The sequence below is a fragment of the Melanaphis sacchari genome, unplaced genomic scaffold (genome assembly GCF_002803265.2).
Source record: "Melanaphis sacchari strain LSU unplaced genomic scaffold, SCAv2.0 Contig1_pilon_pilon, whole genome shotgun sequence".
Taxonomy (NCBI): domain Eukaryota; kingdom Metazoa; phylum Arthropoda; class Insecta; order Hemiptera; family Aphididae; genus Melanaphis; species Melanaphis sacchari.
In genome coordinates, this window is record NW_020270976.1 from 4,594,624 (window position 1) to 4,666,712 (window position 72,089).

Here is a 72,089-nt window from a genome sequence, read left to right on the forward strand (position 1 = left end):
TATTAAATTTGAAATTACCATTAATAAAATAATTAATTTAGTAATAGAAGCTAGTTTTGTCATTTAATAATTTTTTTTTTATAGTTATCTGTATATATTATTGTGTATTATTTGTATAAATGTATTACTGTTAGGTATCATTTTACATAATTAAAAATTGTTTTTTGCTTTTGTTTTGGCTAAGTCTGTATATCATCTAAATAATTGTCGAAATATCATAGTCACTGACAAAAAGTAGATAGAAAAAAAATAGATACGCTTACTTATATAACAAAAAATAATATTACATAGACTTTCGATCTTTGACCAGATTAAAACGCTGCGTCGCGGTAATTCATCAGTTATCCTTATCAGGTACCTACGGTTACTGCCTACTGGACGATCAGTTTAACGTCGTGACTACAAGCGGCAGGTTGTGTTCTCCTCGGTAAAATATTTTTGTTTAATGATAGTGTGAGCGCTAAGAAAAAATGGATTATCATTTACAGCTGGCCGTGAGTATACTATAATCACGTAATAATAATACTAATATAATAATGTGAATATAAAATATGCATTTGAACGTCATTATAAGATCACCTAATCCTACACGAGTACATAAATGATAGAAAAACGTGAAGTCATTTTTCATTTAATAAATTTTTGTTTAGATTGTTTAAATTTAAAATATCGTGAAGGTTTTTAAAGTGGGCAGCAAGTGCATAATTCAAATATTATTTTAGTATGATTTTATTGATATTAAAAAAAAAAAAAAAGAAAAGATATTTATAAAATAATAAAATTAAATAATATTAAATAGATCGAGAAAAAAATTATTATAAATAATTGATAAACTCGTATGAGTGATTTCTATTTTTGTTTATATTTTTATTATTTTATATTATAAATTAATGTCAGCAAATAAATATTATGTTTACAATTGTAATGATTGTTTTAAGGGTAAAAAAAATTTGAATTTAATAGTTATGGTCACGCTACAAACGGTTTGAAATCACTGGTAATTATACTTATAAAAATTTAGTCAAAGCGTTTGTTTAGCAAATATTGAATATTGTATAAATAAAACAGTTAAATAATATAAGCCACTTTGATATCAAGAATATTTACTATATATACCGTAGGTATACCAATATGTTATTTTGAACATAATATATCTGGGTGCACATTGTTTGCGCACATTTACTAAAATTACAACTCATTTGCGCACATTTTTACAACTCGTTTGCGCACAGATTATTTCTAGTGTAACCACTGGTTTGCGCACACATTTCCCTTCCCACTTTTACAGACTTAGAACTGTCAGTGAATATTTTAACTTCACTGGTGTGGTTAAAAATGTATTTTTGGTGAGATGTGTTAAATAATATGTACAATTAATTTTTATTGTAGCGGTCATCTATTTATGTTTATTTTAATTAAGTACCTACTTATTTCAAAGGTTTACCTTGGAAGCGGTTGCCCATTTGTTCCAAGTAATTCAATTGATCAATTTCGTTATTTGAATATTTTGTCCACAAATTGTTCATGTACTCAATTGTTTGTAATACTTCTTTCCGGCGATAGTTATTAATATTCATTTTTATTGAATTCAGTTTAAGATCAGTTTCTGATTGAATGTTTAAAATAACATCTATTACTTGGTATACGTGTGGATGAGGGTTATAGAATTGATTATTAAAATGCCTATGGAATGCTTCAGCTCCGTTCGTTGTTCTGGGTAAATCATCTGGTTTTCCTGCCCACAGGGATGTATTGAAATTTGAATTATGTGATATATATGATGAAAAAACATAATCAGAGAAGTATAATCCATCAGGTGGAGCAATAGCTATTAAATTTGAAAATGCTATTTCTATTTCATCGGGTGGCAAGTACGGCAAACCAAAAAAATATTTAAGCCATTTACCTACATCTGAATTATTATTTTTATATTCCCGTAATAATTTACTACTTTTTTGTATTCGACGAAACCAAGATTGAGCTAAATGAAATGTGCAGCATACAATTTTACACTGTGGAAAGACATTTAAAATTGAGTTATGAGCTGATTTTTCAAAATCAACATGAAATTCTTGAATAATAAGTTGCCGATCGAGAATGTGAGTACAAAGATTTTGAAGTGTTTCCCACATAGTTGTGTATGTTGACGTATGTTTATCTTCTAAAAAACAAAATACTACTGGTACGTAAAAATAATTTTGATAAATATGAATGGTATACAGCTGTGTAAATAATTTTGGGCAATAAGAAAATGTTCCATCTCCAAATACATGTGGAGCATCACATAAAGCACTCAAATTTGTTGAGCATGTAAACAATACTACACTATTATCATCACTGAAATACATAAATTGTTCATTTTTAAATTTAACTTGGAATTCTTTCAGCTGTAATACAGCCTCATTAACAGTATTTGGGAGTTTTGGGAAATGTTTTTTTCTAATTGCATACATTGAATTTCGTAACAAATGCATGTCACCATGATTTAAATAATAATCTGATTTTAATAATAATTCTCGTCTAATAATTTTACTTGGTTGTGTATGCATTTCTTCAACGGCTTTTCTTTTAACAGAACTACGGATAATATCTTTATGTACTGCATTCTCGGAATATTCACTGTGATTATGTTCGTTTTTATGATTAATAATACTTGTACACTGAGGATTTAATGTAGCAATTGCCTTACATTTTTTATTGGTACATCGAAATGAAAAATTCCCACATTTTAATTTTCTGTACTTCGAAAACTTAAAATTGTTAATAGAAACACACATTTTACCGCGACGCGTATAGTATATATTTGTTATTTCATAATCCATATTTCTGTAAGCGCTATACGAGAGAATTGTCGAAATTAAAACTAAAAGTTTGTGTTTGCGATTTCAAAACGATAGTACCAGTTTATTGATGGGTCATAAATACTGATAAAGTTTATCGAAGTAATATTGCCGATTACAGACCATTATCTGCGTCTAAAAACCAATTACACTTAATATCACTGTTGGCACGTGTGTTGTGTGTAGCTGTGTTGTAGGTATATAATAATATTATGTACAAAATATAATCATGGCTATACCATATTATTGTATATAATATGTTGTGCGCAATCGAGTGGTTCCTTCTACAATATGTTGTGCGCAAACAAGTTACAGGTTTTAGCAGGGAAATTTTAAAATGTGCGCAAACTAGTTGTAGCCAATATATCTTGCATATTATAACACTTTAATTTAAAAATTGGTTTGAATTTTATACAAGTATAGGTGTATTATAGGTCTAATTTAACTTATAGGTATTAATGTAATAATAATTTACTTATTTGAATTTTTTCTTTTATTGTAAGACTTGAGAAACATCCATAATTAATGTCCATAAAACATTTTTGAACAATGCCAAAAATACAAAATATTGTTTTGAGTTTAAGTTTCAAAATATATATAACAATAATTATAAATGTGATAAATCAACATTGTAATAATTCACAGTAATCTAATCTCCAAAGAAGTATTATTCACCTCAACTTACACGTATATATTTCTAATCGGTATAGATAGTTGATAGATAATATTATAAATAAAAAAACTTATGTTTTCCACTGGCATGTATATTACATATATACAAATTTGATTAATCTATTTACGATTTACCTCATACATATTATTTTTTTTTCTTTCAAGATATTATTGTTGGCCGTCTGCAGTTGCTGTGGATTACCGAATAATACACGTCCGTACAACATTTTGGCATTTCTACCAGCTGAAACCAAAAGCCATTTCATGGGGTTCCAACCTCTCCTGGAGACATTAGTGACCAGAGGTCACAATTTGACTCTAGTCTCACCATTCTCGTTAAGTTCGTCGTTGCCACACTACACTCACATCAAAGTGGAAGTCACCGAAAACGTGGCAGGTAGTTGTACCTAGGCATTTGTATTTTAATATATAAACTACTATAATACATCTAATTAACTACACTTATATTAGAAAAAAAATATTCATCACCAAGTATTCTGTATTTGTCACCCCAAAGATGTTGTAATTAAAAAACTGATGAGTACCTATAAGTAAGTCGTAGATTTGCTTCGAACATATTCAAATCTAATGGTGAACGGCACTAGATTTAAACAATATCATTATATATTTTGTGTGGGCAAATACTCGCTGCAATATGTTTACAATATTATTTAAGTACAAAATATAATATTTTTACGTGCCCTCTTCTCGGTCGCTACCATTCGACGTGTTTCCTACGGCAAAGTTATGTCTATATTAACATTATTAACGATATCTCGAGGGCTCGACCTCGGTGTGTAATATTAACGCAAGAGATCAGGATTACTTTATTTAAGATAAGTACATAACATAAGTATATAGATATTTCGTATAGGTACTAATATTGGACAAAATAATTGGTAATGTATAAAGGCTATGAGGTTTACCGATCCGGATATGGTGTGTAAACGTGCGTGTGTGTGGATGTTCGCCGATGGCCGTGCGAATCGTCGCAGTCTTCTCCACTGTCGTGTTTTTATTCGTGTCACACACTTTTGACATTCATGCATCGGTCATTATTAAATGCTACGACACGTGCTGGAAAACCTTAAGCTAGCAGTCAGCTCTGCTCGTTATTTCTCATTCAGCACATTAGCCGTGTCCTACCTAAGAAGAGTAATGCACGATGTCGATCGACGACAATCGTTACAGTATCTCATCAAGACTTCTGTGCAATTCATTCTAAATAAAACGCGTATTTGGTGCCAGTGCATAAACCGTGTAGTTAAACAATGTATTATAACATGATGTACCTACACGATTAAACGAAAATGTTCAGAATATTGTATGTGTAGGGAATTGTGTGGTGTGTGAAGGCTAGTGAAGTGTATTAACAAACCAGTATGTCCTTAATTTATTTTTATTTTATACAATTTTAAAGTTTCATATGATATATAGGTAAGTATAGTATATAACTATATAAATTGATAGAAATTAGAATTTCAAAACATTTATTTATATGAAATAAATACCAATACAATTTTAAATTAATCGATATAATGATTACGATATTGAATTTAATAATTATCATATAATTGCTAATTATTATACGGTCTTGAGAATTATATATTCAGTGTTTTTACGATAAAATGAATTATCGTATGATTTTTACTTTCCATAAATCATAATAATCATTAATAAGATTAGAGCTCTGGCTCCGAAGTTTAATTATATTCACGATAACGCCTATCATTATTAAATGGTATAAAATATTTAATGTTATGATAGTTTTAAAATTAAATTTGATTTTATAGTCGAAATAATTTAGTTGTTTACATGTCAATATTTTGATTTTAATTATTATTTATATATTCTATCATATTTTGTTATAATGTACCGTAATCTTTTTATTTAGTGTTTTATCATTGTTCTACAGTTTTTATAAACAACAAGTTCAACAAAATATTAAATTATCTAATGTCACATTAAAAAAAATATTTATAACATACTAACTAGTTATGATTGTAACTGATGCGAATATTTCAAATAAAAAAAAAAAATTATCATAGCTAAATAGTCAATTTTTGTTTTAACTCTTTTCAATAAAGTACTTATCTTTAGATTAATAAAAAAAAAAAAGTGCAAACCGATTCGGCAATACTTTAGATAATAATATCATTGTGCAAACGAATTGCTTCAAGTTTTAATAATAATAATATTATGATAAATAATAAATATTATTATTTATACAAAAAACGTTATAATATAATATTATACATTTTTTTTTTTTGAGCTTTTTAAGTTTTTAAATTTTGATGACAGTAGTCAAACACACGATAATTATATTTAAATGAAAAAATGAAAATTATTACATTCTTTGTATACAATTTTGTTCAAGTTTAATTTCAAATATTAATAAAAAAAAAAAATTGTACTAATATATTTTTTAGATGTTTTGGTCTTAAAATAAACTACTTATGAGGTACTTTCTATTAAATGTTTGAGCATCAGATATTATACATTTTTAACTATAAAATAATTAGCAAATTTTTATAATTTTGACAATGCTTATCTATCATATATCGAACTTATTCAATAATTCTTAAAAATAAATTTTTAAATAACTATAATAAAGTTTATGGGAAACCTTGTATTTATTTTGAAGTTTTTTGACCAAGTGAAAATTATTTTTATAGATATTAGAAAAAAAATAATCGGGAATATCAAATGTAAAGAAATTATGAAAAGAATAAATAGAGGATTAATATTTTAAAAATTCAAGTAGGTATAGAAAATAGTATAAATATTTTAAAATATTAAGAATACCTCCAAGTTATTTTTTTTTATAAATTATTTATATTAAATTAAAGGAAATCGTTTGATGAGAAATTGTTGTTTTTTACCGTGAATATCCAACAATTTTGTTAAAATTTAAACTTCAGAGTTTCAGACACTAAAAAACAATATTTGAAATTTTAATATCTATTATTTTTATTAATTCCAGTTAAAACAATTTATGAGGAATTATGTATTGAAATTTAAAATATTAGGTATCATTCATGTTTAGAATGTAGAAAAAAACATTGAAAATATAAAATGTTTATTAATATTACTCAAAAGAAGTAAAAATATTTTGAATGTTTTAAAAAATGCTAATTTAAACATTTAATGAAAATGTAAAGTACATGCGTGGTTATTTGTTTTTGAGTAACACGTTTTGTTCAATAGTGGTTTTTCGTGAAAATTCCAGTTTTTTTTTTAATTTTAGATTTATTGGTTTGTTCAGAATCTATTGATTTTACAGTGATATTTTTTGTTATATGTACATTATTTTTGTGCCAAGTATACTCGATAATAAGTCGTAAAAATGCATTGATTTTCAATTTTGAGGGTGGTTCTTGGTAAAAAAATTGAAATAGGAAATCTAAAGTATTTTTTTTATAATAATCAGGGAAAATAAAAAAAGCTTAAGGGAAAAATAATGAAAAATACCACACAAATCTCATTTCTGAAAGAACTGATTTTGTTTTTGTATGTACTTCAAAAACGAATAACCGTAGCTAATAGGTACTAGAAATTTTTACCAAATGTTTGTAAGTATTAATATTTCCCACACTTCGTATAATTTCAAAATATTTTAACTTATAGAAATATTAAATTTTTTAAATTTCTATAATTTTTATTATAAATGTTAGTAAAAAAATGTTCACCGGGTAAAAGTGTTTGAAAATTTAAAACAAAATTTCTCAACTTCTTATAATTGAAAAATAACACAGTCACATTATTTTTTTATAAGCGTTTATTTCAAAATTCTTAGAATCTAAAAACTATTTAAATCATTTTGTAGTATAAATTCATAAAATGTTTAATATCAATACTTAAACGTAGAAAATAAACCTATGCTTTGTAACAGTCAACGTCATAATCAATCGTGAAATATTAAATAAAAATATTTTTGTTGAAATATAATTATTTATATAATAAAATAATAATTACACAAAGTATACGATATAGGTATATGGATTTCCATATAATGTATTTTCGTCAAAATTCACGATCTGGACGAATTTCAATATCTGGATATCCAGTTCATGAAATGAGTGGTTTCACTATGTGAATGCGACATATATATTCAAATATTCTGACGAATTTACTACAACTATAGTTAATTCGCCGATTAAATTGCGAACTAAATTAGTTTGGCACTGACTGTTGAAATAATTTTGTTTTTTTTTTCTCGAGAGCAATGCGCATCGAGTTAAAACAACAATAATTATTACGAATATGTTTTTTAAATAAAAGATTTTAACGGATTTTATATTATATACGAGTACGGTCGGTGAACGGATGATCGACGAGTCAAATAGACTCGGGCGAAAAGTTATCAAATATTATATTATCCAATATTATCAATAATTAACACGGTGGTTTTTAAGCGGTCACAACGATACCCGTGTCCAGTTCAATCATTATTGTTATAACCGTCGCGTCGTCCGGTTGCAGGCATGAACTTTCTGGACAAGAACTCGCTGATGAACCGACTGCCGCTGTACCTAGTCTCGCTGTGGCTGGGCCCGACGATCACCGAGACCGCGCTGGCCAAGAAGTCGGTCCGGGACTTCGTGCTCGGCGACCGGTCCGCGTTCGACCTGGTGCTGTTCGAGAACTTCTTCCACGAGTGCTTCGTGACGCTCGGCCACAAGTACGGGGCGCCCGTCGTGCAGCTCCTGCCGTTCGTCGCCAACCCCAGGGTGTCGCAGTGGCAAGGCAACCCGTACGCGACCGCGTACGTGGCCGACTTCACGGCCCACTACGCGGCGCCCATGACGTTCGTCCAGCGTGCGAAGAACGCCGTGGCCGTCCTATTCGACACGTGGGTCAACCGGCTGCTCTACGTTCCGCGACAGCAGAAACTCATGAGTGAACACTTCGCGTACGGCGGCCATGAGGGCCGACCAGAGATAGCGGCCATGCTCCAGAACGTGTCCCTCACGTTGATCAACACCCACCCGGTGATTGGCTCGGCCACGCCGTACGTGCCGAGTTACGTGCCGGTGGCCGGCATGCACACGAGGCCGTCCAAACCGCTGCCTACGGTGCGTACCTATACACGCGTAAATGACGGCGGTTAGATATGACCGCCAGGTGTCTGGGGTGTGGCTCTCCGGACACGGGTGCAACAGGATTGCGAACGTTTTACCTTTTTTTTTTTTTTTTTACGACGCCGTTGCGAACGAATGTCGCTTATCAAGAGATTTATTTATTATTTTTTTTTTTTCTAGCCGAAAAACGAACGATCGCGAACGTTTTTCAAAGGCTGCGCTGCCGATTTCATAATTTCTGAATACCTACGTTTTATTTTGTTCGGGAATTCAGTTAACATTTTTTTTTTTTTTTTTTTTGAATAAAAACTATTCGATATTAATAATATGCAAGATGATGTTAGATTATAGCTACGCGTTACAAACTAAAATTAAATTATATAAGATAATACGAAGTGTTTAAAATGTTGATTGATTAAAATAATTTAGGAGTATAAATATTAATAATACTGTTACATAATGTATATAAACTGAAAAAAAATATTTTTTAAATGTTTTTAACATTGATTAAATTTTAGATTTATCTTTTTTGGACATAGGATTATGTAAATTGTTTTAATAGCGTAATAGCAGAAAATCCTTATACTCTACTATTTAATTATTTAAAAATTTGTAATTAGCTAACACCACAAGATTAAAGGCAGGTAAAAAGTTCGCAATCGTGTTATGGGAAAAGGTCTGTTTGCAATCATATGTCACTTGCTCCGGACGTACCTGTTTCGATTGGTTTGTAAAACGACATTTTTTGTTTCAAACAAAATCGCACGTGCTACCTGCCGCACTAGTATTATTGTTATGTTCACCGTCCGAGTCCTCTATTGTTCAGCTATCGTCCGGTTCAGCACAAATTATTGTTATTCCTCTGAAACCAGTATTCCTGAAACTTGAAATTTATGTTCATTATTATTAGGTATCGTCTTAAGGGGCGTGCACATCGATATTTCGATGCCCCTATATTCTGTCACTGAGTTTTTATGATAATTTATTATTCATTTACATAACAATAAGAATGTGACATTCTCGCTGATCAATCAATGTCATAGATTTTTTCAGAAACGAGTAGTTTTAAAACAACTTATTGAATCCACTAATTCATATAAATCAATGATTCCCAACTTCTACTTTGAAGATTTTCAAAAATCTTACACCCCCTCCTATAAATTGAAAAAAATGCCCACCTTTTACAAATGCTTTACAAATAAACTATTTGATATTCGGAATGATTACTATTTTATTGATGATAATAATTATAAAATATGAATAAAAAATTAATAGTTAATCATTATTTATTATATACACTTTCCCAGAAATGTAAACACGCTCCTCTGCAGGTTTAGAAATACTACTTTAAAGTTTTGATTAATATATATTAGTGCAAGAATTTTTTATTTATTTACCTATCACTCTGTAGGTTTGCACAAATATTGAGTGTATTTAAATTTTGGAATAAACCACTTTTTTTAAATATAAAATATTATGCCTGGAAGTGATTTACAAACCTTTAATATTTTTTTTTTTCATTGGATGTAAAATTGAATACTTATAAAAATATTTTTACGTGGTGTTAATATTTGGATCACCTTACATCAAAACCGTGAGCGTGGGAAATATTTGAACTAAGGGTTAGGTTAATTAATGGGATCATAACCAAATCTAGTTTGAGAATCGGAATTTTAAACCTTACCTATGTCACCTTTTTTTAATAATAAAAAAAAATAAGTATACATTGTTTTGAAATATTATAGAAAATTATAATTGAAATATAAATATTTTGTTCCAATTAACAGCTTGAGGAAAATACTCGTATTTAATGCGTGAATGGATTCAAGTTCATAACATGATAATATTTATTGTTTGGTAGTGGGGACCACTAATTAAAAATACTGTCATTTACGATTAACCACAGCTATTAAAGTCTAATCTTATATATAGTTATATGCATATTAATTGTTATATATATTAAACGTATCACATCAAATTGATAAATAATGATAATTTAATTTAACAAGTAAATATATTATAACAATTCTAGAAAATGAAAAATAAATAAATATAATATACATCTTGTCGTATGTCCAGTCCAATGTATTATTAAAGGTTAAAATATACTCTACCTTAATTATACAATTTTTGCAAACCTTTCGTAATTCTTTTCTAGGACCTAAAAACCATTTTGGACTCAGCTGAACACGGAGTGATTTACTTTAGTTTGGGTTCAGTAGTCAAGTCGTCTAAAATGCCCAGGGAAGTAGTGTCGCTTCTGTTATCGGAATTAGCCAAGCTCAAGCAAACAGTTCTGTGGAAATGGGAAGATGATCAAATACCCAACCTTCCGAAAAACGTCAAGGTCAGGAAATGGTTTCCGCAAAATGATATATTGGGTATGTATGCAAATACTTCAAATCTAATCTCTTCAATAATTCTTATATAAAATAATGTAGTTTTTTTTTTTTTTCTTGAAACGGACTCCCCAGAACATAAATTAGATTACCTACTAGTTTACGAGTTTTTTTTTTTTTAAATTGAAAAATTTCTTATTTTTAGTATCTTGCTAACAGTTTTGATTTAATAAGTTACCTAACTATGACATTTTGTTAAAAATTAAAAATATGAAATGTCAATTTTGAATCTACTTATTTACTTGCAATAATTGACTGTAAATGAGTCTTAATCGTATTCAGTTATTATTGATATTTTATAATAAAATGCGGACTTACCGCAATATCACAGTCGTTATTATAAAAATTACGTTTGTAACATCCTTCCTCCTACCCTATGTAGGAAAATTATTAAATATTTAAATACCGTTATTATAATATCAAATATATTAGAAATAAAACACGATCATTTAAAACAATTTAAATAATAACTGAACCAGTGTGTATCGTTGACTATAATATTATATCGAATAAAATCATTTTCAGGTAAAATGTGTTCCTTTCCCTGTAGTCCATTTAGACCAAATGCCTAGCAATCACTATTACACGTCAAAAATTTAACTATTATATTCATGTAAGATATTGAATATAGCTAACGACGTATACCACTGAACAGCAATATACCTAGTTTATCCGTAATACACGATACCAATAATACAATAATTATTACTCCTACATCGATATCTTATAATTCCCGATTTTAGACCTTATGAATTTTCGAATTTTGATAGCGTTTTTCATATGAATATTATCTATGTTAAAGTGTTACTACAGTCAGTCCGTATTTATTACTCTCTAGCTATTACAGATTTACACTTATCTCGGAACGACTGTTGTAATTTGTATTAGCGATTTATTATTTTTTATACTTAATCTGTATAGGACTTGCAAAAGCATTTAGTGCAGGGGCCCAAAACTTAATGTGGGGGTCTGCCGGTGACAGTGCAAATTATTATTACATAACTATCTTTATTTTGAAGGAACTATGGCGATGTTAATTCTTGCAATTTTTAAAATTATTAAACTGTACCGGTAGTTTAATCTTCCGGGTCCACAGTAGGTAAATTTACCCAAAGTAAATATGTAATCTCACTCTAATTATTTAATTTTTTTTTTTTAATTTATATGTTCATATCATTATAAAAATTAAATTAATTTTTCTTTTATTTTATTAGTACCTATTTTGAATTTAGTTATAGCACATAGCTAATGAAATTGATTTATATTATTGTTTTTTTATTTATTTATCATAATTTATATAAGCATTTAACATTTTTTCATATTATAAAATAACCATTAAATTATATTGATACAAAATTATAATATATAAACTGAAATCGATCCGGAAAAAATAACAGGTCATTAAAATCGAAAGTTTACAATCAAGGATCTACCCATAAAATACACCCATAAAATACCTACACATAATATTGTAATATTTATACACTACTTTTGTTTAGGTCACCCCAATTGCCGGTTGTTTATCACGCACGGCGGCATACACAGCCTGATCGAGTCTATCTACCACAGCGTGCCAATGCTGTCCATACCTGTATTCGGTGACCAAACACACAATTCAATCCAAGCCGAAAGCAAGGGATTCGCTTTATATGTGCCCTACTTTGAACTGACAGCCGAGGCTTTCGGAACGAAACTTCAACAACTTTTGCGAGATCCTAAGTAAGGTGTACTTGTTTATTAGCTTATTAATTTATATAATAGGCAGATAGGTACCTCCACCTGTTATGGGACGCACCCAGTGACAAAACTCTATTAATACCTACCCACTTATTGTTAGATGGCCAACAAAGCAACGCATTACAGTCTTGTAATCGTGATATGTAGTGCTTTTTTTTCTTTTTGAAAAATACGTTTGAATAAGTGATTTGAAAAATTAAGAATGTCAGTGGTGTTTACCCATACTAATAATATACAGATCAAGGCTGTCTGAGGAGATATGAGGGAAATATCTTACATTCCCATTTCCCACCCATTCACGATTTAATTACTGGGGATAATCAAATATGGAAAAGTACTATTTATATGTAAACATAAGGTAACGATCACATCATAATAAAGTGAAAAAGTGACAAAATAATTTTTTAATGGAATAACCGCTTACTGCTTAATATGCAGGAATAAGCACACTAGACGTAAATTATAATCTATAATTATAGATGGGTTATAGCGGTAAATTTGATGAACTTAGAAAGAAAACTTTGTTGTGATAGAAATATAGAGTAAGTCGATTCTATATTTATAAAACATAAAATACTTAATATTATATGAAGTATAAAATAATATTTCATCGTTTTATAAGATTTTTAGGCTATAACTTCATTACCTATATGGCTATATTGTTTATGCTTTGTTTTTACTCTATCTTCTTTAGTATCCATAAAGGCGATAGACTTTTGGCCACCTGCTAAGTGAACCATAAATACCATTAAATTGATATTTAGATATTCAGAAAAGAATGGTTAAAGTGTTATATAACAATACCGTAATCGAAGTTTTCCTTAATTACGTGTCATGAAAAAATATCGAAGACCAATCAACCATATTCTCCATCAGAGACAAAGTTAACTATATAATAGCCTAAAATAGTCGCGTAGGTTCCCAGGATAAGGAATGAAGTGGAAGCCACATTGAATTAAAAAAAGGTATATAAAATAAACAAAACTAATAAGGGTTGAATTTATAATAATAAAATTATTATCTTACCTATGATCAATAAACACAATAATTAATTATATAAATTGAACTTTTTATTTTATAAAATTTGCAGTCAATCAATAAAACTATTTAGTCAACAAAGATGTTATTGGTTTTATAATTTTATTTTAAACATTCTAGAATGAATCTTATTAAAATAGATTGGTAGATTGACTATGTATTGGCTCAATAGTTAAATTTATTAGACCAATCTGGTCTTATGGAGCCCAAATATGGGGTTGTGCAAAACCAAGCCAAATTAAAACAATTGAAGCATTTCAGTCCATTTCTCTCCGCACAATAACGTCAGCTCCTTGGTATGTTTTTTACCACACCCTTCACAAAGACTTAAACATTGAATCAGTTGAAAACTTAATTAAACCCACTATAAAAAGTTTCATTCCAAATTACTTCATCATCCAAATCCTCTGATTGCAAACCAACACTCAGCCACAATTCCAGATAACTCTCCTCGTCGCCTCAAAAGACGTTGGTGTCGCGACCTCCTAAACTGAAATACCTCTCCCTGTCTTAATTGTCACAACTCAAAAGGGTCCTATCACTGGATAGCTTCTCTTCACAAGTCTTCAAAGTCATATGTCTATAAGTCAGTATGTCTAGATTGTAAATGTTATTTGTTAGGTAATAATAAAAAAAAAAAAATTTATTAAATAAATCTTACTATTTTATAATTTAATTTAAACCACTTTAATATATAGGTATAAAAAAACAATGTAAAATGTAGTCTGGAATATAATAGATTTGGTTTGTATTAATAATAACTAGTTTTTGAATTAAAAGTTTATCACTTGGAAGGTAGGTATAGTAACAAAGTAATAATTAGGTAGGTACTATGTAATAAGTACTATATTATATTATCTAATTAGTTTATTTAAATTTGATTTTTTACACTTGGTAACAATTTTTAAAAAGAAACTAATTATTAGCACCAATCATTCATAAAATACTAAAGAGTGGGTGGTTCATTGGTTTTTATTCAAGTGTTCATTTGCACCAACTTTTTTTAAAATGCCTTCTTTGACTTGCCAAAAATAAAATATAATCACTGATATACCTAAGTGTTTTACATCAGATTTTAAGTCATAATATTGTTTTATGATAATAAATGTTTATATAAATGTTTTTATTTTTTAAATTTATGGTATTTAACTCTTGTGATTAGTATATTTATGATAATATTACCTTATATAAAATAATTTATTTTTATACATTTTCAGTTCAATTTGGAAAATATTTAAAAATTGTATACTACTATATACATTTTTATATTTTAATTTAATGAGGACTGAGAAGTTTAAAGTTCATAATGATAAAGGCCAATAACTGAATAAATTACTAACTTACTTTGAGATTTGGGTTAATAAATTATGATAAATCATAACAATATGTAATCTAAATGTATAAGTTGTAATAATATGACGCTTTCTTTATCGTAGAAATAAGGTTCTATTGTTCAATCACAGATTTTTTTTATATATCATCAATTATATGATAATTATAACATCTATAATTATATATACAAGAAAAGAAAATAATATTGATGGCCTAACGCCTAAACATACCATATAATATTTTTAAGAGAAAAAAATAATATGAAAAGGAATTATTCATTAGGTATATATTTGAACTTAGTTATGTGTTAAGGATTTCTTAAAATTTTTTCATGAAAATATTTTAAGATTTATTAAAAAAATCAATATTTTTTACAGAACTACTTAAACATTAAAATGTTAACTGGTGAATTTTATTCATAGTTTGTGTTAGAATACTTTGTATAAAATAAATTAGAAAATCATAATTTGCATTAATTCAGGATAATCTATCATATTAATAATTGTATTTAAACAATTTTAGTTTACTTGTGTGAATTGCTGTTCTAGTGATTGCATATTAAAATAAAAATTATTAAAAAAAATATTATAAGATTGAAGTGTCCTAAAAACAAAGCATTGATAACATGAAAACCTGATAAAATCGTTTTGAATTTTGTATTTGCATTACTAATTATGGATGTTAGATTAGGAGTGCATTATCAAAAAATGGGAATGGACTAATGAGTTATATAATATTCTTAATGAAAATTAATCTTTAAAATTTCAACTGATATGTTAAAAATCTAGCTTTTTTTATTTCTAAGAAAAATTATATTGTCACTGGTCATTGAAAGAAAATTAAGATTTTACCCAAGATTATATACTGTTTATATTCTTGATAAATTTATATTACCAAAGAATAATTAAATTAAATAGGTATTCTTTTTTTTAAAAAGTTATAAAAAAACATTTATTTAAAGTTAAAATGCACAATATCTTTATCATTGAGAACTTCTTTAACTATATAATATATGAAACAGCATTAGCAATATGTCTAATATGCTCAATTTCTTAAATGTTTACTACTGGTAAAAACTATTTACATTGTTTTAAAGTATATAAATGTTGTGAGCTATTTTACTTTTATGATTATTAATTTTTAATTTCATACCAAACTATTTGGAAAATCAAAGTTATATATTTGAATTTTGAGAATAAAATGATCCATAATAAAATGAATATAATTATAAAATAGATTTAAGCTACTGCGGGTATTGCTATTTTCAATAAATTAAACTAAAAACTTAACATTAACCAAATATTTTATGATAAAAATATAATTAATTACATACCAATCATAAATATAATCAAAACAAGGTAAATAATTTATAATATAATTATGTGTTAAGGTAACAGTTATTGCAATTTGAAGTATATCAATAGCACAATTGGATTATTACAGATGACATCGATAATGGTAAAATTTGTTAAAATATAATTCAAAATTTTGTTTTTATTACAATTCAATTGATAAAAATGTAAAAAAGCTTTTACATACAATGATAAATTATTATTTTAACACATTGACTGCCATATGATCGCTGGTGGTCATCTGTAATTCTCAAATTGTATACATTTGTGACCGCTGGCACTTATAATTCATCTTTACTACCATACCAAATGACCGCCGGTGACCATAAATGAATTAGTTTTATTTTATTAAATTTTCTATGGCTCTACAAAAATGCATCAAAATAAGGACCGTGACATAGCAAAAATTATTACAATTAGGTACCTAATACAATTTTTTTTTTTCAAATATATAGTGTATACAAATTTGGAAAACATTGAAAAATATGCTTGGCATATAACAAATACCTATTGAATGACTGCTGGCAGTCAACGTGTTAATATAAATTTGCATTAATTTTATTAATTATATTTTTTTTTTGAATGAAAGAAGGCATATAAAATAGCAAACTTCCTCATTCTACAATAAGTCAAGATAGACAATTAGATTAATCAATAATTATCCAAATCAAAAGAGATAATATTGGTTTTCAAAAAACACCACTTTAATAAGTGATTCCCTAATTACAAACATTAGGATTACCAGATTTAAAATCCCTTAACTCTGGAACAAGAAATGATGAATTACTTTCTTTTTTGATTCAATTAGGAAATATGTATATAATTTTTTCATTTAAATATTCATTAATTTATATTAAGATACAATTATTATGCATTAGTAATATTTTATAGTTATTTTAAATCTTAATACAATTTTTAAATGTATTATTTTTATACAATGATACAGTGTAAATATTTTTTCTAAGTTTCTTTTAACTGGGATAAACTGTATGACTAGCCAGGACATCAGGCTTAAAAACCCTGGGACAAATAACAAGCATGAACATAGAATTCAGCAATTCTAATTTCATGATGTTAACATTAATTTTAGAGTGACCTATTTTCAATTGTAAAGGGTAAAAATGTTATCAGTACTTCCTTGGTGATTTTTTACAATATTTTTGTTTTTAATCAGGTCATAAGCATTTTAAAATTTTGATATTTTACATATTCTTACCTTCTTTAAAAATTCAAATTTAGTAAAAAAACAAACAAGAATCATACCTTTAAGTTTGATAATAGATAAATTCATCCAAATAATAAAAAACACAAAATTGCAATTTATGAACACAAATGTACAATTTTACTATTTTTTCAGTTTGTAAAACAAAGACAACACAATAGGTATAATGTTCACTTACATTAAATTATAAAAATATGCTGAAAACAATCATATATTGTTTTGCGATGTAAAAATTTACAATATTATTGTAATAATTAAATAACCAACTATTTATAATTAAAAATAAATTATTTTGCAAAATGTTTTAATTGATCTAAATTCATTATAAGTTTGACTTCTTTATGGCTATATCAAATTCAATGTAGTTGGAGGTAGTACAGTACTAAAAGTATTTAAGCATATTTTCTCATGAGTCTGTTTCTTCTATAGGTACAATGTCTTTCATATGTCTGTATAATTTATAAACAACACTCATTAAAAACAAAGGAACTAATAAAATATGTTTTAATAAATCTTCAACGCTCGATAAATTTATTAATTCTTGGTTCAGTACAATAAAAGTTTAATAATACTTTATCAATTATAAAAACAATAAAATCTCATATTGTGAATATTCAATTAAAAGAAAACAAATAACAAATTGTATTAAATTAAATTTTTCTTGTCATGTCTTTTACTGTGCATAGTATTCTAAAAGTTATAGGACGTCTATACATTTAATTGATTAAATACAATATTATTCTTAAAAAACAAATACATGCTTAGTCTTTAACAAAGCACTTATGTACATTTAATAGATAATAAAATATTACTTGTTTATTTTAAAGAAAATGCATAATATACATACATTTATAATATTGTATAATAAGATATTTAAATAAATAAATTGTAATAGACCAAAATAGTACAAAATATTTTATCTAATAAGAAGACGCTATACCTGCATATGTTATCTCTGTCTTACATACATACAACACAGCAAATTTGCATTAAGTAGAATACATTGTGTGTGGTCAGTTTTAATATTACAGTAAATTGACTTATAATCAAAGTTAAAGGTAAGAACAGTGATGAAGTGTATGACCTTTTCTTAAGTATTAAAGAATATTATTTGATATTTAACTTTAATAATTAAATATTAAAATTCATAACTGGGATACTAACCTTATATTTTATGCCAAGTACTAATTAGATGAATTAGTAATTAGTAATCTTTGTATCTTTCCGTTATTACTCAACAATTGCTTTATCTTCTGTTTTAAGCACTAAAAGAAAATTTTATGTTACATGTTAGTTTTTTCCTAGGTAGTACAAATAATATAATATTTAAAATATTATGATAATTACATAATAATTGTACATAACTGTATTAAATTTGAATATGACATTGTATTATACATTAATAGTTAATTTTAAGTTTAATCATACTTCACATTCTTTTAATATAATTTCTATACAAAGGTTTTTTTAAATCTTTTACCAAAAGGATTGGGGCTATTTAAAAAATAAAAATAAAATATTCTTTTAATTATAGCTGTTTAATTATAAATTGAAAAAATGATTAATTATATGTAGAATATGTATGATTGTTTTGTCATATTTATTATTTTGATATATTATACAATTATACTATAATTTAAATACAATTAATTTTAAATATCTAAATAATTATATTGAATCTGCTGTTCAGTAGCTTAATGTTTATGCTGTCAATTAACGTTAAAATATAAAATTTATTATTTCATTAACCTGGTGAACAGAGCTTTATATTCTCCAGACTCTCCTTTTAATCAATTAGATTATAAATACTATACATAATTTATTTTCTATACTAAACCAAACTTTTAATTTAATTTAAACAATACAAAAAATATAGTTAAAATTGTTAAAAATGTTCAATGTAAATTTAAAACGTAATTAGTTACACATAAAATATGGAATATATACTTGTATTGAAATTATTAATGTAAGCCTAATTAATAACACCATAATTGTATTTGTATTGCTGATATTTAACAAGTACAATGCGAGCTAGTTAAACATTGTAATATACATCGGATAGGGAATAAATCTAATTATTACATTATTTTAAAATGTATAAACATTAATGTTAAGTTGAATTTAATTAATGATGATTATATTACTTTTCAAATAATTCTTAGCTACCTATACTAAAATATTCAACTGTCACACAGTTAATACTCAAGTGTATCATTATTAATAAGTTAGTTGTAGTTCCAAAATTTATATATATTACCTAAAATTTAAGCTTCTTTATCCATTTGAATCGCAGTTGTGATAAGTCCAATTTGTATTTATTTATTTGTTGGTCTCAATTATGGTGAATAGCATGTTGACATCCTCTTAATTTTCCATTGATCGTGGATGCTGTGATTTGTGAATTGTCAAAAAGATCGAAGGCTACAAGTTTAACATGTATCTACTCTCTAAAGATTAAAGAATAAACCATGACCATAAACAATTTAAGTACAATACATAAACTGTAAACAGAACGAAAACGTTAGGTAGTGAGACCGTTGGAGGTAATAGCTACTTAGGTAGTAGCTACTATAGGTAGTAAACAACCACGTACGACTTTAAATTCTTAGAAATGATAATTGTGATAAGCGGTAATAATGGATTTTTTTTAGTGTTACTAAACTTGCATTGCTGATTAAACTGTTGGTCAAAAAGTAAAAAATTTTAAATATTTAAAAAAAAGTTTAAAAATTAGAGTTTGAAACAGGACCGTGGGACCCAGGTTCAAATACATTTCTACACCCATACTAAATGGCAAATGCTAAATGCTAATAATGACACTGGCTCCACTGACATAATTTGTTGTAGAAGATAAAATGTATATAATTGCATAGGGCGTAGCCTTTGCCGCTATGGTAATAATTTATTTAAATAGAAGTAATAATCAAATACATATATAGAGTGAGCGTATTAATAGTAGAAACTTTCCACCGTCGGCAATGATAGGGGTGTGAATTAAAATATTAAAGCATTTTAAACTTTAAAAATGGGCTTATACGAGCATATTGTTTAGGACAATCGGAAATCGAATATTTTATTTGTATACATATACACGAATAATAATAGGTAGGTACCTTTTACATAATATGGAATGACCATGATACCACTGTTTTTTTGAGTTGTGATGCGTTACGAATTCGTTATAGGTAGGGTAATTAACTTTATATTCCTAGCGAAATATATACCCAACAATTTTATTGACTATATTATGTATAGCTATTAGCTATCCATAGTTCCACCTCGTTTTTGTCCACGGACAAACTCAGCTGTGCGGTATAACCGCACAGGTACAAACGACTAGAATGACCTATACCGCAGTATACCTATAATACAGTAGGTATAGGTACTTCAATCACGGAATTTTTTCCATTTATTCTATGCGTTAACGTGGCGGACGATTCGGTTTCAGGTACGGCGAGGCGGTCGCAAAGGCATCGTCGATAATGCGGGACACCCCGACGTCCATCATCGATAATGCCGTATTTTGGATCGAGTTCGTCGTCCGACACAAAGGCGCGCCCCACCTGCGTACAGCCGCCAACCAACTCTACTGGTTTCAATATTACATGTTGGACGTGATCGCAGCCGCTATGGTTTTGTTGACCGTCGTTTCGTATCTCTGTTTCAAGTGTTTGTCGTACTTGCTTAGGAGAATAATCGGTTGCAGCGCTAAGACCTCCGCTTCAAAAGTATCGAAAAGCAAAAAGAAAAGTCAATGATAATCCACAACAATATTACACAGGTGTACTTACTACATTGTATGGCTGACCACCATCGCCGTGTACCTAGGTATTTAGGTACTATTTACCCTGCGCACGCTGTTCAAATCATTTATAAAATATGATCATAAGCTTATATACATTTATAAATAGGTAATATTATATAATATGTCATTTGTACTCGTATTTATATTCACCTCTTGGTATCTATTTGGTTATAATATTATAAGCGAATACTGGTTATTGTAACCTCGTCCGTGAGACGTTTAAATATTAATCTAAATAATACTGTATCTGTACCTAATACTAATTTTTTTGTTTGTCCAACGTACAATAAATTGTACGAATAATATAAAGTAATCGTACAATTTTTTTTATAAAATCGATAGTAAGTTTATAAATTATAACGTATTATGCATTTCAATGTTATATATATATATATTTTTTTCAATAAATTATAAATATAGAGTCAGTGCTGTAGCCAGATTTTTTTTGAAGGAAAGGGCACTTTACTTTTTTTCTTTCAAATTTTGCAATGCTGGAATATACCTACTTGTCCTACTTATGGCCTTTTTATTACCCTTTTGTTTATAAATTTTTTACTACATCACATCTACTTTTTACGAATACTATTTGGTATATTATGTTAACAAACTAAGGTTCCCATAAATTTAACATAATAATGTATTAACATCATTATAATTTATTGTAGATAAATTTTCATAGATTAATAGGTGACCATAAATATTATGGTATTATTATACCATATATTTATTTTATAAAAGAGATAATGATAAGCCTGCAAAAAATGTTAAACGCTTAAAAACCCAATAAAATATTTTTTGTTTTATGATATAATTAAACAAATGGGTTTAAAAAAATGTAAATATTTAGAATACCAAATTATTTTTTGATTTAATAAAGTAGTAAAAATAGTCAATAACCAACTGATAAAATAAAATAATAACTCAGTTTAAAAATAAATTATTTACAGGCATAATTATTTTAAAATTATTTTATGTATTTCGTATTTACCTATTTAAAATTTAAAATCTAGACGTCGTTATTTTCTATTTACAAAATCATATACTAATAACTTAATGAGTCTGAGTCTATGTCTAAATCTATGTCCCTATGTATATTTAGTAGTGCTAGTCAATTTTCATTAGTAGAACTTCTCAAATAGGTTTTTATACGCTTAAGACACGTGTCCCCAGTACCCCTCCTGGCCATTCTCTCCTAGAGTGTTCAATAAGTTTAGAAAAGGTCATTAGACTAATTTGACACTGATAAACGATTATTTGTTATAATTAATGAGGTCATTAAATAATATTTTACGTGATAAACCATTTAATACCGAGTTGTGATCGGGATCAAAACGAGAAAAAAATAAAATCTTAGCATTCAGGTAATATAATTATTATGTTTTAGATATTGATAATTATTTTATATTGTTAAACTGGTTTATAGTTTTGTGTGATATAAGTACATATTTTACAAATTTCAACGAGTCAGTTTATTCTTTCAAATATTATTTGATTGGATTTTTAATACATTTCTGGCTAATACTCTCGATTTTTTATTAGTTTCCAAGTCTATTGAATTTATTTTTGAAATGTATAGGTATATAAATTCAAACTCAAACATTAAAATACTTATTTTATAATTATCAATAGATGCTGTCATCTTTTAAATCTTTTTTTAAGTCAGTAATAAAATAATACGCTATATCACTTGAAAGTTATCAGTACAACTTTTACGATAAATATCTGATTCGTTGAACGTTCACATTCTGCGGCTCAAATTCCAAAGTTAACATGAAAATCGTTTAAATTTAGTAAAAATAGCTAATATACAATAGTTATATTTATATCCGTGTTATTACTATGAAACAGATTACCTATACTTGGGAATTTAGGATATTATATAACAATTTACGATTCGTATCATCATTAACGATATCTATCATTAATTTTAAATACCTAGTTAATAACATTATTAACAACAATTGATTATATTTTAAATATTATATATGTAAATTGATATTAATCAATAATTATTAGTTATTAGTCATTAGACAACATGCTTATAGATCGACTATCAAATTAGCTATGAAATTCCATAATGAAGAAAGCCCCTTCCCACTGGTTCTCCCACAACTTGCGCCTATGGAAAATATTATTACATTTTTGATTTATCATTTGATATTACTATATTTTCTATTTTCTTAGATATCACTTTTTCTATATCCAAATAGTCATGTACGTTATCCGTGCATTTTGGTAACTCTGGTAATTGTTGTAATTTAACACGACTAATATTTTTTAAAGAATTAAACATTAAAATAGGTACTTATATATTATATTATACAAAATATCATATTATATGTCATTGTATGCGTGGTTTTTGAATTATTATAAAACTATAATATGGAATTTAAAAAAAATAAACCGGAAAAAGACGTGTTTCTTTATTTCGTGTTTTACTGGTATTTTATTTTATTTTTATCACAATTTTAAATTGCTATATTTTTTTATGATCTATTAATGGCATAACTTAAACATTTTGAAATTATGAAAAAAATATTTCTAGTTAAAAATGAAGAAACGTCTTTAATTACCTATTTATATTGCATTAGCTTATATGAGTATTTTGTAACTTTTTAATTTATTTTATTGATGTTATATGTGGACTGTGGATATCTGGTATTATTACACATTTTAAAAATAACAGTTAATAAATTTTATTATTTATGATAAATTCCAATATTCCAAATTCAATGAATAAAAAAATATTTTTATTTTATTTATTTATTTACTTAGGAGAATCATGTCTCTATCTTTCAATGTGTTAAAAAGATTAACATTGTTATTTACCTTTTGTTTGTTGAATATTAGTATCTGTTTCATGATTTGTTTGATCATTTGTCGATCTTTAAAACACGTGTTTCTTCACTGGTAATACATAATTAATAATTATTGTGTACTTACTACTTACTGCAATTTTTAATAATGCAACTCCAGGATATTTCTCTTGTTTCTACGATAGTGTCTAAGTTTAAAATTATTGAATAAAAGTAAAATTTTTCTCTTTTCATTATATATTTTTGAAATTTGCGATATTTTTTAAATTAAAGTTAATTTAACAACGTCTCGTCATAAACTAAAATATGGATAGTGCTTATCGGATTATTCGGATTATCGATAATCGAATACGGACCGTAATTTATTAAGACTGTAATCATTGACGATTGTGTACCTTCAATATTATTACGATCGCAACTCGGACATATCGTACAAATGTTGAAATGTACATTAGTGTTATCTGTAAATGCTTCATGTAGGTATCATACCCAACTACCTTGTACCTATTACCTAGGGCAGCGGTCAGCGTTTACCGTTTACCAACCTTCTACTCTGACAGATTCCATGGGATAGTAAAAATTATTGCGGACTCCCTTAATAAAAATAAAAAACAACAATAAATAACAATAGGTACTCATTTTATAGCTCTATTTTCTGAACTTAATGCACATATTTTTATGATAAAAAATTGAATTAATAAAAGTAATGGAAAAATAGATATATTATTTGTTTAATGAATAATTAGTGTGTTCAATGTGATGAATATGGTGTTGTGTTTTCAATTGACGTTCGCGGATTCCCTCCGGTATACGCGTGGACTTCGGTTTGGAAAACGCTGACTTAAGGTATGCATACAATAATAAAGAATTTTCGAATTTAAACAATAGTTTAGTATAAGAAATAAGAATATATTCTATTGACTAATACGTCCAACACGTAACATAACCATAATACTCCTAATGGCTAATGCCTACAAATATTTTTAAAACATAATTTGCAAAATAAACATAGGTACCGCTTCAGTGACGTAGGCATTTCAACATGTTTGTAGGGGAGGAGGATGAGATGTTTTTACATTTTATCTATTACTTTCTCTCTCTCTCTCTCAAAATATTGTATTTATCATAAGTACCACATTTCAGCACAATAAATGGAAGTATGCGTGTGATATGGAAAAAATAATAATAAAAATTTCCAATAACGTGTACAAATCTATAAGTTATTTGAAAGGCGTTTAATATTATTAATTGTTATGGCCTTTTTTAATCAAAATAATCTTATAAGCGTAGTCGATTCGCTATAAAATAATACTTGACTTCTTGGTGATTTATTTTTGTACCACTACCACAATATGCATAATACAATAAATAGGTATATTAATTGTGCAATGCTGCAATAGTGATACCTATGCTCATCTGCATCTGCGTTTACTACGAACTGTTTATGTACAGCTGGTGTAGAAAATTCGGTATTTTTTGTATTATTTCTATAAAATATAAATTATATACAATAATATTTAAAAACAATATTACTATTGGTCAAAAATTATGTTACCATTATACGTAATTAGTAGTTACTATTTTTTTTTTATAGAATTATGGGACATGGAAATTAAAAATAGGAGATAACAAATTATGAATAAAATAAGGTCTTGAATGAAACATCATTCTAGAAACAATTTTCGATTTTATTTTTGTATAATAAACAAACTACGAACAATACGAATTAAATGCAAATAATTATTTAATATACCTAAATAAAAGTAGTTGAACCTTAAATAGGTGTACAATTTATTTTAAAACTGTTTATGGGTAAAGTCGGGTAATTCAGCTAGTATCTATATTATAAATATTTCATTAATTGATAAATTATTAATACCTATTACAGTATTATATAATAACATTTTATTACTTATATTATTTGATATTATTCATGACGTGTTCAATGTAATCTAAAATTAATAAAATATCTATTACTCAGAATCAGTTTTAATATTTATCTACCAAAAGACTGATGGTATATCGAAAAGTATTTTATAAACCAATTACTATAATAATAAATAACTATAATACATATTATCATCATTATTTTTTATTGAATCTGAAAAAAACTAATATGAATGAATTTTTTTTTTAATATCTGGAAAAAAATGAATGTGGTAAAAATAAACACCACTATAAAATAATATGACAAATTTATCGATCACGAACTTCGTTAATAATAATTAGTTTGTATAGTGTTAGTTTAAAAATACCTGTTATAAAATATATTTTTGTCATTGCCTACATTTATCAATTTTAATTTAGCTCAAACATTCAATTTTATATCAACTATTTACATTCATAGCGATATAGCCGATATAGGATAGTAATGTTACAATATCTAAAGTTAATTGGAAAAAAAATTCAGTACAGCAGTTTTCCTAAACGCCTTTCTAAGTTTCAAGCCTTTGATCGAAGTTTAAATGATGGATTATTGTACAATTGATAAAATGTATTATTTCACAGGTCACAACTAAATCTTAACTCTCTTCGTTTAATAAATTCAGCATGTACAAACCAATAAAATTATTATACCCGACTTACATATTTGAACATAACATGGTCATATGGAATACGATTATGGCCGTTATGGGGTTTGGAAAAGGCGGAAAGCCAATATTAAAACTCATTATCTAAGCATTTTAATCAATTTGCTTGTGATTTGTGACAAATAGCCTTCTTTTCCTCTTCATGGTATTTTACAGTGTTTAGAATATCAGGTTTCAATTGGCCATCGTAGGTTAGAAGCGAAGTCAACAATCACATACCTATACATCTATATTTTCAAGCCTCATTTCTATGTGACAAGTCCTCGTTTAACGTTGATATTATATTCTTGAAAAACGCAACGTTAATCGAAAAAACGTTTAGTAAAACACTCTTTACATACTACACTTTATCACAACGTATTCCTGATAATAAATAACAAGGTATTATCATTGTTTTTAGAATATTATTATATTCTAAAATCAATAATATTACTTAAAATTGTATGATAAAAATTGCAGGATTTAATCAATTAATTTAAACATTATTAATAGTTGGTATTAAATAATAATTAGTTACATTTTATATTAAAATTAACAACCTATAATTAAATTTACATATTTATTCATTAAAAATTGCGCCTAGTGTTAACTGTTTTGTTGATTTTTTTCTCATTGTGATACAACTCTCGGTAACACCAAATAGGTACGCGTTAAGTTGTTCAAAACATTTCGTTTAACTTGTAAAAATCTTTTATAATTTGAGTCTTCATCATTTATTATTTGAAAACCTTTTTCAATTAATTAGAAAGCTTTAATTTTTTTATCTAAATTATTTTTCATTTACATCCTTTTAAAACTTTGTCAAAAAGCTGATTTTGATTTAATTCTAGTAAATCTTTATTATTTGGTTCTTTCTCATAAAAAGAAATTAGTTCATTTCTATTTACTTTTTCTAGCTCTGGAAATGTATTGCGTGCAATCATTAGTCTTTTGATTTGTAGATACAAGCATGGTTTCTGATCAATCGACTACAAATTTCTTCCAAATTGTCACCATGATAAATTCATATACCTACTTCTAAATTATTTCTGCGCACAATTTTTTCATGTATTGAATGGCATGAAAAATATTACAACTTTGCTAAAAATCAATTATACTTTATTTGTCTTTCGTCTCAATTAATTGTCAAAATGTACGACATAGTAACATTGATAATACGTTTTGAATTTTGCGATCACTCCCTGATCCATTAGTCACATTAAAGCTGTTGTATTTGGCGGAATGAATATAACTTCGACGTTTTTGTCTAATTCATCGAGATGTTTATAATGTAATAGGGCATTACCAATAAGAGGTATAATTTTAAAACTTAAATTTTCTTTTTCACAATATAGCAGGTAGGTACTACAAAATCAGTCAATCAATGATTAAAAAGAAAACCAGTAATCTACAACTTTTTAAATAATTTGCAGATTACTGGTAAATTGTCTTTCGTGCAATTATTAACGTTTTCATTCTAAAATCACTAGAAGTTTTCCTATCCAACAACACAGTTACTCGACTTTAGCAATTTTAAATCCTGTAGCTAGGGACATATCTACATAGAAAAGTTTTGGGGGATATTTTTGAAAATCAGTTGTTAAAAAAATAGAATTTTTTTTAATAAATATAGGAAATACACAATAGGTATATTTAATAGGAAATATGCTAATACATAATAGGCATAATTTTGTTTTATTTCAAATTATATTAAAATTTTAATTTGTTAGTATTAATAATTTTTATTTTGTTTTAGTTAATTTTTTACAAACACAATGAATATTATACTTGTTTAAAAGTATAACATAACAATTAATATTAAAATTGAATAAGTAAATAATCATACAAATAGGTAACCAAATATTTTGGGAAATATTCAAACATCAAAACACCACCCTGTGTACGTTACTGCCTGGAGCTGATTTTTCTTTTTGGGCAATGCAAGTTCTAGAAAAAATATATTTCTAAAAAAGCCCTATTTGGTTAACAACACATATACACCTTCTTAAATCAAATTTTTCTTATTTGGAGATAAAACATCTACTGCATATTGATTAGCACTTAATTTGCAGCTTTATCAGTAATTTTTGTATTAATAGTTTTTGAAACGCTTAAACCAACCTTTACTAGCATTAAATTCAAAATTATGAGAATTTTCAAATTTTTTTTTTTAATTTATTAGATGGGTAGCTTTTTAATTTAAACTTATTGGCACTCGATCTTGATTTTGCTCCTCAATCCACAATATAACATTATTTCTATATTCTCCATTTAAGGATTTTGGGTTCAATTACTTTAATATGATCTAGTAATTGATGTATTTTGGATACTCACCTTAAATAAACATTTACAAGTTAATTAGATAATAGTTAATTAGATTATAATAAGAGGTTGTGTAGAAATAATTCTTACTACAGTTCATTCGTTATCAATATTTATTATTGGAGCATTTTTATAAATTAATAGATTTTTGGGGAAAAAATAAAAATATAAGTTGTGTTCAAACAAATAAAATATAGTTAAGCTATAATTTATAATATTTTATAACAAGTTATAAGTATATTTGAATAATATTTCAAATTCTTATAGTTATCTCGTTTAAAATATGTATTGAAAAAACTCTTTGTTCGAGCACAGTTAATATTCTCCTTTACAAATTCAACAATATATTAATCTCGTTCAATTCAATCATAAACTATAAATGAGATGTATTAAGAATCTGATACACAAGTGTAATATGTTACATGTGTAATAATAATTATTATTTGGACACTTTATAACGATGGTGTTAATTCTCATAGATTTGTCTTAATATAATTTTATAAATCATCTACTCAGAAATAAAATTATGATGTGTAAATTTATCTATATGTAAAATAGATAAATACAAAATTGAATATTCTTTCCAATTATTTTTTTCAATTTAAAAATGTGTAAACTGATAATATTAAAACTTGATTATTTTAATACACCTCTTTTTAGAAATTGGCAATATATCTATAACAATCAAATATATATAATTAGAGGATACTTGGTTTATTCATTATTTATTTGTAAATAATACTAGCAATACTAGATAAATAAAATAAAATTCATTATTTTTATTACAGTAGGTAGTGTATAATTACAAAATAATTTAAAAATAATAAGCTGATTAATGATTATAAATATAATATTGAAAATGATTACTAGTTATAGAAATACAATTTATTTGTTTAATAAATTTTTCAATTAATAAAAAAACAAAATAAAATATAATTGTAAAGCGTATTAAATATTAAACATTATAATTTTATTTAAAACAAAAATCAATTTTAAACACACTAATAATCATTTTAAACTAATTAATATATTTTTATAAAATTAATTAATTTATGACTTAAATATTAAAAACTAAATGTATGAGTACAAAAGATTATAAATTAAAACCGAATTAAACTAAATAATGTAGCAAATATTTATCAAACAATTAATATCAAAAAACAAAAATAAAAACTTACATATGTAATGTAAACTATTAATATTTTTTAAGAAATTGAAAACTTAAAAATTAAATACTACACATGTTAAAATTTAACAAATTAACAAATTATTAAACCCAAAACACTAAAAAATAATATATTTTAATTTTTGTTTATAAATCTCGTATATTTATAAGTTATAACTAATGTTGGTAGATAATCGTATAAATTTAATTAAAAGAGTAAAAGATTTCCATTGGTTCCTCTTTCTTGACGTTCAAAAATTTCTCTTGAACATTTTGAAGTGTTAGATTGCCTTCGAGAAGTATGTATTGACCAGCAGTTTGTAAAATGTAGATTGAGGCCTTTATTTGATTGTTTCCAATCTCTTTATTGTGATCTAAATTGAACCGCATAGTTAAATAACTACTTACGTGTTCGACTAGAAAAAAAGTAATATAAATATAATTATAAACATTTTTAAGTATGTTATTTATTTTTTTTTTTTTTATTGAACTTAAGCCCGGCGACTAGGGCCATTAGCTGTTGTAGGGGTTATGAACTGTGAGTAGAGGTAAGGTTGGTAAAGGTGGGTTGTTTTTACGATTATTATTTTGTTATGGTTGTTACGGTTGATAGTAAACACGTGTATGTGTGGCAAGGTTTTTAACCATGAGTCAGGGTGGTCACCCATCCAGAAACTAGTAGCTGTGCCCATTACTTACTTCCAGTCGCAAGCAAACGCGCCACAATATTTTATTTTAATTAATATAGTTGATTAGATTGCTCAATAAAAGGTTGATTTCTAGCATTTAAATTTTAAACAGTTCATACATTCATATAGTTTATTCTGAAAGTATTATATTACTTTGGCTTAAATAAAAGAAATCTCATGCATCAACAAATGTTGTTGATTCAGTTTTATCAAACCTGTTGTTTTCAACAAGCTTTCAGTTCAGAAAATTAGAAATAGGCTATGCAACTGCTTTCTCATACTCATATGCGTTATTTCTTACTTATTAGTTTATAACAATAGTCATGTTAAATGTTATGTTCAAAGAATCCATTTTACTTAGTTAATCCAACTATCAAATTTCAAAGTAAGAATATTATTTAAAGCACTTTAGAATATGCTTTTAATATTTTTATTTTGAAGTAAGTATATTGTGGTTATTTAAAAAACATACATATTTACTTTAAAATATATGTTATAATTTTAGAAAAATCTAGGTGGTAGTTGGAATAAAATAGTTACACTCCTAAGATTGGAGTACTCGGTAAACATAAGTTACATCCATTTCCACTATTTGTCGCCTGAGGTAACTCTAATTTAAGACACGAATATAGTATATGAAAATAACTTATTATGAAAATCATAAAATTTAAAGTATAGAAAAATTTAAAAAAAGACATTATTTAAAATTATAAGTGAAAATATAAATAGTTTATTTCATGTTATTTAATTTAAATACATACCAGTAGTAAGAGGTGGCGCTTTTAGAAAACGTAGCTCAGTTTTATTTGATTCCTTTTTTAATTTATTATTACGCATTTTCTTGGGATGAGGCTTGAGCACCAGTTCCAAATCATTTAATGACATACCATTAAACGCACTATCACATTCAATAATATCGGTGATTACAGATGTTGAAGCAACTGTTTTAATCTTTTTTATTTCATTGCCTTCTAATGTTGGTTTTGTTAGTTTGACGTCCATTTGACCAGAAGTAGATGGTGTAAAAGTACTTGATGAGTTACTTTCAGTTTCCTGTATGTCTCGTTTCTTCTTAGTCTGATACGAACGCCGTTTTGATTGTATTTCTATTCCTTCAGCTATGGATTTTATCAGGTTATCTTGACTTTGATTCTGTTTTATTTTCTCAATATATCTATTTTGAATTGCATTGTATTCTTCACGACTAGGAAAGATTTTAGATATTAACATTTCAAAACTTGGGTCAGGTCGTAGACATCGTTTGGATTTTATCTTTTTACGACAAGTAGGACATTCTTTGTTACCAGAACGAAGTGCAGTCACGATACATTCAGAACAGAATCTAAATAAAACATATTACTTCATTATTATTACAAGTTACATATAATTAAGTGTAATATATAATATACTTCTATTAAAACCTACCTATGAAGACATTTAGTCGACACTGGCTTGTTCAACAAATCTAAACAAATCGGACACATCAATTCTTTTTCAAGAGACCGCTCAGGTACAGCTATTTCTGTATCGTCCGTAATGACTTCATGAGGAGTTCTCTGCAATTCATATGGTGTAAGATCCCATTCTTTACCGAGTCTGCTAGTGTTTGAAGAAGCCATGTTGGAAAACAGTCTTTATTGGGCAAAATATATAAAATTCAATGAAAAATACTCAACGTCAGGTATATAATCACTCACTATAGTCATTCACTACTATACATAATAATAAAATCAATACTCACTTAATGGCGGCGGGCGGTGGTTAAACGATGATTAAACGTAAGTAGGCAAAATGAAGCACGTGACGTTGAAGGAAATGGCGCGACAGTCGCTTTGGCGATATTGAGATAACTATAAACAACAAACGTCGACAACCAGTAGCGCTTTCGGTCTTTCTCGAATAGGTAGCGGTTTTGGCACGAAGATGGAAGATGAAATGCTAACGAGCACGGAACTATGAATAGTATGAGATGTTCAACGTTCAACTGAAAAAAAAAAAAACATTCAACAGTTGTGGGCTGTCGCGACGCACGGTATTACGGTAATACCGTAGCGGTAGCAAACACTAAAAACAGGTGTTTCAATGCCCCCGCATCATTGTTATCAGGAATCGATGGGCTATCACAAATCGCTGGGAAAGGGAAACTACGTCAATACGGCTGATATTATAAGAATGCTTGAACGCTTCGCATCGGATAGAATATGCTTTTTGTTTTAAGTCGTAATTTGTACTATTTGTAGTATTTGACGATTTAATACCATTTTCATTTTTCACCATCGCTAATCGCTATGACTAAAATATAGTTTTGACTTTTTAGTTTCGCGTTTTGTTATCGAAAACAGAACGCGTATAAAGTCGGTCACGTCGTTAAACAGTTGCGACTGTTGCGAGAGCATGGAGTAAAAAGAAACCAAATAAAATGCGATCAAGGTTGATTGCTCCAATCCATCTTGGTATCGACCGCGGTTTTTTCGGCGGTAACTCGAATGATTCATTAACTATTAAATACTGTAAACATATAGAGTTTATACGAATTTATTAATATTTTAATAAATACACTTATAATTTTAGATTTTTGATATAAATATTCGATTGTATTTTTTTCGTGATATATGACTAATTTTTTGAGTGGTTAAATTATGAATTAATTTTTGGGTATTAAAGATTTTTTAGACATTTAGATAGTAATAGCTGTGATCTCGCATTTGTAAGATGATGTAGATAATTATTATGTCTTAGTTATATCCTTTTATTTGTGGTATAAAGAGGGTCGTAAGTGGGCAATTTGGAGTGCTTATCGTTTAATCAGAATTGTTAAAATTGTGGCTCTATCGGGCATAAGATCTTGTGTACGCCTATTTTATGGTTAGATATTATGTATCTGTGTTGGCTGAATAAATTATTTTTTATAATTTATATTAAAATACTATGTTTATAAGTCAAAATACTCGCAATACCTGTAACTTTCGCTTTTTAGTTGTGGCGCAAATAGAAGAAATATTTAAGGGGATTAAGCTCCCAAAAATTGTTTTAAAATACATTTGTAGACAATAACATGTATTTTTGAAATATTATATATAACATATTTTAAATACTTTTCTTGGTAAATTAATGGATTTATTTCATTACGAAAAAAATAAATACATTTTGTTGTTAAATTATCAAATCGTATATATGTTAACATATCTACTGTCACGTATATATAAACATCATAAATATACTTAACTAAATAAATAAGGTATTAATAATTTAACCCATTTATTTTATCAAAAAACGATATCAATTTGTAGTTAAAGTTAGTTACATACAGTTTAACATTATACATTTATTTTAATAAATTAGGATTATGTGTCTTAGTTTTTTCAAAAATATTTAATACCCATTTATTATTAATACTGATGTCATTTTCTATATTTTCGATACTAAAAATACTTAAGTTACTGAAACTATTTTGAATGTTTATTCATACAAGTACTGATGTACATTATAAATAATAATAGGTACATTTTTCAAAATGAATAGATTTTTAGCGAGTGACAATACTATATTACAATATATTATGTATAATCTTTATGATTAACTAATGTGAATAATTTAATCTAAAAGATTTTTTTGAATTGAACACTCAATTTTGTTTTTTAATTTTTATAATATTATTAAAAGTTATAATTAATATTATTAATTTTGAGCTAACAAAGTTTCATACAAAAATTATATATTTTATACAGTTAATATTATTTAATAATTAGAATTTATGTTGATAGGTACCTATTTAATATGCATTGATGGAGTATTAACTAAGAATGTACGTATTTAATAATAATGTTGTTTATAGGTAATCTAAGGGCTTTGAAAAATTAGGGGCAATACTTGTTTCTTGCCTAAATTATAGATTTCGATAAATTGTATTTGAATTTCCTTCCGATTATGATATATAAATTGCATACTCACGTACACTAAACTTTATCATAAACAAAAAACGTTTAGCATTACTTAGCACTAGATGTCACATAATGTCAGGTTAATAAATTTATATGTATAGCTTTTAGACTTCTAAAACATCAAATTGATTAAAATGTTTAATTACAAAGTCGTAATTTATTCTCAATTCTTTAAGTATATTAGTAAGTACTCAGTTCTCATAGATTTAAAATAAAACTATGATTATAACTACAATAATCATGAAAGATAAATACAAAAATATCTGAGTATTTCTATAAGACTGATGTTTATTATTATTATACAAAACTGTTTAAGATTAAAGTTTAATTTTGTTAAATTGTTTACATTCAATATTATAATTTATAATGTTCTTATACTTTTATTATTATTTTATTAAAAATATATGTTAGGAACTTAAGTTGTCTTAATAAATAAATCCATTTATCTAAGAGGTACATTTTAGTTTAAAGTTTATAAGCCATTAGATACTTAATTATTTTTAGTTAGTAGTTAATGTTAACAGTTTTGGAAAATTACTAGTATTTAATTATTAACTACCTGTTCATAAGAGGCAATTTGTATTGACCTTTTTTTTTGTGGGATATGGATGGTAATAAATAGGTATACTTTGGAAAGAAACTAGTAACCTAAAATATTGTTCCGAGAAATTACAAATCACTAGATAAATTATACATATAGACTCAGGTAGAACATTATTTACCTACAGCTTACCTTTTTGGGACACAGTTCAATAAATTAGTTGAATAGTAAAGACACGGTCATCCCACATGTGCAATACAATTGCATACAGGAGAGGATTAAAGTTTGCGAATTTAAAATTGTACTATTTTTAAAATAATATGGTTAAATCAAATATTTTCTGGTAATATATAATTAATTTTATTTAATGATCAACCTTATAAGATGTTAAGAATTATTACTAATTATTTCTAATTAAACTTCATCAATTATAATAATTATTTAAAAAAGAAAAATGGTAAAATATTATACATTTTTGTATAATATACTGATTAAAAATAATTTTAAATAAACATTTTTTCAAAATAATTTATAAAATTAAATGTTACATACGAATGGATAACGCCATCTCGTAGAAAGTGTTTGGATCTTGTTGATGCATTTAACAAATACGTTAGAGGTCGGTGCGTACAATTTTTAATAAGCGAGAACGTGCACAGATTAAAAAACATATTTTCTACAAACACGTATACTGAATTTTCGATAATAAAAATTAATTATTATAATAAAATATATTATTAAATAGAAAAATTAAACAAGGATAAATAAAAACAATATTTTATTCTGAAAATTATTAGTTATCAAGACCTTAAAAGGCTTAAAACGTAATGCTTTTTATTTTTTAGTACAATACACACGTAATAACATTAATCAAAGATCTTATATTAATAATAAAAAAAAAGTTTCTAATAAGATAATAATATTTGGCATTAAGTACAGTTTATAAATTTATAATATAAAAAAGGCTGTCCAGGGCGATCTTCCTTAAATAAGTTTGATATCTACGGAATAAGTAGTTCTTATATATTTATTTAAATTATAAGTTCCATGATTTAAATCCATATTATTATCAATTTTAGTTATCAATTATTATGCAGTATACACACCAAATAACTTTGAATTGAGAAAATTCTCTCTTTTTATTAAAGTTTGATTATGTTTCTCGTACGTTTCCAGCTTCATTTATTTACTGTTAGCCGTCGCATCATAGTTGGAAATAGCAATTTGTCTTTTTTTGGTGGGGTTGAAAGGGGGGGAGGAGTTACTGGAATGGCTTGATTTCAGTCCAGTATATATACATATGTATATATATATATATTGTAGAAGTTACAAGAATTTTACCCAAACCATAATTTATCTACTTGCAGTGACCGACACCCGTAGAAACCATTTCGGTTACAATAGGTAAGTCCCATAAATATTATCGATTGTCACGAGTCACGACTTATTACATATCAGGCATCAATGGTATACGGGAATGCCATTTATCAGTGTATAACTTTATTGTACCACAAAAAAAACAACACAGAATACAAATCTTTATCTTTTTGGGTAGTATCTAAAGCCCACCCTTAGAGTTTCTCGAAATAACAAGATAATACTAATCACCAGTACAGCAGTACCTAATACCTATGTCCTTTATATATATATGTATTTTATTCGTGGGAGTCGTTATTTTGAAATGTTAACAATTCGTTTCGGTAATTTTCCTTTAATAAAGTAATTTCTTTCTGTTATAATAAATTAATACCAAATTTAAATTATAAATAAATAATAAATAATAACAGACAACTACTGAAATCGAACTTTCCTTCACGATTGATTGTATCGTTAATAATGTAATAATAATATATAATATAAAATTAAAATGTTTATCACGATATTTTTATCAAATTATATAATAATTATGGATTGGATGTACGAGTAGATATGTTAGGGGCTTTCGTCTAGTTGATATCTACTTTTGGGGTTCAAAAGTAAAAATAAGTAACCAGCACTTTTATTAGAAATAGAAAAAAAAATAAAAATAGAATTAGGAAAAAACATGAATTTTTTCCAAACCAAATTTCTATAAAATCAATTTTTTTTATTTAGTTGTAGTTCAAAAACTGAATTACCGAATTAGTAAATAATGTAGGTACAGGTAAATACTTGGAATTTTCACTAAATGTTTTTATTGACATTTCTACAGATAGCATAATTTTTAAACAGTTGACCCTCTTTGAGATTTTTATAGACATTAGCTATTCGATTTTTTATATTTAGTTATTTTTCTATAAATATTGATAGTTAATTAAATAAAAAATCCCTCATAAGTTGTTATTAAAGTTATTTTTTAAATATTGAAGATACGTAGTTATGATTCTTTTTTATAGACATCGAAGTTCAAATTTGAATGATCGAAAAATAATAAGTATTTGAAACTTGAAACTTTTATGTATAATATTATTTTACTCTATAAACACATAACATTTTAAAACATTTAGGTAAAATTTAAACTGCTGTGTATATCAAAAACCTATTTACACCGTTCTAGTCGTTCTACAGTAATCTTATACTGATTTAAATGTTATTAACAGTAATAAATGATATAAATATATTATATATTATTATAATAGTTAAATATTAACAACCACACTATAATAAAGGTAACGTTTTTGAAAAAAATTAAATTAGCCTATTGTAATACTAATACCAAAATAAGTTACTTTAATAGCAATATCAAAAAATTTAACATAAAATATCTCAGATGAGTAATATTAACACTATTAGGTTGACAGATTTCCTTTGCTCAGAATAGTTTTAAACATTGAATTTAAATGTAAAACACATGATAGACTGTAATAATTTAGTGATTTATTTATGATGACTTAAAATTAAAATTTATAATAAAACAATGTAATTACTGTATCTTTCTACTTAATTTTTTTCTTCTTGCAATGCAAATTTTATCATTTTTACGAGTAAACTAGAAAATTTAAAGATTTCTGTGCATAATGTACTATACTTATCATAGCTTTTTAAAGATAACCAACTCTATTTACAGTAAATTATTATTATTTATACTGGAAATTGAGATATAAATATCAGTGTCAATACTTTGTATCTATGTTTATTATTAACAGTAGTAGGTACTTCCGGTACTGGGTATCCATGATAAGTGTTAGCATCACAAGTACAAAATAAATGAATCTTTTTTTCAACTAATTAGAATTGATAACATATAAATATATAATAATTAGTATTCAAAATTTCATTAAATATAAAATTATGAAATATTTCAATGTTTATTATAATAATATAAATATGCAATTTACTTATATTTAATTATAATGATAGTATCATCATGATGTAATATCGTCGTTAACTTTTATAACGAGATGTTTTCTGGAATAATTAAACAAAGTTTCGCTGTAAATATTCGAAAGCAAGACCCTATATAGTAATACGTTGATTTTTGGCACTTAATGTATGTATTTATCAATGATTATACTTACTTAAAAATAACGGACGATGTTATTAATATACAAACAATTATCGTCAATATTTTTTTTATTAAAAAATTTAATGTTTCACGTTTTTGTAAAATATTTTAGACTTCAAATACTAATTATAATGATTTATAAACCTTAAGTTAATGTACAAGAAGTTGCATTTATTTAATTATATTAAACCAATTGTAGATAGATTTTTATTTTATCTATGAATTTTTATGTTTTAACTTTTAAATATTACAATGTTTTCATTAGTTTAAGATAATACATTTTCAAGTCTTAGAAAGTTTTTTACAAAAATGAATAATATTCATATATTTTATTGTCGATTTTCTTGACCAAAAGATGTAATATCTCCATATAAAGTAGAATCTTGACTTTGACATATTTTTGATAAAAATAAATTCAATGGTTACATTTACAACGAATAAAATATTTACATTCGTATATAAATAAATCACTTCTAATTTTTTTAAAGTTAAAAAGCATTCTGGTATAGATTCTTTTTTAGTCTTTTTTAATGAGACACTTTTTTTCTTAACGTATTATAGTCTGCACGAATAGTTTTTGGAGTAGGTGAACCTCTTATGGTACTACAATTAATTTTCAAATAAAAACGCGGTAACATAATATTTTTACAAAAATTCTTGTAACAGAAGTTCAGTCAAATATTAATCGCAAGCCACATTATTGTCGAGGAGAATTTCGTTGTTTAAGAATGCGAATCCAAACAATATAGGTTATATAATTTATAAAAGATTTTAATTTTTCTTTTAAAATATTTATTATCAAATTAATTCCATTAGATTTTGTTTTTAAGAGATAAAATTTAGTTTGTTTGGAAAATTTTGCAATTTTATATTAAATGATAAACAAACCGTGGACATCGTTCTGTTATAATAGTTTTTTATGCCGATTATTACTAATAATGACCATTATTATAGTGGATGTAGTAAATTTGAATTCAATGATAAATTATTACTCACGAAAAATCAAATAATTCAAAGCAGAAATAGTATATGTCAGACTCTATTTATACTTTCAAGAGATATTTTAAAATTTACTTATATTAATATCAGTATTATTAATTTATTTTTTATTAGTATTACAGTAAGTTGAACTTATTAATTATTGAAAAAATTTACACAATATAATAAATAATAATTAATAAAATATTTTACTATATAGATTTTAAATCAATATTATTGTAGGTATCATAATAGAATTTTAGAAATATTTTTAAAGGATAAATAGCTTAAAATTGGTCTAATATTAAATAACTAATAAGCCTTAAATTAAACTGTGTATTTAAAATAATATTATTTTAATAAGAAAAGTTTTGAATTTCTACGATTGGTATTTTTTGAATCATATTAAAATAACAATAATTATATGAGGGGAAATCGTTATTACTCATAAAAAATGATCGTGGTTTTACGTTTTTTTTATTCATATAGTAATTATGAATTTTGAGGAATCTCAAATTTATTTTTTGAATTTTTTGGAATTAAAATTAAAGAATATCATGCTCAATGAATTTACTTAGTTTAACAAAAAACAAATAAGTTTATTACAAGAGTATTAAATATATTATTTTTACTGGCTGTAGTAGAGTTTGGATCGTGAACAAGAAATCAACAAGTAATAACAGTCAACTCTAGATTTAAAGTAATTTATTATAGATATAACCTATACTGTATAAACAAATTATAATACTTTTTTTTATTATATTATATTAATTTAATTCGTTATACATTATATATATTATATTATTATAATAATTATATACCTATAAAAAATGATTCCGACGAGTGGTGTATAACACAAGACGAAGAAAAGAAAGAGTTAAATACATAGCATAAATTATTTGTTTCGATACTACTCGTATCCAAGGTCTCGTCCACAGTTATGTCATAAAGTAAATGAGGTTTTCTTGTTTAATTACATACAAGTATACAACATAATATGAAAATTATCAATAAAAAAGTGACTCATGAAAATTATTATATTATTTACTGAGTATTATGATTTTATATTTTGAGAAGGTAATAGTGATTTTTCGGGTATATTATAATGTATAATATATCATTTCTCAAACTAATTTTTTGCACAACAATCCTTCGCTGGATGGCAATATTATTTTTTGTCAATATTATTTTGGAGCGTGTCAATTGCCATCTGAAAAACCATTTTTTTCTCTCGCAGCGATATGGCATATTATTGTTTTATTTGTTGTAGTTGTTTCGCCAATGGTTTCAAAGACCTAAACAAACAACATAAATAAATTTAACAACAACGAATAAAGCAATGTACTGTTATAAAAATAATAAATATTTTTTAAACAAAATTTAGAAAAAAAACGTATCTTTCTTTGCGCTCTTATAAATATTGTAATTAAATAAGTTAAAAAAAAAAAAAATGTAATTGGGTATATTTCAGTGGTTTTTGATTGTTTGCCTTGTATTTAAGGGAATCTGTATATTGAGAAAATTGAAAACGTGTCAATTAAAAGTGACATTTTCTAGTTGATATTATTATGTACGATTTGGTTTAGTATCTAATAAATGTTTGGCATCATTTTACAACTAAAAACAATATTTATAGAAAATTAAAATCAATGCACAATTTTGTAATTAATATGTACATTATAAATTTGTTTAGAATTAAAAATGACACAAGGTTTTTTTCTTTATTTTCCATACGTACCCACGTTGTAGTTAATTTGTTTTTTTCGGTTAGCAAATCATAATATATTTGTTTTATGTAATAATTTAAGTCATTCATAATGCGTATGTGCATAATTAAGGGATTTTAAACATCGTGACTACCCGTTAAATGTACATTTTTGATTTTAGTGCTAGCACAATAAATATTGTTGTTATTCATTTGTATCAACTTATTAGTTTTCCAAAGATAATGCGCTGTATGGTTCGGTTTTAAACTCAAATGTTTGGGAAAGATTTTTGTTTTCTATTTCAAGATGTGTTTTATTGAAACAACAATTTACAATTTATAATAAGAGTATAATATAGGAATTCGAATTTATACAACGTGCATGATATAACTGTATAACCGTACGCTTTTCACTCCGGGTGTAGATAATCTTATTTTGATGATATCGAAACTTCTTTATAATACATATTACGAGAGATTAAAGAATATTCAAGTCGTATTTTATAAAATTTTATACACACATCAATTATTATATTTTACTGTTTTTCAATTTGAAAGTTTGTTTTATTTATTTGACGAGAAAATAAAATTCGTCTTAAGCTTTACTCATTAAATTTCGTAAACTTAAAAGTTTATATAAATGTATAAAATATTAGTAAGATAATACAACGTTAAGAACGACTATTAGACATTTTAGAAAAAGAAAGAAATGTCAAAAAATATAACATAATCAAGTACTTTTAGCAAATTTTCTGCTTTGAGTATCATATTTGATATACAAATGACTTGCTAATTTTGCCTTATACATTTAACTTGAAATGTCACATTTGCATTGAGTATCACTTTTTGTTCTTACTTTTTAGATGAATCTCGCCCTAGGGGAATATTGTAGTATTTCAATGTTGGTCACAATACTTTTTTTGAAAATATCGATTATTTTTTCTACAAAAAATTATTTATTTACAGGTAATTAAAAAAAAAAAAATCAATTTTTAAGTGAATATCAAATTTGATACTTGGCAGGCCCTAGTATAATTCTTATCAAGACTGTTAATATGTTTTAAATTATTAAGTGATGTTTGAAAATATATTTTTATATATTTTGATTGACTTTTATTTCGAAGTTATTCTGGATAAAAATGATATATTGTAATGTTTGAATATGCCTGATTGGTCTAGAAATGTTAGTTTAATCAGATATATATCTGATAGCGATAAAGATTTTGGATTAAAGATATTACACTAAGAAAATATTATTATATTATTATGATTTTATTTAAAAAGTAATTAGGTATGTATTTTTATACAAAATATAACATTTTTTGGTTATTGTTATAATAGATTATGTATTTTGTTTCTTTTAATTTGAAAATATTGTTATTCTACAATCTATTATGTTTAAGTTACACAAAACTTCTCAAGAAAACATTAATTACAGTATGTAGTTTCCTTTATTAGGCAGAACTATTTATGGTTAATGAGGTGTTGTAACATTGATTGCTATATAGTTTTTATATGTTATAGCTATTTATTTAATTAGGTTAAAAATAATAAAAATAAAATTTCCAGATTGCTTAAAAAATCATTTTGAATTTTTTTATTCACAAATTCAATTTGAGAATTACTGGTGATACTCAGTTAATAGTTCATAAAATAAATGTATGTATATATGATACTCGAAGCAAGTATGGCAATTATTGGTGGTGAGGAGCATATTAGATATTCAAGGTGATTTTTGCAAATTAAATTCAACTGATAGGGCAGTCAACTTAAAAAGTTGTAGTTTTAGATTTAAGACGGAAAATTTTTAAATCATAAGCTTAGGGAAAGGGTTTTTTATGAATGCACATAGACACACCCTTGTGCAAAATTTATTGGTATATGTTTGCGATATAATATGCCAACATGTCAAAAGTCGTCTAATACTACAGCAGCATTGCCATTAAATAATGGTATTAATCTGTATAAAATGGCGATAGACTCAATGAAATAAGTTAGGATATAATATATATAATACAATATACCTATATAGTATATAGGTTGGTATATAGGTATATGTTCTAATATTTTGAGACGGTATTCATATTTAGTGCAAATATTTACCCTGTCCCCGGTTTATTCCTGTCACTCACCACTATCGTACTTGCCTAATACTCGTAGGCGCATGAAATTAATAAGCACGCCCAGAATTATTATTTTAGAATATAGAACGTTAAACGTGGATCGAGATTAAAACGGGGTGAAATGAGTATCTACCTAAGATATTTCAGTTTATAAAATGAAACATGTATAATGGTTGAAAACTGTAAATGTCGAGCACACTAGACTTTACTACTTTAGCAGTAGTCGTTGGATACTCGGAAATGAAAAAAACGACTTAACAGTTTTTGATTAATTCGGGAACTAGATTGAACTGATTTAGTTGATAGAAATATTATTAAAGCATTCCTATATGATTAAATATTTTTTGATTTTATCATCGCTTATATTTATAGCAGTTAAAATTCAATAAAATACATAAATAATTTTTTTTAAAAAACGGAACAATAAATGGTGAAACTATTTCATAAATACTCCGGGTTAGAATGTTCTTTGCTGATTTTTAAGATATAGAATGGGCCCTAAATTATTTATATATTTCAGGAACAAGAATGTTCATTAGTAAAATACATGTCCAATTACTCCAATTGTAAAAATGTCCATAAAATCAAAGATTTACTAAGGTTTCTTAGTTTCAAGGATGGTAAATAATTGGACTTTTAAAAGCTTCGGACAAAGTAAGAAATTCTGATGACACTTATGATAATTAATTTGGACTAATAGTTTTGAGGACATTTTTATTGTCGGTTGAATATTAATCTGTATAGAATTTTATCACTTGGATATAATATATTATTTATATTTAATTTCTGTCTTCTTAATTGCTCCAGTGAGAGATACTATTCGATATTAAAAACACTATTTTATTCTCGATGGACACATATATATATCCATTAGCTAATCAATAAAATACAAATTATCTTTTTACTTTTGTAAATGTGTTTACACTTGCTTCGAATAGAACGATTTTATTTGACCATGGTGCTTGTTTCTTATACTTGTCTTGTAAATATTATCCTGTAAGTTATAGCCTATAGGTATTAATATATTACACGAGTTAAACTTTTACACAGCTGTAGTTGTTTTAAATACATTTGACGGCGGTTGGTGTAAATAATTGTTATTTGAACGTCGTATTGTATATTGTTCGTAAACACGATTTTTTCTATTTTAACAAACACGTGATACAATAAGTTCCAATGATTCATTTTGCAATAACTTAAATGTTATTCTAATATCATTTTTATTCGTAACTGGCCTGAAGCTATAATCGGATTCGATTCGCGGAATCACCATATATATATAATAAAATTGTTGACATTGGTTTGTATGTTAAGCTATTTAATTGTTTTTTTGTTAGCATGAGAAGTTAACTTAAGTGTTAATTTAGTAGTCAATGTTAAGTATAGCTGTTTCTTCAATTAAAGTTGGTTCCATCCGAAATTAGTATAATATAGAAACTAGTTTTCTAAACATGTGCCAATATTTAAAATCTTTTTTGAAACTTTTAGCAACTAGCAGAACAATTTTCAACCATTGTCTTTGTAGCCAAAAGTAACATTTTAAAACTAGGGGATCTTTGACTATGTACTATTAACCTCGGAATTGAGCCAATATTTAGCCGAGTTAGGTGCTGTTTTATAGCAAAATTTTAGTTCTTCGGGCAACATATTTTATTTCAATGCGGTAGTGCCATCTGAAGAATGTAATTGACTTGGTTTGTTGTACTTAAAAAAGTTTTCAAAACGTATAAATTAATAATTTATGGGTAGGTTGTTACGTGTCTAATTAATTATTGTTTTTAATAATTACAATGTACTTGACAAACAAGTATTTTTGACTACATAGATTAGATTAAAAATTGATTGGACAAATAATCTTAAAAAAATTAATATATATTAGTTTTTATATAATTTAATAGGAAAAAAATAATTTTAACGTGTTTTATGAGTACAATTCAGTTTATTACCAACTATTAATTGTTAGGGAATACTATAATATTGTCAGTACAGGGGGCAGAAATGTAGAAACGAAAAGACATAAAGTAAGGATATAATAATTTTAAAAAACTACATTATTCATTAATCTTTTTAATTTTTAATTTCTTAATTTTTTGAAATACTTGTTTATCCGACAAATAAAAAAATTAAAGGAAAAAAAGTAGGTGCCTTATGTTGTTGGTAAATTTATCTATGTTTTCTTTAATGATAAAAATAGTCATAGAAAAATAAGCAAAATTAGAAATTAAGTTATTAAACTTGTGTGAATAAAGTGAATTGTTGTGTCTATGGGATATTTTTAACCCTAAGGTTTTTGAAATAAATATAAAATAAATATAATGGAAATAATTTATTTATATTTTTCATAAAAATATCATGAAATAATTTAAAACTTTTTTAAAGTTTTATTTTGGTTATTATTATTAAATTTTAATCAAAAAATGAATTATTCGACGTGCATTTTGAATTAAAAAAATAAATGTTTCATCTATTTTTTTATTTTATACGAGCAGTTGATTGGGAAGAAGGAATGTTTGAGAAGTTTCTGGGTTTTCTGTATACTCTTCAATAAACTTGTTGGTTAAAAAAAAAAAAAATCAAGCAATCATTACAAAACTCTCGAAATGTGTTTGAATACATGTTCTACGACTTTGCTGAACTACTTTTTTCTTTATCGAATTTTGTGACTTTGTACATAGGTGTATTGTAGATGACGCGAAATTACGTAATACAAATTTTATGAACATAATACAATCGTATTATTCGTTATATATAATACTGAGTTTTATTATACGTCTTCAAAGTAAAGCGTAATGGTTCAATATTATTAATTTATGACGTGCATTTGATAATATATAGATTTTTGAACTAGTTTATTTTGATAAAAATTTACTTTGAAGATCAATTATAATTTTTTTTCTTACTTTTTAAATTTTATTTCGTAATATTAATAATATATAACAATAATATAATATAATATCATTATTTATTACTATTGAAATTTGATTTTTAAATTTTAAGAAATTTCATATGCAAATAAAACGAAAAATTAATTGTAGCTTTATAAATTTCATATAAATATTATGGTATGACGATTATATAATATCATAGATAATTTAAATTCATTGTGTATTTTTACTTCGAAAAAAAATTTAAAAAAATTATTTTATGCAGTTTACTTTATTAAATGTTATGTTACATGAAAAACTATTGGTTATAGCCGTTATTAGTAATTTTTCTGAGCTTTTACGAATGAGTCGTCTTCTTTTTAAGTTAATCATGCCATTGCGCTTAATTTTTCTCATTTATGTTGCTTGATGTTTATACAAAACAGATTGTAAATATATTTTAATTATATTTGTAAAAAAATGTATTTTCAATATACGATATTATGATACTATGGTATAAATTGAATGAAATGTTTACGTCAGTACGTATTGTTGTCAGCTTATGATAGGTATTATATGCGTCACGTCGTAGTATGTCTTTCTAATGGAATTGAAATATACCGAATTTTTAAAGCATAAAAGAGACTTTATTGAATACGTGACCGTTTACTCAAATCACCCGCACGCTTTCTTTTCGCGGGATAACTTTTATTTTTAAATTTTGGGAAAAATAAAATAGGTATATACTTGTAAAGATACTCTTTGAAAGACGAAAATTTTCCACAATTATTTGTCTAGTTCTTTTTATTTGATGCGGTGGTCACAAAAATATCTCACACCAATCTAAATATTAGTCTATGAACATCTATAAAATGAAAAATCAATCAATAAAAGTCACAGTGGGTGTCAAAACATTTATTAGTAATTAATAATTATACTATATTATAAATAATTGTATTCAATGAACAGCATTAGGCTGTTTATGCTAAATTTATATGGAATAATTTAATTGCTTGAGTATTATATATTTTTATTTTTATTTAATTAATATTATGTTATTTGATATGATATAAATGATAATCGCTTAAATTAAAGAGAGTCAACTGAAATGTAGTCAATATACAGACAGTCTTTTTTTATAATTTAATACAATCAAGGGGAATCTAAAGTCTGCAGTTAATTAATTACATGCAAAAATTCTGTGCACGGTATTAATACAGTGCAATTTCATTCAAACAGCAGCAGCAGAGGAGGCGCTTCGTGAAACTCGTAAAGATTCACACGCGTTGTCGTAAAAACCAATAGCTCCCACTCTGCTCCACAATTCCTAATCTAAAACGATGCGCATACGTGCGATAAACCTGTCGATAGATTTTCATACGATACCCGGACGTCATTAAGTATAAAGTTATAAAAGTTTAAATTGTGCGTAGAGAATACTCTGGAATTCACCACAGGTTCGTTTTTGTATATAGGATACCAAATAAGGGAGTGTATGGACATATTAAGATTATAGATATTGTAGGTATTGTTATTATATTTTCTATATAGGTATCTACCATATATTACTGGGTTATAGAAGACTCTATACAGCGTTTATTGTTAAGTCATGAATACTATGGGGGGGGGGGGGGGGGGTAACGATTCTTTTTACAATGTGTCCCGTTTAGTCGAAGATCATATAGCTGGTTATAATAATATAACATGATTGTATTTTACGATGTATATAATTTTTTTTTTTGCCAATAATATTCGATTGTTAAATAACCAATTCAGTCATACACATATTATAAATATATACATTATTTATATTTTATTATTTGTTTGATTGACCAAGGACAATTATTGTTTTTATCATATAGTATAACAGGCATTGTATATTATATTTATCAGCTTGAACATATTGTATTAGGTTTATATTTTTATAAGCATACGGTTAATGATATTTTAAGTGATTTTGCTCTTTAAAGAGGAATATAATAGAGATATGCCTTATTAATACTAGGCAGAAGCTATCCTTCAGATCTGTATCATACGTAAAATACAATTTATCAGTTTATTATATCATGAGAATAATTGATATAAATCAAAATTTTTATGAGGTATAAACATTTATATTTCACATGGTTCAAATCTCACTCAATACCATTGTTCTAATACATTCAAAAGAGTTAAATTATTTGGCGATTCGTTTATTCAAATGACCTTAAAATATACATTAATATTGAACATTGTAAAAGTTGTTGGTTTGAATTTAATAATGACGATACGAGTATACCACGAATTTTTGTCGATTTTCTCCATTGAATATTAGTAACTCTTAGTATCGTGTATGTGTTTTAACTAAGTTAACTCAATTTAATTAATTTCGGTCAACGACCTGTGACGAAAAGGGGTAACTGCATTTTTACGTATAGAATATGCGTCGACGTGCATTATAAATTCAACATTCACCGGCTGGTGGCTGCTAAACAAAATATGATAATAATATTAATAATTAATCGGTCGGAAACCATTTTGAAAATGCAATGTGCCGCGAAAATAAAGATCAGCAGCTATAATATTGTACGATAATAATACATTAATACATATTATTATTTTTGGCCATCAATATTATATTTTAATACGAGTACGATTTTTTCCAAATAAAAACGATTTTCAAAACACACGCTCACAGTGTGTATGTGTGTGTGTATGAGAGAGAAAGAGATGAATCGATTGATCGTAAATCATTTTGCTTTTGTTTTCCAAACGCCAATCATAAGACCGTTACATCACCACTGCCACACATTATTAATTACAACAACATAATAATAATACATTTGTGCGCGTGTCGATACAAACAATTGCCGGTAGTCTTTGGCAAAACGATTTTTCGTTCGAGATTCGGCGATAAATCATTTACGCACGACAAATGATCGAGAAACAATATATAACGATGTATAAAATATTATACAGATAACATGGCGACACGGGCGTGTGGAGACCTTGGTCCGGGCTGGGAGTGCGCGGCTCCGTATACAGAATATTGAATAATAATATTATTGTATTATATCGTCATAGAAATCAAATAAATTTCGACACGGTATAAAATTAAAATTAAATTTGACGTGCCTGACAACATCGTTACATGTGAAGATTTTTAAGATACCTGTAACCATGATATTATACTTGGATTATATTATATACATATACATACAGCCAATAATACCATATAATATGAAGTATAAGCAAGTATACAGAATAGGTACAATGTATTAGGGTGTGGATTTAAATGTGAAATTAATGTTGTGTTGGCGTGTTGGATGCTCTTGAGCTCACTTCTGTAAATTTTTCACGGACCATTACTTAATACCATCGCTCCTCTAGCACTTATTTTTTTTTTATAAATTTATTTGTGCATAATAAAATTGGAAATGCAGTAAATATCCGTAAAAAATGTACTATAATATATTGCTTTAACTATACACAGTGATATTGAATTCAAATATAAAAAAATACAAAACTACATTTTTTTTTAATCAAATAAATTTTGTTAATACGGTCTTTGGTAATTTGACGCATTTTCTGAATTCATTCAAACATTATTTAATCTAATAAATTGCATTAAATTTAGATAACTTTATAAATTATATGTATCTTGTTATTTAAAGTATCACAATTATTCTCCTAAATAATATAATGTACTAATCATTTAAATGTAAGATATTTAAAAGTAAATAGCTATAGCTGAATTGGATGTTCATTTAAGTATTAAAGTTTAATTTAAAAAAAATTCGGGAAATAAGTAAATGTTTCTGTTTCAGCTAAACTTTAAATATTTTCGTTCTTAAAATATCACAAAATTGCATAAAAAATTCAGATACTTATTGTGTATTCAGGTGGCCATTTTATTTTTATTCTAAGGAAAAACAAGTAAATTTTTTATATTCAATGTTTAGCATTAAATGCTGAACTGCATAAACACTCACTAAAAAATATGTAATCAAATCATATTTTAGCTAATGGTGCTTCAAACATGATTTAATTGGCTATGATTGTTACATTAAATTTTAATTAAATAAACCAATTTTTTTTTTATGTCATAAGAATAAATTAAAAAAAAATTAAAGTTATTAAATTGCATGGTTTTCGTAAAAATTCCAATTTTTCTTTATTTATTTTGGTTTTTTTAATTATTTTGAACAAATATTATTGGGAATTTAAATTTTTTAATCTTCAAGAATACAAAATAGATCGTATTTTTGTTAAACATAACTCTTGAAGTTGAAATTTGAAATATTTTTCTTTGTAGGTAATAAATGTGTGTCAAAATATTAGATCATGACATTTAAAAATATTAACACATTTAAATTTCATTTTATTTATAATTATTTTACATTTATAAAAAAATGTGTCAAGTTATTATAGTAATAAAATATTACAGATTTCATTATTGCAAATATTTCAACCGTTACCTGCAGGAATTTACAATTTCATACAATTACGATAAAGTTTTTTACTATCCAGTAGTTTTTTTTACATATTTTAAAATTTTAAATAATAGGTCATGACAAAAGTATAAAAAAGTTACCGTAATAATGGATGTAGTATTTATTGCCTTTGTAAATTTTTTCAAATTATGAATATTAATAGATTAGTATGAATTATTAGATGTTTTTAAATTGCCATAGGCTCATCATATATTTTAAGCTCATTGTAATAACCCTATAATTTTACCCTTAGTATACAAAGTTAAAAATTCAAAACCATTGATCTAAATTAAAATTTTGATTTTTCGATAAATAATATGTGTAAAAGTGGGAGGGATCTCATCGGAAACGTCTCTACAGGACACTATGTAGTACAAAAAAATCTCAAGAATTTAAAAATATGGTCTTTAATTATATTGAAAGTTCCAAAACTTAGATTTTAAATAGTTATCGATAAAAAAAAGGATGATCATGCTTTATCACTCTGAGTAAGGCAATATTAAAAAAAAACTTACTATAAATAAACATATCATGCTCCAAATGTATTATTTACTTTAATCTAAACTTAGTTTATGATACATTATAGCCTATAAGTATAAAAAATACATTCCAAAAAATAAGTTTACCTATTTCTATAGTACATACATATATAATTATACTAAACATTTAAAAAAGATTTTTAAGGATATCAAATATTTAATTACAAGGAACTATTATGGGTTTAAAATATGTTGCAAATTTTTTTCGCCATTCAATAAAAAAATTCATAATTCCAAAACAAAAATAATCCAAGTTTTCACTATTTAGAATTTTTACAAATTACATCATTTAAAATTCAAAATTTATACGAAAATCTATACTTTTACAGTCCAGTTTTTTACCATTCAGATTCACACTGTACAGAGTTTTACGGAATTAAAAAATTAAAATTCTAGATTTGTATTACATATATTTTTACACACATCTGTGAAAATCCATTTTATTTATTTTTTATTATTGTAGTTCGACCACTATTGTACGGATCTAAGACGCCAATGGAATAACCCTGTTGGCTGTTGCAGGTAATGTGTAGTTTAGCGTTTGGTCGATATGTTTTTATTGTCATTATATTAAAACAATCCAATAGAAAACGAAAAACATATAGAGTATTCAACCAGGAGGGAAAGATTTTACGTGTATAGTCTACCGAGAGTGAGACAAATTGTGTAATATAAACATGGTGTATGTATGTATACTATACCTAAATAAATAAATAAATTCAAGTTGCGTTATTGGGTGGTGGATAATGGCGACCGTAGCATAACATTTTCATGGCTTGGATGCATGTGGGTGACGGTGGTGGCGGTGGATATGGAAAAAAGGGTAGAAAATGCAATAAAGTTCTCGGGGAGAAAACCCCCGCTTACAGAAAGGTATATGAAAACGCGTTTTATTTCGCAAAATAACACAATGATATGTTTCCCGTCATTCAGCTTATCATTATCGTTGTGTCTCGTTTTAAATCGCATCATTCGGACGCGTATTCAAATGCGGGGAATGTATGGGTTAGTTTGTAGTAAACGTACATTGTTATTAACTATAAAGTGTGCGCAAGCACACATATTTCATAATATGCATAATAATAATAATAAAGTGATTTTCTAAGTTTGCTCACCTCATCACCATTTTTTTTAATTTAAAAATTAATCGAATGTATTTATTCAAATTTTGATTTTTAGAATGTTGAAGTATATATTTTAAATTTCACATTATTTTTAAAATTTGAAAATTGTTTGTACAACTTGAGAAATATCCTGTGGTGATACAAACTTTAGTTTTTAAAATAGAAACCTCTTTTTATACTGTATTTTATTATTTAGAAGTATTTTTTTTGAAAATTTTGATGTACCTAATTTAAAACTTGTATGAGTTGTTTCTCAGTTAAAATATATTTATACTAAGGATAAAAGTCCTTAAATATGGTTTAAAAAAAATATAAAATTGATGTAACATTGGATTTAGTATTTATTATACTCGAATCAATTCTTTGAATTATAAATATTGAAAAATAGTGATAGATAGTTGACTACAATTTTTACAAATTTTAAATTGTGACAATTAATAAAAAATATTAACATTTTGAAATTATCATAGCCCTCTTATCTTCCAAATTTATTGTTTTTAAAATACACAAAGCTAAATAACTCTTAAACTATTTGTTAAAATTTTAATTTTGATACGTCAACATTAAAATAAAAATAAAAATAACTGCAAAAAATGTGCTGTTTAAAATAGAGGTTCTCATTTGTAAAATAGAATTTTGTATTTCCAGGAACACTTCTTATTCAAGAAATATAAAATTTTCAATTATCTTATAATATGGTCTTTTAGTATATTTAGTAGTCTCAAAAATCAGATTTTTAATACTTACACTAACAAAGAATAAAACGGTGGTTAACATGCTTGATGAATAACATTGTGTGAATACAATATAGAGACGGACGACTTTATCGCGTGGCCGCATTCGACTATATTGCTATTATATAAGGTAAAGTAGTCGGCGAATTTAAATAGTACTTAAAAGCGTTAACCATACGCCTCTTTTCACTAATATTAAATATAATATAGCAGTATAGCACCAAGTGCTGTTAACTTTTTATAATAATAATAAGTACTATAATTATATTATTTTAAACACCGACAATGCGCGTGCCACTTATATTATTATGACGGATTTTTCATTTTTTTCCTGTGTATTCAAATAAAAAAAAAAAAAAGAACCACGGCCTTGGATCATTTTATCACCTATACTTATTATATGTGTATATTTTATTATTATAATAATTTCTAACAATTTTAATAAAACGACGCCTGTATTACGCGAGACTTGCGTTAACGTTATTATGGTATTATATACTGTTTGTATAATACGCACATATTTTATATTCTCGCCAGATGATGGAATAATAACTATAACGTTTACGACCGTCCAACTACATATAAAATATTATAATAAATATAACATACCGTATTCTACATACCGATTTTATACACGTACCTACTACCGTTTTATAATTACATTTTTGCCCCAATACGAAATAATCCAATTGTTCGTTGTAATTTTTTTCAGGTCTTCTTTAAAGAAAAAACTCTCATTCATTAATTGTCAAATAATAATAATAAATTATGCACATTGCACGCATTATAATTATAACTATGTTTTTAGGAATAAACAATTATATGCGTTAACATATTATGTAATATGTCAAATCGATAAAGTGTTTAATGTCAGAAACAAATAAGTAGCTACACCTCTACGGCTCTGGAAAGGTATACCGCATTATGCATCTATTATAGCCTGTGCGCAGCACAACCGCAAAATTCTTACGCGAAATCCGGAAATAATAGTTTAGTTATTAATAATAATTATATTGTGTGCGCGTGGAACCGTAATAAGACAGGAATTTCGATTAAATGAATAGAATTCAGCCGAAAACAATACCGTAGCTTGGTTGGATAGTGAAGGAGGTATAAGTATATGAGAGCGAAATTTCATAACATCTGAAAACGATTTTTAATCTAAGACCGTAAACGCAAAAATGTAACGGGGAATTTAATAAGAGCAGCGGGTGTACATACACACACGCACACGCACACACACACACACACATTTGTATGTTGGTGATGATGGTTTGCGGGGAGTAGGGTGGCTTACTTTCGGATCACCGATTGTTACAGAGACAAAATATTATTACACAAGAGTATATATATATATATTATACGATATATATATAAAAAATGCGTACTGTTTGTACCCAGTAAATTCGGCGGCAGGATGTTGGAAATGTTCAAACGACAATCCGGATAGATTGTACAAGAGCGACTGCGCTTTGAGCTCGGATTAATGTTGTATATTCGTGTGATTATTTTCGTAAATTCACATTGTCGTTATTAGTTAATCGGATTGCAATAAATTGAATGCCTGATTCGTTAAGCCTTTAAAATTTGAAATTAAATTAAACAAATTAATGTTTATGTGCATTATTTATGTATTATAGGCTTGTAGGGCATTAATATTCGAGCACTTATTAGAAAAGGCTTCTCGGATGCACGCATCGATTTAGCATTTTAACATAAACTTCAAATCGATTAAAAGTTACAATGTTTCAATAGTTACACATTATTCTTGATTAAATGTTGCTGGTAAAGAAATTAATGTAGATGATGTATTAAGATACCGTAGGGATAACAATCAACGACGTAATATATGTTTATGTATATTGGAAATAGTATCAGTAGTGAATTACACAACGCGTTCACAAAACATACTTTGTTGCCTATTTATATTATTTTCAAATGGGTAAATATATCGAATAAAAGTCTACTCACATATATTCAGATTAGAAAAATACTTTTACAGGCCATATTATTATGTTATATATATATCTGATATGAATTCATATATCACAATCACTATAATAATTTATAAACCATAATTGGATGAATCCAAATAGTTGAAGGTAGGAGGTAAAGGTTTATTAAGTTATAGCTATTCTACAGTTTAGTTTTCTTGAAGTAAACCATAAATATTTTTTTTTCGTAATCGGTATGTACATAGTAATTTACCTAGCATGCTTTCCTCCATTTTTTTTAATGTAATAATTAATTTATTCAAATCAACATTTTTAAATTTAAAAAAATACTATTTTCAAATTCTTGAGATTTTTTGTATTATTTCAGAAGTATTTTGTAGTGTAGTAAACTTTTGTTTCTTAAAATGAGTATGCTTGTTCACTATAAATTATTGACCAAGAATAAATGTCCATAAAAATGATTAAAAGAAAAGTCCAAAAATATATTATGTAATGTCGGATCTTGTATTTTATTATGATTGGTCTATTATTTTAAATTATAGATTAGTAAATAAGTATAAATTACTGAACTTTTCATTTTGCATTTTGTAATGTACTATAATTCGTAATATAACTAAATAAAATAATAATAAATATCAATTGGGATAACGAGTTAAAAGTTTTACATGTTTAAAAATAAAAGCTTTATTTTATGTACTTTGTATATTATAATAAAATATTATTATACCTAAATAAATAATATAAAACTACAAAGAAACACAGAAAACTCCATAATTACATTATATTCAATTTTGCACCATTGTTATACGTGAATTGTGAGAGTTTGAGGGCTATAGCTAAATCGTTATTTCAATGACATTTGTTGTCTTTTTCTATGTATGATTATACATTTATAATGTAATTTTATTATTGTCGTTGTTATTATGGCATGGGTTTCAACGTTATATGTATATTTGTTGTTGTTATGCTTTAATTGTTTTTAATAGCTTATTAAAAATTATAAAATCTATTCAATAATACTAATTAATTATATTTATGTTGCTTATAATTCATCTAAGTTTTATAAATATTTTTACCATGCAAGTAATATTGTATCTGAGTTTCTAGTAAAATTGGCAAGTAAAATATACATAAAGTTGTATAATAATTATATTTTACTTAGCATATAATATGTATGCTCTATATTGTATAACCTGTATGTATAAGTGTTAGTTTTTGTATTATGTAGGGAAAATGTATAAATTAAGACATATTTAAATAGTTTTCTAGTATGTTTTTTTTTATAAATTTGGCACCATTGAATATCAGAAAGCTGCCAAAATTATGGAAGTAGTGTTGCATATTAATTGTGCCCGATTAAGTTGTAGTCAACAAAAATATTCATGATTTGTTAAACACGAAATATTAAGTACGAATATCATAATAATATGGAAGACCATAATCTTAAATCGATTTCAAAAAATTCAATTTGAAGGCAAGATACCTTCATATTAAACAAGAAATATCGAGTACAAAATATATCGCAATATTAGAGACTTTTTTCCACCCTCTATATTGTTTTCATTCGTATTTCGTATTTTTTCAGATATTTTTTGTATTTTTTTATACATATTCTGGTTTATTTTTTATATTCTAAGCCTATTTCTTTTTTAGACTATTTTTTCATATTTTATTTATTTGAATAACGTTTATAAAAACAATAGTCAGTTCTTATACCATTTGATTATTTTAAAATCTCTGTATGCTCTGCCGTAATAGCGGTTGGTCGATTAAGTATTGAGCGTACACATGGTCCTACACATAAATTATTTAAGTTAAATACAATCAGTATATTTAGTACAGTTAGTGTTTGCTATTGAAATATGTTTCCTTTTTCTATCACGGAGTTTGTGGATTCATATTTTAGTTACGTATTTCAAAAATTGAAGATTTTTTTTGTACATTTAATTTCAATGATAGGTACAATATTACGATCACACGGCGTTATGAATAGGCATTTTAGGTACATTCTTGTGACGAATTAATTATCTTGGCACCTCATTATAGTTATTGGCATTATTGCAATTTTTTTATACAATAATATAATTTTCTGAAAGCAATTTTAGATTTTACTTTCAAACCACTTTCAGGTAAAGTAGACTTTTTATAATATCTCTTGCGTTGCATTAATTTTAAAGTTCTAACTCCATGTTATAACAATCTTTCTTTTGTTCTAATACACAACACAAATAATATTTTTAATCTCCTTTTTGTAGTTATAATGTGTATTTTCAATGTCAGCTTTCTCTAATTCCTAACACAATACTTACTAACTTAAATACTTTCATAACTGTATTTAATTATATATCTTACTTGTTTATTTATAATTTATATTAATATTACTACTTTCTGTTTGTAACTGTAACCTTTTAAATACATTTTTTTTTCGTAATAAACCATTTTTTTTTCGTCAGTCTAGACTATTGAAATAATCGTTAAAAAAGAATACTCATTGTATACAACTTCAAAATACGTATTTAGACTATTCTAATAAAGATGATCGTGAAAGATTACAGTCTTACATATGATCAATAAGATGATTCCATGCTATATAAATCGTTACTGTAACAAAATTGTATTAGTTAAAACCGTTTATAGGTTGAAAGTAACTACAATATACGTTTGATAAATATAAATGCATTTAAAAACTAAAACAATAAATCTATTAAACTACGTATTAACTAATTAATTGAAATAAATTAATCTAATAATAAAGTTCTGAAAATTTAAATAATATGTTCTATATAGATAATGCATAGTTAAGAACTGATAGGTTAGGTATACGGTATACCGGAAGTTCGGGACGGGTTGACCGCAGGGTGTCCAGGTCGAACAGTACACCTTCTGTGTGGCCAACGGAAAAGCTTTTTGTGGCAGTCAGTGACCGCTAATATTAAACTAACAATACATTTCAAACATAATGTATAAAATAGGTACAATATACATTGTATATAGTATGTAAAGATTATATTGTCCATGTTCATAATAATTTTGTGAGTAAGGATTACATATAGGATTATAATTAAATAATTATTTGTCGATTAACTTTTTTTTTAAAGTTTAATATTAAAATATTTAACATACATGTATTTATAATAATTCACTATTCAGTAGTTCTGTTTTAATCTGAATGCATGATTCTAAAAATTAATAAAATATAGTTAGTAAAACATAAAAACACTTTAAATTTTTTTTAATGGAGAAAAATAAATAAATATTATTTTATTTTATAAAATATGATTTTGACTTGTGAATCAGAATCATAATATGTTGTGCTAAAAACAAAATGTAATGATTATTTTATTTGAGATTTTAAATATGAATAACGATATTTTGATATGAGGTTTTTATAAATTTGATTCATCGTTGGTTTAAATATTTTAACTATTAAGACTCAAAATTTTAATAGACTAACTATATCTGTATATATTTTAAAATGTATTAATTTCTATAATCAATAAATTGATATATTTAATGATTTATTTTTCAATAAAGTATTTCGCTGTAATATTCATTTTTTCAAATATGACGATTTATTCAACTATTCACTATTTACCATCAATGAATAAAACGTTCAAATTAATATAAAATTCGAGCCACAGGTAAACAACGATGAAAAGTATAATCAGTTAATAATTAGTGATATAAAAAAATATTAAATACATTTTAATCGGCAGAAAGGGTATAGATATTTATTTTTTATTTAAACAATGTTTATAAAACATAGTTAAAGTTTTATTTTTTAATAATTATGTTAACAAATTTGATTATTCTATTATAAATACATACTGAATGATGGTGATAGTATTTTTTAAAACATCGAATTAACGTACTCAGATTACGTACGTAAATCATTAATTTTTAATACAAATTGTAAATTTATGATATTATATTATTAATAAATAATAATAAACAACGATGATTACGAAAAAATTAAATCAAAGAATAACCAAAAATGATATGGGTATGAAAGTAGTTTTAATACACATATATTTTATTATAAATTTAATTGGGACCTTAAAATAAAATATTTAACATAAAATTACAAATGGCTTGTGATGGAAAAAAAATAAAAATACAAGGTGTATTGTCACTGTTCATAATATATTACCATATAACATGTACTAGCTTAAGTATAAAACTACATATTTAATTAACTATTAACCATTCTTGACAGACATGTTTTAGATTCTGAGCGAAGAGATGAGTGTATTCATTTTACAATGATATTATTTTTTTCTGTCTGTCACTACCTTTCGGGACACTAAAAATCCTTATGTTTTAAAAAAAATAGGGGCGATTTCAGGTTTTAATTGGTTTTTTGGGAGATTAAAAATTTATAACCCAGAAAAAAAAACAAAAAAAAAAAAAAACAAAAAAATAATAAAGATAAAATGAAAATGTTTACGCAAATCCAATTTTCGACAAAATCGATTTTATTTTATTTTTATGCAATACGTAAACGAATAACCGTGGATACTTGAATTTAAATGTTTATACTATCATTTTCTAATTACGATAAAATTTTATAGAATATTTCGAACATTTTTGAGCTATTACAAGTATGAGAAATTTTCAATTTTTTATTTATTTATTTTTTTGATAAATGTCGATTAAAAATTAATCAATTGATAGGAATACTTGAAAATGTAATACAAAATTTCTCATAAGTTGTTGATTTCATAATTAAAGTTTGTTAAAAATCTAAATGAGCGTTTGAATAAGAATTTTAATTAAATTTATAAAAATCGTAATACTTAGTTAATTACTTTGTAGTTGGGAATTCATAAATATGTTTGTTTTTATACCCAAAATTTGAAAAATTAGTACAATGCTCTTTATAAGTTTTTCAATTTATATATTTATAAAGTTCTACCGGTAAACTAAATTAATTTTTTATGAGCACGTTAAGTTAAAATTTTTACGATATTCGATATTCACTCGTAAAATAATTATTTTTCCTCAAACAATTTTCGATATGTTGTTCTACTAAAAAAAAAAAAACAGTAGATACTTGATATTTTCACCAACTGTTTGAATTCTTATTTTATCTATAAAGTATTACTTTAAAAAGCTTTTAACACTCTTTTTGAGGTGTTGAAAGGCATGGCAAATTTTCAACTTTTTTCTATTAAGATCGAAAAAAATCATTTAATAGGTCAAAATTCTTGAAAATTTAATACGAAATCCCATAAAAATTGCTCCCTATAATTGTATGAAAATATTAAAAATATACAGTTATTTTATATGTATTTGAAGTTAGAATTTTGAAGAAATTTATCAATATCGCAAAATGAATGCAAGCTATTTTATAATTAGAATTTCATAAAAACTTTTCTTTTTTTATCTAAGTTATGAAAATTTATACAAGATTTTTCATAAATAATTCATACTGAAATTATAAAATCTAAAAAAATATTTTAAGACAATTATATTTTATAGACACTTAAAATTAAAATTAGGATGAAATCACCTATTTCAATGATACATAAGAATATTAGTTGTTTTGTTATAACTTATAATTTAAAAACATTATTCGTAGGAATTTAACACTTTTTCTTATCATGAATTTTATTATACGCAATGACATTTTTGATTTATTTTAAGATATTTTTAATTTATATTATGAATCTATTTTTACTATTTTACGGTATTTACAGATAGTTGTTATTAAATTTTGAGTTATATAAGTTGATAATATAATATGTTATGGATATATTATATTATTATAATAAATATTATATTGTAGATAAATTAATAAAATAACCAATTTTAATAATGATTTTAATAGTTCAATCAAAAAATATATTTTATGATATAAGCTGATAGACCGTCTTTACTTAGAATTTATCTCGTATACAATATCATACATCATTAAATTTTTAACACATCAATAATAATTATCCACTCAACATCTAATTTAGAGTAGAACGGTATCCACTTGCCTAACTTTATTATTATTATTATCTTTTTAAACTCAGATCAATCCAAAAACAACACTAGGTGAAAAATATTTGTTCAAATGTTTAATATGTTTCTCTCTGGGTAAATATCGATTTATACTAAATAATGACTGATGAGTGATGCTTTTATAATAATAACGTAGATACATTTAATCGACGATAAGTCTAAGTTGTATTATATAGGTGCATATAAATAAATAAATTACGAAATATACCTACTTTATTAAATCGTATTTGATAATATTAAATTATATAGGTTCTATATTTAATATCATATATATTATACACGTTAAATCTTAAGAAAAAAAAAATGAATAGACAATTTTGTTGTCTCATCATTAATCATGATTAATCATTATGAACTGAAAACTAAAAAAAAAAAATATAACTTACAGTTAATTAGGTAGTTAAAAGTCTACAACATTTCAGAAATTTATTTCGAATAAATATATATTTTCATAATTAGCTTACTGTTTAAAAATAAGATATTGCAGTGTATATTATATATATATACTTTAATAGTCGTATAACAATAATTATATTATAATATAATATGAGTTAACTTTATATGACGAGTGATTGCTGAAAATAAAACGGTTGAAACGGCGGACGTTAATGCTATAAAATAATAATATATTACATAGTATAATGACGACACGCAGCGTTAAAAATAAAAATAAAAAAAAGCTAGTATTTTAATTTGGTTCAAATTATTATAAAACATATTAACCCCATCACCGAGCAGCTGTCATTGCTAGTTAAGAGTATTATTTTTAAAATCGACCTATTAAACGTGCATCGTGTTGTTAAGAATAATTTTATTCTCCAAACATAAATAATTCAATTGTTGTACGTGTTTAAAAAGAAAAACTAAATGTTTAGCGTATAAAATTAGTTTTTCAGTTTTAATAACGATATTTAATTTTAAGTAAAAATGTTCTTGAGATAGTGGTTTTTCAAACAAAAAGTCGAGGGTATTTTTAATTTTTTTTACAAGTGATGTTTAGTTTTGAGTAGAAAAAAATGTAAACTATTTATAGTTTATAAACAACAACTTAAACGTGAAGTTTTCCTAGTTACTATACCCGAAAAACACGTTTACCCGAAAAAATAAAATTGTTGTTTAAACACATATACATAAGTTGCTCGCTTCACTGGTATCCGGAATTTAATATACGTATATTGTATTACGTATATATTTAAACACTATATCTATTTAGTTCACCATCGTTGTACAAAAAATTTTGTTTTTAAAATAAATAAATTACAATTTATTCTAGCTTACATTGAGTAATTTTAGTAGTGAAGAATTTACTACAGTGGAGTAAAATATACATAAGCATCTAGTAGTGCTATCAAACAAGTTAATCGGGAAAAAATAGAATGAGTCGCCAAGCGATGATTATATTAGACCGTCTATTTAGATTTTTGAGGATAGTGTGAGAGGAAAGAAGTTTAATAAGTGGATGTTGATGATTTTTAAATTTTTAGTGACGTAGTGCACGGTAATGCATTTTTTTTTAGCTGGCTTAGTGTTTGAATTTTGAAGTTTTTGTGGATATTTTTATGTTTTATACCTGTTCCAAAGTGTAAAGTGGAGTCAATTTGATGAAGACAAATGCACTGACAGCGTTCTAAACTTTTAAGGTTTAGAAATTCAGCTGAACTGGATTTTTTATAGTATTAAAACACGATTTGTCGTGCAGTGGGAGATCAACTATGTTAAACGAGTTAACTATATAGATGAAAAATATAGGCCCGTCGCAAAACTTTGTACTTACGGTTATACGAAAATGTCAGGTTTGAAACGTTGCAACGAGAGTTGATGCGAATATAGACAGACAGGCAGTGACGTACGCAGAATTTTACAATGGAGAGGGGAGAGGCTTGAAAATAAATAATTATTGATTTGAAACAGGCTCATTGTCTTAAAAATTAAAATAGTTGCTTTTTTATTTCTTACTTAAATTAAACATAAAATAAACAAAAAATATATGAATAAAAAAATAATAACAAAAATAATGGGCAATAAATTACATTTTAATTTAGTCCAGATTAGGATTGTTGGTAACATCAGTTCGATTGTAATCATAGAATATAGGTATTATCTATGGACTGTGGCCGTAATCACAGGCCAAGCGATATGTATAATACAATATTGTAGTCCGTAGTTGTAATAAATGGGAAAATACGAGCTTTGAGATGCTTTATTAAATTGTGAGTAGATTTAAAAACAAAAATAATAGGGGGGGGGGGGGGGGGGGGGGGGGGGGCTCAGCTCGATAGCCCCCTATTCCCCTGCGTACACCACTGCAGACAGGTATTAAATGTATCGTGCATATTATAAGTACGTAGTTATTATTAGGTTTGAGCGCAGTAAATGATAGGCAATCGTTAAGTATTGAAAACACAGAAGAACAATACAACAATATAATGCGGTGGATAATGATTATAACAAACAATACATAAGCTATAATATATAATATATATATATATATATATATATATATATATATGGTAGATAGTTTCTTATGTATTTTGACGTTCAATCGGATCTATTGGTTGACGTACCACCGCACCAAAAATACTGTTGTCAATGATTAAGCAATAATAATATTAACGCTATATACACAACGACAGCGATGTCGTGATCGATCTCCGTTATATATATGCAAAAAATTTAAAGTTGGTTCATTCGTTACGAAAAAAAAATTAATAAAAAAATAAAAACAATTAATTGTATACTAATTAAAACACGATTCGCTTACTATGCTATATGATTAAAGTTTTTTTTTTTTTTTTTAAATTAATAATTGTATATAATACAATACATTTAAAAATAATAAACAAATTATACACTCGATAACTATGATAACGAGTTAAGTAACAGTCGTTGATGTTTTAACTTCACAAAAACCAGACGATATTATAAACATGTACTTAATTATAATTATAGTTCTAAATAGCTATGTAATTATTTTAAATATTAACACACGCACATACATATACATTATAATATATTTTATATGAAAATAAGATTAAAATTGTATCTTGTTTTAATTAATTAATTAATTTACTTACTGTTTATATATAATTATTATTTGATGTAAATACTTAATATGTTTATTTTAATTCATAGGTAATTATTTTGTTTGTATATGTGTAACTTTTTATCATTAATGCAAACAAAACTTTAAGGAGGTGGATAAATCATTAACTTTGTAAAAAAATATTTTATATTTATTTGTTTCATTTTGATTAAAAAATAATACTTTAAGTCTAAATTAGGTATATTCTGAAAAATAGTGACAATGACAATTTACTAAAATATGTATTATGCACTAAATAAATTCTTTTTAATAGTTTCACAATTGTATCACATATGTTTGTATGTATCATTTACAATGAGGTCTATATTTCTATACCTACTACGTTATAATATGTATATATTATGTTTATCAAAAGATTTGTATTCTATAAGGAGCATTGAACGTTAGATCATTATATAATAGTGTCTATCAACAGACTATATTTTATTAGTATGAATACTTTTAAAGTTATTAAAATGTATCATTTATAGAGAGGTGTAAATAGTTCAATGACGTAAAAATGATACACTAAAAGTGATTAAGGTATAATATTGATAGATTGAGATTCTATACAATATAATTATACATAGTATTAATCGCTAAATATTATTTTTGGAAACTTTCAAATTTTATACTGATTTAAATAACGTGAATCACTAAACGTAAAACGCTTAATTGTTCATAACATTTAAATGTGTACAACATTTAAACGTTTAAATTTTTTAAAATGTTAAATACTCAATTGCTTATAACGTTTAAATGTCCTATAACGGTAAATAATATATATATATATATATATTTAATTTAAATCCTGATTCAAATACATATCAAAAATATAAAAATTTACATTCATAAAAGGTTATTTTTGAGTAATTCTCTAGTTTTTTTTGCAGTTAGAATTTGACAAATTCAGCAATCTAATTAGAGTGAACAAATTAAGTTAATTTAAAGTTTTTAATTAAATTAATAATAACTTTTGTTTTTTTATTAACTTAACTTTGTCAATATTTACAAAATAAATAAAAAGTTAATTTTAAATTAAATTTCCGTTAAGATGAACAAACGAGCCCTACCTGGAAAGCATACCGTTATAAACAAAAATAAGTGAAAAACTATACATAAATTAATGTGATAGGTAGTTAAGCAAAAAAAAAAATAAAATAAAAATGTGATAAAAAGTTTTTTAGTGAGAATAAAATTGTTTATAGACTTTCTAATTTTGCGATTGAATACAATATATTCGTAATACCGGACAATGTATTTTTGTTTTTAATTTATTAATCAAGACGTCGAATTTAGCTAATCATCTTTGTGTTTCTAATAAATTGGCATTTTTTTTTTTTTTTTTAATACAAATAAAGATAATTAACTATAAGTATTAACAATGTAGCGGTAATTTCAATAGTATAAATGTATTGTATACACATTTTTAACTTAAAATTTTAGTATTTAACAACACTATCATATATTATATAAGAAATATTTATTAGTTACATTTTAATTACGATTACGAAAAAACCTGCGTTGGATGACTCGGGATCACTTGTAAATTATTTTGTAAATGTATTCAAGACGTCTGTTTCATCAATCTTATACAAATCTAAAATACGACGTCCTCTTAATGTTGATCAAGTAATATATGGTACCCGTCGACGTGTAGGTTGTGTTCATTATCTTCTAACACGCATAATCCACTAAATAATACGAATCAAAGATCATAATTATTCGTATGTTAATGTTAACACAGTTAAATTGAAATCAAGTACACTCGTGATGGTTATTTTAAGATTGCATCGTTTCACTTGTAGTACCATAACTGTAAGTGGATCCATATCGATTAAACCAATAAAAAGCAAACCAAACAACAATCGTAACTGAAGCACTCGATATTTTATTGATAAAATAGACTTTTAAGGAAAAAAAATGTTATTATACCATTGAAGCAAAATAAAGAAAAGAATCCAACGGTCAAAGGCCCAATACGACTCTGGAAATTTTATACCACTGACACGCAGGACGGTTTATTTCTATCGACCTAGTATATCGTATAACATAATGGCATTACAAAAGTATATTGAGTGGTCGGCACTTCAATTTAAAAACTAATGATTTGTAATTTATTTCGATTTACTAGTTGGGTTAGGGATTTTAAGAGTTCGGTCAAAGGGATTATGTCCATTTACTATTTCAAACAGTAAAAGCGATTGAAACGTTGTAAAAAAAAAAAAAAATGTTTTAAAAATAACGTTACCTGTATGTTCGCGTTCTAAATCGTTTAGGCGTCCCTGTTTGTTTGTTGGAATTATAAACAAAAAGGTTCTATTGTTAAAATGAAAGAAAATATAATGTACCTATAGATTAGGTACTGCGTTAATGTTGTATTTCTTCAAGACAAGATTTAATATTTTAGTCTTCACAATACTTCGAAGCAGTTTCGAAGTAGGTATACCCTCTAAAAAACATGCTGCTTTGGATTAAGGATCAGGAAAAATAATGGCGTTGATGCGTTACAGTAAAAAAAAAGGTCGATTTCGACGTTTAAAATTAGATAAAAACATACACATATATTGTGAAAACGGGCGTCTCACATTAAGACGGTTCAATCGGCACCTCGTGATTGCTATATGACGTTGTCCATCGCGCAGTCTTGAGCCGTCACCGCACGACCTCGACGATTTTAGTCCGATCTCACTTACACGCCTGAAACTTTGCTCACCTCGATGCAAATGTACTCAGGTCAAAGCAAGTTTCAGGCGACATGTGGACGGTTTTATCCATGAGGATCGTTGCGGACGGTCGTCGGGAGCAGCAGCCACGATGACGGGGGCCGGCGCGTAAGCTGCTGCTGTCGTCCTGCGTGTATTGTTCGCAACGTTGGCACACCTGAAACTTTGCTCACCTAATAACGTATAAATAACACAGGTTGAGCAATGAGTCAGGCCCGCCAACATCGCGGAACGATCGTATCCACTTGAGATGACACACTCGCACACACACATATCATATAGTACACACACATTGACGATTACAAGTTTGTTTCCGTTTTGGCGCGCGCCGCTGAACACGCGAGGCGTGCTGTACCCGAGATAAAGCCCCGTCCCGGCACCGTTCGCTGCGCGACCATTCAACCGTGTGTAACGGACTTATTTCTGCCTGAACTTCAAAGATATTACGGTCCTCTGCAGTCTGCGTAATATGATTTCATATAGTGGCGGCGGCCGTAATAAGACATGCGGCGTGTTCGCAATATCGCGTTATGGTCGAACGGTCGCGACTGACGTGCGGTGCAGAGGCAGAGGCAGAGGCAGAGGCAGAGACGGCGGCGGAGTCGTCGATGACAATATGATGTGTGGACGGCGCGCGGTAGGTACCGGATGGATGTCGACGGACGAGGGATGAGACGGCGGTGCGGATGCGAGAGAATTCTCTACCGCTCGCCCGAGAAAATCGTTCGATTTATCATATGACGTTTTCACCGTGCGCGTATACAACGGTTGTAATATCCCGTAACCCGTTTTTCGCGAAAAAGCAATTGTACAGCATTTACACGATGAAAACGACGTACCTCGTCAAAACGCGTTGATACGAGATAGAGCTAAGCCGGAGTACAACACTAAAAACTTATTTCAAGTAATATTATCGACATTAATTATAGTAAACGGTAGGTATATGGTGTTAAACATTCTCATACAACACATACCTACCTGTTTTTATAGCGAAATTAGCGTTTTATACAGATAGGTATACATGATGACGATTAACAAAATAAATGTCGTATCGAATATAATCAGAGTCGGAGAACGTAAAACTATCTTACAATTTAACTTATATCGAAGGTGTATACATATATTATCTTAATACTACTACTACTACTACTAATAATAATAATATTAATAACAATAAAAACAATTTTCTTAATATGATATGATATAATCTAGTGTGGTAGCTATGTCACTGATTTAACCCGGATAAGATATTACAAAAATGGGTTTGATTATATTATTATATATATTGAATATATTATAGACGTCATGATGTTACTCATCAGTCATCACTCAGCAGTTATGATATCATAGAAACCATTTTCGCTTAACCCTAGGCTAACACGTAATATTCAGGGTGAATCAGATCGATTACATATTATATTTCATATTTCAATATGTATACATATTTTTCGGAGTTGAAACGTACCTATAACGTTACAATAAAATATTACAATAACAATAGGAATCGTTTGACCGCTTCGCGTTTCCCGCTGACAAGCGATTTACTGATTTTTAACCAAACGACAATAATATTATTGTACATATGCATAGGTACGTCACTGCGAAAAGTACCACACGCGATCACAAAACATTATATTATTATGTATTATATATTATCAATAATAGTTAAAACGATGGTCGATTATGTTACGGAGGTTGTACGCCGATGTACCTGAATACACATACCTTTCGATTATAAGTTATAGCAGCTTATGTTGAAATATTATACATCGTTAATCTTATAATTTATAAAAAGACAATTTTTTGTAATATTTACACAAAATACAAATTGAGTTCTAATGACTAACGCTGTCGTGGGTTTTTATTACAATAATAATAATAATAATAATAATAATACAACGAAAAATGCGTTTATTTGAGACTATACAATTTTTTTATCATAGTAGCACTAAATAATAATGTGGAGTACAAAAGTTAAAATAGATTTCAAAAGTGTAATAATATAAAGTTCATCGAATGATCGATATTTTATGTTTTGGATTATTATTGTGGGTAGTGCTTATGTGTGTATATATAGTGTAGTGATTAAATATTTTACAGCATAAAAATCACACTCGTCAAACATAATATTATACTATATATTATAGTTCCTAATGCACAAGGAAACGCGCATTAAAATATCGTCGGATGGCGATGGTATGTTTATGGACTTACAGGTCGCTGCAGTTAACTACTAGTAGATTACACGGAAACAGTTATATATATACTGTCCGAGTTATGCGTTTTGCGTAATGTAAAATGAAATCGTCGTGTCTGAATTATGTTTCGTTCATTTGCATAGGCATAGTAAACAAAACATAGTTTAATAGTTACTGTGCGTTTAATCGAAATATAATGTTAAAACTTTTATTTTTGGACTCTTCATACAGTAGAAAAGGTATTCGTGTGGCTTACTTTGTCAGAGGTCCATGCACTAAAAATAAATATCTATGCAAATGCTATGCTATAGGGCCCCAAGTCCATTTCATCGCGTAATGTTTTTTTACGGATCATTTAAAATGGCCGTTAAACGATTGCAGTTATACGATTATTGTTATTGTTACACGCCCGTATTAGATGCTTATACGTATGCACTATTGTGGCTATACCTATCATAATTGGTATTTGAAATTGGTGTGCATTTTGAATTCAAAAAAGTTATTGTGTACAATTACTTTATCGAATCGCATATCGAAATGCGCAAAAGGCTATATTATATTTATAATGTACTGCACGATATTATATTGTTGTGTGGTGTTCCGGTGAGACTTTATGAGAGAGTGAATATAGAAATTCGAAAAACTTCGTTCGGTTTTTGCAGGATACACCCTCTCCGGATAGCGGCGGCGTTACACGAGGGCACGAAGAGCCAATCGCTTACCGTATTCCCCTCGCAGGATCTGCGTGCGTCGCGGTTGCCGTCTCTGTTGAACGCGAAGGGTGATGGAGTTTCATTTCCTTTTTGAAATTACTCGAGTTATGAACACACATGTGTATTATAATAATAATAGTAATAGGGACAGTGCATAAAAGGGATGTGTTTTTACGAATTTTCATCGCACCCGTATCTCTACCCCGCACACTCATTTAATGTATATATATACATACCTTATAAGTTATATGCTACGCTGTATATCGGTGCAAAAACCGACGAATTACTCGCGGTTTGCGATGTCGTGTAATTGAAGAATCACTAGCTCGGGGCCAGATTATTTTTGACGCCGGTCCCGTGATAGATACGCCGAGTAGACGGTAGAGAGAGAGAGAGAGTTAGTGGCAGTGTAGGTATAGCTGGTACGTGATTAGATTTGCAATGTTTTCGACGGCGCTAAATCACAGGGACGTATGCGATGCTAACTAACTACATCGCCAACAGCAGCGACCCGCTGGGAGGAAAGGCAGCCGGGGAAATTGAAAATTTAATCCTATTTATTGCTTTTTCCCTATTACGCGTACACACATATATTTATATTTATATGTATAGAGGTACCTACTACTTACATACTCAACACCTATCCATATAGTAATATATATATATATATATATATATATATATATATATATATATAACATGTATAAAGTGAAATTCGTGCAGGATTCCAAGTCACGTCACCGCTACCGCTCTGGTGGACTTGTTAACGTTGCTGAAAATCAATTACCGTACACATTGCACCGGATTAACCGTCCAAACGTGATTCCACCGAACGGAAGAATAACGTTACTCGAAATACGTTTAGTGTGGATAATCATATTTCTTTTAATTGAAAGCGGCGGCGTATCGCCATTTTTATGCGATTCGAAACTCGCCGAGTTTAAAAATCCAATTATCATGTATCCGGATAATCGTAGATCAGATACCTATTGTATAAGGACATACTGTAGGTACACGTTTACAGAATGGCTTTCTTTCAAATACGCCGAGCGCTAAAAACTAATTTGAGTAAGTGCGATCGCTTGAAAAACTATAATGGACTTGACGTAAAAAAGCATGAATTATGTATACCTACTAAAATCTATAGGGAGAAATGTGTTGGCTGATCTTTAATCTACAGCTTCTATTTTTATTCATAATATTAAACATTTATTACTTGCGAAACAAACAACGAAAGCGTGTTATATTTAGACTGAAAAACTGTAAATAAATAAAATATTCAAACCGGGATTGTTTTTCACTCGGTGGTCGGACGCAGAGCCACGGGTGATTTTTTTTTATTTTTTTTTTATACAAGCAGTCGTATGATAATGAAGATCAATGGAAATGTTTCATCCCCATCAGCGCTTTCGTGCACGTTATAATTATATAATGACCGCAGCGGCACCATTTATTGCGCGTGCATCACACCCACGCGTCGTTTCGCGATCGAACGTTTAGGCCGAGATAGTCGTATAGGTGGTACGTATTATATATGCGGTTACCGTATCGAAATATCATTATCACATGAATATCGCGTAAAAAATATATTTTTCGACGCTCTACCTATGCTGCACCTCCTCTGTACCGGCGCACCACTACTATTATATACCGTTAAACTTTACCACGAGCGGAGATAGGATAAAACCGACTGGATTTATTGGAAAACGTCCCCGTCCACCATAGCGGCGGACTTGCAGTGTAATAATATTACCGAGGCGTGCATCGCCGTCGCGGCTAATACGCCGTGCAAATCGATTTATTAAACGCCAGGACCAGGTGAGCAAACACACCATCACGACGGTTGATAGTCTGTATAGTA

At 26.7% G+C, this 72,089-nt stretch overlaps 2 protein-coding genes and 1 long non-coding RNA gene across 5 annotated transcripts; 1 reads left to right on the forward strand and 2 right to left on the reverse strand.

The window, feature by feature from the left end:
* Window positions 1-391: 391 nt before the first annotated feature.
* On the forward strand, window positions 392-21,769 carry LOC112593151 (UDP-glucuronosyltransferase 2C1-like). Of its 2 annotated transcripts, none has more exons than XM_025337476.1 (6): window positions 392-494; window positions 3,678-3,912; window positions 7,995-8,587; window positions 10,752-10,974; window positions 12,492-12,711; window positions 21,122-21,769. In XM_025337476.1, the coding sequence occupies exons 1-6, from the start codon at window positions 471-473 to the stop codon at window positions 21,429-21,431; spliced, it is 1,605 nt and encodes a 534-aa protein (XP_025193261.1). In that variant the 5' UTR covers window positions 392-470; the 3' UTR covers window positions 21,432-21,769. The 2 variants fall into 2 exon arrangements, with proteins under 2 accessions (XP_025193261.1, XP_025193262.1); XM_025337477.1 differs by having other exon boundaries at window positions 3,678-3,909.
* LOC112593152 lies at window positions 9,113-21,115 on the reverse strand. Of its 2 annotated transcripts, none has more exons than XR_003114584.1 (3): window positions 19,931-21,115; window positions 18,838-18,938; window positions 9,113-9,476 (listed from the first exon to the last, which is right to left on the reverse strand). It is a non-coding gene; the product is annotated as an uncharacterized LOC112593152 (long non-coding RNA). The 2 variants fall into 2 exon arrangements; XR_003114585.1 differs by lacking the exon at window positions 9,113-9,476 and adding an exon at window positions 16,639-16,816.
* An 8,743-nt stretch (window positions 21,770-30,512) lies between the features above and the next one.
* Window positions 30,513-33,029, reverse strand: LOC112593217 (E3 ubiquitin-protein ligase RING2-like). Its single transcript, XM_025337567.1, has 4 exons — window positions 32,782-33,029; window positions 32,466-32,672; window positions 31,802-32,382; window positions 30,513-30,767 (listed from the first exon to the last, which is right to left on the reverse strand). Exons 2-4 carry the CDS (start codon window positions 32,657-32,659, stop codon window positions 30,556-30,558), a joined length of 987 nt encoding a protein of 328 aa, XP_025193352.1. The 5' UTR covers window positions 32,660-32,672; window positions 32,782-33,029; the 3' UTR covers window positions 30,513-30,555.
* Window positions 33,030-72,089: the final 39,060 nt, after the last annotated feature.

Excerpts from the sequence above, each read along its gene's own strand:
- LOC112593151 (XM_025337476.1), top strand. The coding sequence starts at position 471 with ATGGATTATCATTTACAGCTGGCC. Across the intron at positions 3,913-7,994 it reads CACCGAAAACGTGGCAGGTA|GCATGAACTTTCTGGACAAG; the intron begins GTTGTACCTAGG and ends GTCCGGTTGCAG. Across the intron at positions 12,712-21,121 it reads CAACTTTTGCGAGATCCTAA|GTACGGCGAGGCGGTCGCAA; the intron begins GTAAGGTGTACT and ends ATTCGGTTTCAG.
- LOC112593217 (XM_025337567.1), bottom strand. The coding sequence starts at position 32,659 with ATGGCTTCTTCAAACACTAGCAGACTCGGTAAAGAATGGGATCTTACA. Across the intron at positions 32,383-32,465 it reads TCGACTAAATGTCTTCATAG|ATTCTGTTCTGAATGTATCG; the intron begins GTAGGTTTTAAT and ends TGTTTTATTTAG. Across the intron at positions 30,768-31,801 it reads AGCGCCACCTCTTACTACTG|TCGAACACGTAAGTAGTTAT; the intron begins GTATGTATTTAA and ends CTTTTTTTCTAG.